The sequence below is a fragment of the Populus alba genome, chromosome 17 (assembly GCF_005239225.2).
Source record: "Populus alba chromosome 17, ASM523922v2, whole genome shotgun sequence".
Lineage (NCBI taxonomy): Eukaryota > Viridiplantae > Streptophyta > Magnoliopsida > Malpighiales > Salicaceae > Populus > Populus alba.
In genome coordinates, this window is record NC_133300.1 from 9,740,025 (window position 1) to 9,812,113 (window position 72,089).

The window sequence follows — 72,089 nt, forward strand, 5'->3', positions numbered from 1 at the left end:
TTGCAAAAAATCACCCAACAACAAATAAATGAAATAAAAAACTTAAAAATCCATAAGAAGCTTCCTTGAATCTACAATAAAAGTAGAATGTTGATATTCACAAGAGTAGGGAAACAACCAAAATTGCAAAAAATTAAATTTCACTCGACAAGCATCTAACATTAAGATTGAAAAATATGTGCGCCTATACAGGTCCCTCAAATCCTACACTAGGTCAAATCAAAGCAAGAATAAAATCCCTAACAGATTAATTTAACAAAATACCCAAATTATTCTTAAATAATGATGTCTTAATTACTTGTTTGCAAATTCTTCATCTACTAGACTGTGTTTTATTATTATCTACCATGTTAGCTGTATGCATTAGTTTATTGACAGTAGAGGACAAAAACCTAATAGGAGGCGCTTTCAGCTTAAATTATAGCTTAGCTAGTAATATGTAGAAATTTTTAATTAAAGAGATACCTCATATTTTAGCATAGCACACGCATTCAACATTCTTTATCCCTAAAAAATAATTAGCATTTTTCTCTTTGTTAGAGTTTGATACCTTGGTTTGGATATGTCCTGAAATTCATTGTACCAGGTCTTTCACATCAAGCTCAAGCTCATTCTGCTTTTTTATCGCTTATGTTTGTCGTTAAAGTAAAGATACATAAATCTTAATCTCATGTTAAAAGCAATAAATACAACATAAGAAATTTAAGCATTAAAATCCAATACTATAGTACCTCGTCACTTGCCTCAAGTTCAGCTTGCCTTCTATGTAGTTCCTCCTGTTTCTCAGTGAGATTTACATGTTGATCTAGTGCCTTGTTGTTTACATGGCTGAACTATTGAAGTTGCTTATTGCACCAATGAAACATTTTATGGAACTCCTTCACACTCCACTTATACTTACATGTTCCTATAAAAAAGAGCATGCCACTTCTGAAAAGATGAATGCTTAAGTGGAAGCATGACCTATCTCAATAAGTACCGAGTATATGTGGGGCCAAGACCAAAACATCATCTTTTAGGATTTCAACAAAGATATTGGCTAGAAAATCAAGCTAGATAAATATATTTAAAATATTAATTACAAGACATAATAGTTTAACAATACATTAAAAGCCAAGAACAAAAAACTGAAGCTCAGACTAGTCATTTATCACATAAAGAAACAATAAAGCAAATTCACGATTCAAAGTTCTTGTGTTGTGACTTTAGTCAATGAGTCTATCCAGCCTATCAGAAACACCTGGAAGAACGGCTAGTCAAAAAAAATCTTTTTATAGTGAAATATTAAAATCAAGCTTCTAGAAACTCCTCAAAGCTCACTTTAGAGTTCTTGTGTTATGACTTCAGCTAATGAGTTAGCATAATTTAGTTCCCGCCCCTTCAATTCAGCTTCACCATATAACATTTCAGACTTTGCAAAGGATATTATAGCTTCCAACTTCTGTTTTTGTCATTTTAGATTAGTTGTGAAATTAGTCTCTAGCTCTGTTTTCTCATTTTAGTCTATGTTATGGAAATTGCACACTCATAAGATTTATTACCTCAATGCGATCTGTTCTACATAATTATGTTCACAAACTTCAACTTTGATCATCGATAGTCATAAAAAAAACCCTATCATATCGAGTTTCTTCCTTACTTAATGACCTGACCACTAGTAACTTGTTAAGGCATCCTAAACATGTATAAGGATCATCATGTAAAATAACATATAAGATTTTTATCCTAACCATCCACATTTATGGAGTCCAAACCATCAGTTTGTGGACACATCCAAATCTGGACAGATCACAGTTTAGGTAAAAACTTAGGAGAATAAAAAGAATATGCAACGATATAAGCATGGAGACCATTGCAGGAGTCATATCAACTTCGTTAACAATTTAGCTCATGCAAAATTTTAAAAATATCACACATTTATAGACAAGTCCTTGGGTATAAACATGCGCTAATCCTAAGGATGAATGGGAGAAAACTTCAACTTTTTTAATAAAAGGACCACATCAAAACCATGTGGATGGATAAGTTACACGAGGAGACTTACATATAAATTAAGAACAACAAAACTCGAATCAATGTTACTACTAGATCAATACTATTTCAATTAGAACAAGCATGGTGGAGGACTATCATGTGCAAATACAAGGGTAAAATTGGGAGAAAACTTCAACTTTTTTAATAAAGGTACCACATTAGAACTATATGGATAAGTTACATATGGATACTTTATCCTTACCTGTTCAATGGGATAAAAATGGCTTGTCCTCATTTCAAAGCATTAAGGTGCCTAATTATCTAAGTACATCATTCAAACGATAAAGTAACCATGACAGAAGGTTAAGAGACTGCTAGTGATTATGCCATATCGTCTCGCAGATTGGGAACACAACTCTAAGAGAGAATATTTAACATCATAGAATAGATTAGATAAATTACATGTGTGATGTTGTGGGTTGTTATGGGAATGATGCAAGAAGCCAAGTGAGGATTACTTGAACTAATCCAAGAAGTCGAGCAGACAGAACCTAGTAAAAATGGGAAAAGAAAAATCAATATTGTTTAGGTCAAAATCTGCAACCATATGGAGAAGCTTTCTATTAAGATGTCTTAACAATTGAAAAGGCCAGAGCATAAAATATTCAGATCAATAATCATGGTTGCTATTCGAGTACATTAGTGACTAAAAGTGATGTAACAAAATGAGCTATGAGGAATAGAAGCAAAAGAGCTGAATGGGGTTACTAAAGGTAAACAGTGCTGGAATAGTACGAACGACAGGTGTACTCACCATCCGATCCCAAACTCATCATTTGGTCTTAACTACTCAAATGCACTCAGGTCATATATTCTCTCAAGATAAAAATTGAATAAATCAATGGTTGCATGTAGAAAGTAACTCAAAGAAAATGTAAATGAAACAACATAATTGTGTAGAAATCATCCATCATAAAGGCATCTCCTATAGAAATTAATTCATCTGATAAGGTATCTCTAAGAGAAATCATTCAATCAACCATGCATAATTAAGTAGAAAAACAGTCATTGCATGAACATAATGGAAACTAGTTTTTTTTTTTAAATAAAGGTAGTCGCCAAATTAATCAAATTCTCAACTGATTTCTCTAGTAGGCGTAGTCAAGTTGTCGTAGCAATAATTTTATCCTTCCTACAACATCCATTACAGAAATGATAATAAGGGTATCGCCCAATCACAGTACGAAAAGACATCAAAATTTAAAAACAAACTATAATTGCCAGCAAAACACATAACAGCCTTATTGGCAGGCTAGGAAAGCATGAAAAAGATCTAGGAAAAAATTATGGGCGGCAGCATGTGTTAATACAAAACTTGGGCATAAAGGGCAAATATGTGAATGATATGCATCACTATTGATAACAATAATGCTCATAATCCTTACCAGCACCCATTAAAGAAATGATAATAAGAGCATCGCACAATCACAATATAAAAAGACATCAGAAGTTTAAAAACAAACTATCATTGCCAGCAAAACATGTAATAACCTTATTGGCAGCCTATAAGAGCATGAAAAAGATCTAGGAAAATATAACAGGCATGAGCATATGTTAACACAAAACATGGGCATAAAGGGCAAACATGTGTGCGATGTGCAACACTATTGATAAAAAATAACTATGCCAACATTTCTGAAAAGATTAAAAAAATAGATAAAATTGAAATGGTGATTAAAATCACACAGATCAAAACAAAAGGTTGCAACACAAGCTTACCAAAGGATTGAAGGAAAACAAAAATGAAAAATCACCAACAATGAGTGAAGAAAAGAAGAAACCTAGAAATCCACAAGAAGCTTCCTTAAATCGACAAAGAAAGTAGAAGTGTTGATATCTGCTGGACTAAGGAAACATGTGAAATTGCAAAAAATCACCCAGCAACAAATTAAGGAAAGGAAAAACCAAGAAATCCACAAGTACCTTCCTTGAATCTACAAGAAATTAGAAGTGTTGATATCCACAAGAGTAAGGAAACATGCAAAATTGCAAAAAAAAAAAATCAAATTTCACTCGACAAACATCTAGCATTAAGACTTGAAAAAATGGGTGCTTATACAGGTCCCCCAAATACTACACTAGGCCAAACCAAAGCAGGAAATAAAATACCCAAATAATTCTTAAATAATTGTGTTCTCTAGACCATGTTTTATTATTATCTACCATGTCAGCTGTATGAATTAGTTTAATGTGAGGGGAATTTTGAGCTAAAATCATAGATTAGGTAGTAACATTTAGAAACTTTTAGTTGAGGAGATACCTTACATTTTTAGTGGATCCAGTCCTAGGAAAGAAAAAGAGTTTTTAGAATCAGCAAATCATCTTGGTCAGGTACTAGCTGAGTGAAAGATTCATTTAGTGTATGGAGGAGGCAGCCATGGGTTAATGGAGGGGAGTGTCAAAAGCTACAATTTTAGGAGGTAGTCAAGTTTTGGGGGTTGTCCCCAAAGCTTTAGCACAAGGGGACATCATTGGAAAAACAATTGGAGAGGAATTACAAGTCCCCACAATGTCTGATCGATTGAATGCAATGTTTAACCATGCTGATGCCTTTATTGCCTTACCAGGTGGTATGGGCACATTAGAAGAGATCTTTCATATTTCCTTTTGGGCCCAACTGCACATTCACCATAAACCCATAGGTTTGTTAAATGTTAATGGTTTTTATGATAAGTTGTTATCTTTTCTTGATCATGCTGTGGAACAAGAATTTCTAACATTTTCAGCACGAAAAATCATAATCTCTGCTGCTACTATTGAACAATTGATTGACCAACTACAATCTTTCATCCCTGTAATGAATCCCTCCATGAGTTGCATAAATTGGTCAACTAAGGAAAGCCGTAAAAAGCTTAGATTGGATTTGAGCCTTCGTTTGTAAAAACTTTATGTCTTTTGGTTTTATTATTGTGTTTTGTTGTTTCTTATATTTGTTTAAGTGTGTTTGAGGTTTGTCAGTGTTCGTTATTTCAAGTGATGTCTTCTATACTCTATCTTTCTACCTTAAGACATTGAGGACAATGTCTCATTTTGGTTGGGGGAAAAGGGTAGTAGTTGATATTAAAAAAAAAAAACTGTGTTTTCTATTTCATAAACTATTTGCAAAACTGTTGTTACTAGGATGGCAGAGTAAAAGGAGTTCTTTTGTTAAAGTGACTCTTGAGACACATCTTAGTAAACATTTTTAACAGGGTCTATCAGAATACTTCTTGAAATATTCAGGTTTACAAACTCTCGTATTGGTAGTACCTGATTATGCTCATGTGCTCATTTAACAAGTATTTTTAAATCTTTATTTTCACACACACATTTTAACATATATGATTGTGGGTTGCACATTGGATTATTACAATATTTATGTTCTTTTGTTAAAAGGTAACAACTAAGTGGAAAGGGATAATACATAATTTGAAAAAAAAAAATAAAAAACAAATAATAATAATAATAAGGTAGATAAGTTTGGTTTCGTAGCCTCCTTTAACCTAAGCAATTAAGCCCGAAGGGGTGTTTTAACACTTAATACCCTAAAGTCAATTGTGTTGGGAGCTATTGGCCCAACGCTTATTACATGGGTTTGAGGAGAAAAGCTTAAGGGAAATCAAACATTGCACTATCTACGTATCAGTATCTGCAACCCGAGTTGCTAAGCTCGTAGGGGTGTCTCAACACCTAATTCCCTAAGACCAACTGGTCTGGGAGTCATTAGCTTAAAACTCGTTACATGGGTTAAATATGCATTGTGTTTTAAGTTATATGTATATATATATATAATAATCCTAACCCAAGGAAGTTAACCTTAAACATTAGAGCAAAAAATTTGTTTTTCTTCCAAGTAAAGCCCCATAACTATATATTGATATTTTGAACATAAAAGAAAGGTTTAGTAATATCTTGTTTAAGAGGTATTGAGCAGATATATGAATTTAATGAGAGTTTGTTTATCTGGGTAGATTAATGGAAGTTGAATGATGAATGCCTTGCATTATGGAATTTGCAAATTGTTTTTTCTAGTTTAACGCTTTGATTACTAGGGACTAGTAATAAGCTGGTTGGGGGGCGTGATTAGTACTTAAAAGTGCATATTTATCAAGGTTTTATATCATCATTTTGCACTTAAAGTATCAATAACTCCTTAACTAAAGCATGTTTTATAATAACAAGTCTAATACTATAAAATGCCTTAATATATGGTAAATGTTCATCTTAAATGCAGACCTATCACATAAATCAAAGGATTGATTGATGAGTTCAAGTATGGAAATTGAAAGGACAAAGAGAGGGCCAAACTTAGAAAAGAGATGTTGGCGCAGTCCAAACTGGAACACTGTTTGGTAATTAGGTCATATCTCGAGTTGTAGATGTCCAAATGACCTCACATTTTTACACAGATTTAGTAAGACATAGGCCTACAACTTTCATGTTTTCATCAAGATTTAAAAAGGCCGTGTTCAAGTCCAAATTATAGCAACAACGGAGAAGTTTGAATCTATCCTGCAGCCCGAACACTGTTCAGTGTTTGGCCCATATCTGGAGTTATAGAAGTCCAAATGACCTCCATTTTTTTCCTGGAAAGCTGAGTCAATTTCATACAACTTTCATGTTTTCAAATGGACCCAGTTCTGATGCTAGCATTTTCGCTTTATTCAGAAAAGAAGATAAAGATTTTCACAAAGTCAGGAGTTGGCCACCCACTCAACAATTAGTCATCAAATCAATAATTCTGAATTTTGGCCTATAAAAGAAGGCATTTGCCATGCAGCGAGCTTGGGTTGTTCATATCAAGTTCATGCTCTTTATTTCTCTCTTTATATATTTTTTTAAATTTTAAGTTTTGCTTTCATTAATATCTTGTTTATGTTTTTCATTTCCTTTCCTTTCCTTAGTTAACTTGTATCTTATTTATGTTCTTGTTTTTTTTTTATTTATGTTTCTCTTCTTCATTATGTTTAGCTAAGTTTATTATGTCAAGGTGAAAAGGTTACACTAATGGTGTAAGAATAAATATAGTGTAAACTCAACATGGACCTTAATGTTTAATATTAACATGTCTTATCTTTTTATCTTACTAATTCTTAATACCTTGCTTGTTAAATGGTTAATCTAGATTTATGTTGTATAACACTTGGTACAACAAATGCTTGGCACTCTCATAGCCCAACCGTATGGTATTACCTACACCTGTGCTATGAAAGGAGCTTGATTTTTTGTTAACATCAGTTAATATCATGAATTCCTAATAATATTTTAAAGTTTGGTGTTACTTAAATAAGATAATTAATATGATCATGTTAATAATTTATAACGAGTTATTAATGAGAAATCATCCGATTGAAACCTCCTTTGTGAGTGGTTTCCATTGAATAATAAGAGTTTATACTATACTTGTTTGAAATACCATTGGTGGATCCTCTAACCTTGACATTTGTTTTTATCATTGTTTAATCCTTACATTAATCTTTCATCTCAAAGTTCTCATTAATTTCTTCATCTTCTTCTTTTATTATTATTATTATTATTACTACTACTTACTACTACTGCTACTACTACTATTATTATTATTATTATTACTATTACTATTATTATTACTATTATTATTATTTACATTCTATTTATATTATATAATATATCTCTTTGATCTTTTCATAATACTTAATATATAGGCTGGGAAACCTGTGACCCGATCTTTTAGATCATTCTCAGGTATAACAACGTCACGTACTAAGTATTATTATTATTATTATTATTATTATTGTTATTGTTGTTGTTGTTGTTATTGTTGTTGTTGTTGTTGTTGTTGTTGTTATTTATAATTTATACAATTAACCTCTCTGTGGTTCGACCCCGGTCTTGCCGGGTTATTTATTACTTCGACACTCCTGCACTTGGGAGAAGACATCAATTTTTTGGTCGTGTCACCCTCACTTGCCTTTTTCCCCCTGATTTTTTCCATCAGCTCCTCCTCCTAGCAGTGGTGTCCCCGCTAACCTGACAGGCCCGACAACCCATCTTCTCCTGAGCCGCCACAGCCCCTCAACCATGATCTCCCTCTCCCTCTCACAGGCGCTGACCCATTTGGCCTTCACAGAAACCAGCAGAGCTCCCCCCATTTCAACAGATCTTCTTCTCCTTCGGTCTCCTTCACAGCAACCGGTCAACAACAGACCTAGCTCTTCGCCTCCCATAACGACCCAAACATGGGAGACCACACATCCCCATCACCAACCGAACAACCACTCCCATCTCAAGAGCAACTTCAGTGGCTGCACGCACAGCAGCAACACCGGCCCCATGGCTACCCGAATTGCCCGATCTTACATCGGTAGAAAGTAGAACAAACTGGGTAGAGAGAACAGAATGCTTTAAACATATATAAAAAATACCCAAATAAAATCGACTGCCTGTGTTTTTTTCTTCTCTTGCAGGTGATGGTGAGCCAGATCCCATTGTTTCCAGTTTCTTCCTCGCAGCGGCGGGTGGGTTCACGCGCCGCCAGTGGCGGTGGCGCGTGGAGGAGACGCGCCGCCACTGTTTTTATGGTGTAAAAGCCTTCCTATCAGTTTTCCTGGATTTTTTAGGGGCTATTATGTAATTTTTGAATTGTGTAATGTGTTGTTTGATTTATTTTGAATTTTTGTGATTTGTAACTTGTAAATGGGGGACAAAATAATAATAATAAAAAAAGAGATATGTGTGTGGTTGTATTTTTAATGTATGTTATTGAATTATAAAATTAAAACGAAAAAAATTTGAATTTAATGTTTTAATTTGTATATAGTCAAGTATCTGAAGAATAAATAAAATCATGTTGTATTTCCCGTGAAAATATAAGAATATGTTTCTATATATTTTTCAGGATTTAATAATTGATTTATTAAAGCCTTAAAAATTTGAATAATATTTAGTTTTTTTAACTTTAATTGTGATTGAATGTAATGTTTGTGTTTGTGACAAAGAAAATATAAAAAATGTTTTTATGTGTTGCATACGGCCAATACCCTAACATGATTTGAACGTTCTTTAAAAAAAATATATTGGAACTTTTAAAAATGTGTTTTTGCATGGATTTCTTAAACATAACAAAAATTATTTTCTTGTATTTCTTGATTTTACAACATGTTTGTAAAACTCCAAAGGGTATTGGCAAATATTCCAAAAATACAAAAATCTTATTTTGGGGGGAATTCATTTATTATTCACCGTTAATGTTTGGATAAAAAAATCTCAAAGGGATGAATATCCAAAATATTATTGGGAGTAACTTGTTATTATTCACTGTTAATATTTGAATAAAAATACCTTAAGTGGTAAATATCCAAAATAATTTTCTGGGAATAATAAGTCATTAAACATCCTTGAATGAAGCCTCGATTATAATCGAGGACATTTTAATTTTTTACTCTCACGGTTTACGAGCCGTAAGGGTATGAAACACTAAGGCAAAAATAGGCTTTTAAAGTGCCCTGATTTTCCTTAGATTTCTAAATTTTTATCCCTTCTCCTTGCGATTTACGAGTCGCAAACTCTTGAAATACTAGGGAAAAAATGAGCTTTTAAAGCACATGGAATCTCCTTGGATTTCTATCTTAACAAATTTAGTTTGAATCAAACACATATTTCAAGAGATCTGTATTGGTTCTCCTTGGCACTTTATAGACATATCTAAATGTATGATCCATATTGGCCAAAGGTTCTTGCTTTTAAACTTTGAACCCAAATCCATTCATCATAGCAAATTTATCCTAGAAAAATTAATTAAGAGAACACTAACACCATAGCAATTATAAGGCAAACCAAACACCAAGCAGCTTACCTTAGGTAGGGCGTACTAGGGGTGCTAATACCTTCCCTTTACATAACCAGTCCCTTGCTTTAGAATCTTTAAAAGACCAGTTAGGGTTCCTAGTGACCATAATACTAGGTGACGACTCTAAAGAACCAATCAAGCAAAACAAACGAAAAAATCGCCATCAGACGTTATGTGGGTTACGTGTGACTGGATTAACAAAATGTGTGAACCTTTGGTTGGTGTCATACAGGGTGACAGTCCACTTGGTTCATAGGAGGATGGACCCGTGCTACTGCTAGAAGATCTCCAAGCTTCTTTGATGAGAAGTTGTTGACTCTAATAGCACAAGCCTTGCCAGATTCATAAAAGGCCTCCATTTCTCTCCAAGAAGCCAGAATGTCAGGTTAGGTAAGGTTTTCGGGTTCATAGCGAATAGAATCCTTCTTCATGCTTACTAGCCAGTGGATCTTTAAGATGATGAAAAACAATTCAAGAATGTTTGACCAAGAAAGAAATGTTATGACTCAGGATTTTACTTCAAAAATTGTTGAAAGGCAGACCTAGAAAATTTAATGCATAATACTAATAACAAGTATAACTCAATATGTATACATGCTAGATATAGATCTACATAATCAAGATGTAACTCATGCAAAGTTTTATCTAATGCCCCTCACACATCTTCTGGTGCTTGTTCTTTGCACCTACAGATAATTGTGTATTATGAAACAACCTACACAAATTTAATTGATATTGCAATCTTGATATCTTGTTATTGAAAGTTTCAACTTAAGAAGTCTAATATATTCTTACAATAAATCACTCTTGCATACCAGAGTTTGGAGGTGATCCACAATTCTTCACGCTTCACTACACTATCATTAAATAACTTTTTCAATGCACAACCAACTTGAAAAACCATCAACTAATTCTCAAGATAGATTAATATTTTGTTTTGTTTTGTTTTATTTTCTTATCACCACTAAACTGGAACACAAGGATGAATTAATTCACATATCAGCAAGTTTACATCACTCGTTGGCATTAATGGAGGCTTTGACCTTGCCTGCTCAAGCCAAATGTTTCAGTGACAAAAGGCCAAACATCATGAAGGGAATTAACAGGTGGATAAAGCACAAAGAATTACACGAATATGTTTGATGCAGAGAGCAATAAAAACAACAAAATGGCCAACCATTTCATCTTCCAAGACTTAAAAAGGTATTTCAATATTTATGCAACACCATTGTCAAACGCAGTGAGTTGACACAATCTATTTTGTGATTTGTACCTTGTAAGCATTAGACGATCAACTATCTAATCCCATATGTTATATAGCAGCAGAGCAATGACCACTTACATTGCTTAAATGAAGGAGGAATAAACAATTATGGGAAACATCACCTCTATCTCGTTGCAGTAAAGTTGCGCATAATCAATGTGTATATAACCCACCTGCATCACAATTATTTCACACGCAGACCACTATAAGTATTAGTTGAAAAATTAGTTGTTATCTATTCAACACAAAAACCTCACGAAAATCACTCCAAATATATTGATAGGCATTAAAAGTGACAGCATCACCAACCACACCAGGGGCAACCCTCCATGTTCCTAACCCAATTGAAGGGATTCTTGCGATCTACCATGTGTGCCCGGGAACAATGTTGTTTTTTCATTTTAGTCCTTGAACTTCTCATTGTTTTAATACATGACTTCATTTTCTTCACTTTTAATCCTTAGTTGATGAAGGAGGAGAGAAAATCATCGAAAATTATTTAGAAGAGAGAGAAAGTGTTGAGTTCATCACATTTCAGTCATAAAAAAATTAATATTTATATGAATACGTTTGTCTTCTCAAGAGGGGTTTAATAAAGTTTTTTTTTTTCCTCATTGAACATGCTAGAAAAAATAGATTTAGTTCATTTAGTTTAATGTTTATCTTATGAAATGACTTGGGGTTTGTAATTGGTTTATCAAGATTTTTATGGGTTTTTTTTATGTGTTTTCAAGTGAAAACAAGCAAACAAAAACAAGTTTTTGGAGTTTGAAAGTTTTGCTTTAATTTTTCAGTCACTAAATGTCATCAAAAAATTTACCAACCTGCAACTTGTCAAATGATTATTTAAAAAAAATCCTAGAGAAAATAGAGAAAAAAAGGCCTAGCGTGACTAGGCTTTTTCTTTTGAGGTTGGACGTATTGGCTGGCTTGTTAAGCCCATCAATATTTGCCTCTTTAATTCATTTATTTTTGTTTTTTTTTTTTTTTTTTCTTTGCATTGTTTTTTCCTATTTTAATATTGATTAATGCCCTTTCTTTTTTAAAAAACAAGAGTTTTTTATTTAGCTTTTTTTTTTTAAATAGTGATTAATCTATTTATATATTTTTTTTAAAACGCTTTCAAGAGATTAGTTTATATATATATATATATATATATATATATATATATATATATATCAATTAATTGCATTTGAATTATGTTTTTATAGAAATAAGTCTTTCATTATTAGTGATGACAATTACTATCTAAGAAGAAAACAAATAAAAACATATAAAAAAAAGAAAAATTAATATAAAATGTTTGCATTTGCATCTATTTTGTACTTCAATTTCGAATATTAAGTTCTGGTTTTAGTATTTAATTATCCAAGCGCCTTGAACTTGGCTGATTGCCAAGTTCATATGTCTTGAGTTTGGCAAGGTGACATGGGTCTGATACACATAGCAGATCCAAAGCGCTTAAACTTGGCAGTGCGCCAAGCCCAAGGTGGCGTGGATCTGGCATACTTGCTAGACCAAAGACGCTTGAACTTTGCAATTAGTCAAGTTCAAGATAATGATCATCCTTCCTTGACATATCTAAAGGAACGACCAACCTCCTTTGGGTCTAACCTCAGGGAAAAACTCAGTCTCTATAGGTTTTAGCTACATTTAACATCTTAAACTCTAACCTCCCTATACCTTTTTAGGTGTATAAAAGTCCTTCAAGAACTCACAATATTTCCATCAGGTAAGAGATATTTATCCTTCATTAAATACTATCAAGATAATTACACTGTAGATTTTTTTTTTTTTTTTTACAAAAGAACAAGATTTATATGCTATAAATACATCTTTAGAGCTTCATAACAAAGGTTTACAATCTGCAATTCTCTACTATATTTATATTTTCATAGCATCTCTTTATAGAATATTGTTGTATTTTCTCTCTCTAAAAAATATTTAATTTAAGCATCATAGAGTCCCTACTTCCATAAAAAAAAATCTTTTATAGGTACCAGTCACGAGTTGTTTTGGCCAACCAAGAACCAAATATAATTAAGTTATCAAATATCTTGGTTAGTGAGAATGAAGGAAATTATTAGGACCAATTGATTAACTAATTTTTCAATTTAAGAGCCTTATTTCTAGGCTAGTCGGAATTTTGAAATATAATCATATAGGAAAGAGAGGATTTGACTTGAATAATCTATGCTTCATCAACTTGTGTTCATCAATTACTGCTAACAATAAAAAGAAAATTGGCAAAGAAACTTAGGATTTCATTCACCTTTTCATGACTTTGAACTTTGAAGGAGAAGGGATTCATCAAACCCAGTCACAAACCCAGCTGATTCATAGAGAGTGTAGATGGTATGTAAATACTTTTGAGTGAATTAGTTAAAAATATATATATGATTTGTGAGGTTTGGGTGGCTAGAATGGGGAGGAGAATAGGACGATGGTGACTATGGTTTTTTTTAAAAAATTAATGGTAAAGTTATAATATTTAATATAAGAGTTGTTTAGTTATTAAATAAAATAAAATGATAATCTTATAAATAATCATTTATTTTCTTACACATCAACTTGAGGATATAAAATATTAAAAATATATAAACTTTAGAAAATGGAACATAATTTTTAAAGAATGGATTCAAATAAAAAAAAAATTAACTACATTATATATATTTTTTTATAATTATCCCTAAATCAAATAGTAATCACAAGGAACAATGATCTAACCTCCACTCTCTATATATTTTTTTAATCCTTTTTCTTGTATGATCAGTGAGCTCTAATGTTCAGTCAGCCTAGAAATACCTAGACCTTCTGCATTTGAGCTAACACGAAAAAAGAGAAGTTCATCTCAAGCCCCACATGTCTTTCAAAAAGAAGCTACCCTGCCCCATAAGAGTCTGTTTTCTCTTCTCTCTCCTTGACATCTAACTCCATATATGCCAAATGAAGTTCACATGCCTCTGTTTCTAGTGAAAAAGATAAATCTCCTCAACTATCAAGTTTTACAGTCGGATCTCCACCAACTCCCTATTGCTGCTCATTATCCACAATACCAAATTCATCTTCAATTATATGATAATGCTCTCAATGCCATTTACCAAAATCTAATTACACAAAGTTTTTATACGTAGAGAAGCTTTTGTAAAACTGTTATTTTCTCTGGTCTTCTCAAGTTTGCAGCCATGAATCAACTGATTATATTCTTTCTCTCATCCTTGTTTATCAACTCATTGTCTTCAAAGGCTGAACCACCTAAAAAGATTAGTGCCCATATCACTGTAATGGGTATTGTTTATTGTGATATCTGCTCCAACAACAGTTTCTCCAGACACAGCTACTTCTTACCAGGTTTAGTTTCAAAATTCTTTAGAAATTGCAGGAAAGCTTTCTATGTTAAGATGCTAACATTGTCTCTGATTTTCTTGATAAATACTAATGATTATCCAGGTGCTGAAGTTAGAATGGACTGCAAGTTCGAAGCAAGCTGGCCCAAAACCAGAGAGCAGATATCATTCTCAGTGAACAGAACCACAAATAGGCACGGAATGTACAAGCTAGAAATTCCTTCTGTTGATGGAATTGCATGTGCGCAAGCAGCCATTGACTCCTCCTGTGAAGCAAGCTTAATGTGGAGTTCATCTAAAGTATGCAATGTTCCTGGATACAAATCTTCAACAAAAGAGATCGCAATAAAAGTCAAACAACAAAATATCTGCATCTACAGCCTTAATGCACTGAATTTTAGACCATCAAAGACAGATGCTGGCTTATGTGGAAATTGAAAGCCTTAAAATTATTGACTAAATGGCTCTCTTATATTGTCTAAAGCCTAAATTTTCTCTTCAGACCTTAGATTCCTTCATTATTCCTGCCTTTAAAGAATATGCAATTTCATTGTCATCCTAATCTCTCAAGCCCATCGAGGTTTTCTCACCTTTTTGTATTCTGCTGGCTACACAGAATCTTGGGAGCTAAATTATTAGCAGTATTTTTTAATTGTGTTGGTTTCTTGGAGCTTATACTAATATGTTTGAATAATTTGTGAATTTAAAGTTTAATGTTCCAGGTGTGTGGCTGAAATTTCACACCTCTTTCCTTTTTCTTTTAGATTAAACTTCTGGTGCAAAAATATATATATATAAAGAGCACTTGCAAAGAATGATGAACCTTTAATCATTCAAAACTGTTACGTTCCTATCAATTTGACATGGCCAAAATTGTTAGTTTAATAAATTTTGTATTCAATCAATTTGTTAGTTTGTTATACATGATATTATTATATTCATGTAATTATATTATTTATTATTAATAAAAATTTAATTTATCTTTAATATTCATATAATATTAAATTAATGAATCTAATATTTAAATTATAAATCTAGAGTAAAAAATAAAATTTATGGAACAAAAAAGCTTTGCAAATGAAATTATAAAATTGTTATAATTATGAGATTTTTATTACATAATTAAAAACATTGTTCCTAAAATATTTCAGGTCGATACTCTTTTAAATATTAGATATTTATTAGAGTCGTTTAAACAGATATATATATATTATGTTTTTTTCTTTTATGGAAGAAAACAGTTGTTCTCATAAGACATATACATTGAACTGAACTGCATGAGAATTCATATGAAGATATTACCCATTTCTATGAAAAAAAATCACATGATGGTTGTATAAGTAATTCTTAGATTTAAAATAACTAAGTTATCTTATATAGAGAGTGTTATGTTTTTATCTTACTACACGTTATCTTGGCAAATGTAACAAATGGGAAGATATTAAATATAATATAAACTATATAAATGTTTTTGAGTGATCAAAAGAGGATTCATCACCCTATATAAATTTGAAAAAATATTCTACATGTTCTTAAATAGTATTGATTGTTAAATCTTCATGCAAGTTGGAATGAGATTTAAAAAGAGTTTTGAATTTTATTTAAATGATCAATAATTCTAATGTTGTGAAATATGATTTGGTATGACAGACATACTCTATGCTAAAATATTTAAATAAAAACATTATTAATGAAGATATAATAATTACACTAATAATCCTGTCACTGAAAGGTTAAAATCAAACCGCTTATGACTTTTCTAATATTTGGAGGATCATGACACGTCGCTAGACAGTGCACATGATCTTCAAATATAAATTAAATTAATTATTAAATTGATAATAAATTAATTATTTGATTTATTTAATTTTATTTATTTATAATTATAATTTATATTTGGGCTAACATATTAAAAACTTAATGGGTTACACATATTAAGAATCATTAGTTAGAAATTAAATTGGGATAATTAATCAAGTGTAATTTAATTGAAAATAATTTTAAAAATTAAACACTTGAATGTATTTAATTTAGGGATTATAATTATAGTTCTAGAATAATCAAGTAGGGACTTGATTGATTCAATTTTTAAAATTATCCTTAAATAATATCTATATATTATTTAAGGGGAAAATATATAATTTATAATTTTATAGGGTTTTTAGAATTTTTTATAAATATAAAGTTATGTCTAGACATGGCAATCTCTTTCTTCTAAATAGAACTTTAGAAAAAAATTTATTGGTGATTTGTGTAGATTATCGTTAGAGGCCGGATAACTGGAAAATTTATGATTTATGACAACCTATTATTTAAAGAATTATTTAAAGTAAAAAAAAATTATATCTTCAGTAATAATTCTTTAAAAAAACTATAAATCTATCTAATAAAATCTCAAGACTCTCAAATATTATTTTAAATTTATTATTTTTGTTCCGTCTATGAATTTTTGACCCAACACAAATACCCCCTACTAGTAACTTCTTGATTTTTTTTGGTGAGATCCCTTCCTATTTGACATGTCCAATAACAGAGTGACCAAGTTCCTCCGTCTGGATCACAAATCCAAAACCATCAGCAATAACTGCCAGAAAAGGTAATGTTAGTCATGACATTTTATCTTAGAGGACCGTAAGCAGAATTGCGCATATCATGATTGTACAATCTACTTCTCTTTCACATGTGAATGTCTCACACACAGTAACACTAGCCAAATTGTGTAGAATTTTTCATTAAATCTTAATATAAACTACAATAGATACACCTAAAAATGTTGCCAATACAAGTTCCAATAGACATGACCTGACAAATGAGGTAAACTTTAGGTTCAAGAACATAAATTCACCTCTAATTCTAACAAGGACTGTTTTAGGAAGCATCAATCAATTCAGCCCATTAAACAATAGTGTAGGATAAACACAATAAAGCCACCATGGTGAAAAATAAAAAATAAAACATACAGATAACCGTGAATTGATCTCTAAATCTGCATCAGTTCTTGGAAGATCTTCATGGCCGAAGCTGGCAAACCCAGAAGCACATTTATGCTTTTTCTTTCTTTGCCATGAGATAGGAACAGGATGACTTCCTTCTCTGGTAATGCCACTGGCCCTGATAGAACTGGCTCTGCTCATCCAAAATCTGTAGTGTAAAAAGTTAGCCTAGACCAGGTAGTAATCAAGAGAGTTGAAGCCAAAGAAGGCCTTGGTCTTGTTACTTCAAAATAATCCATAGCAGATCTCATGTAACTGTCTGTCACCATTTTAATTGCCTCTTTAACCAGCCCCACTGCATGCGATAGTGGCTTGTCTAGGAGTTCCCCTGCATGGCAAAAAGATTGGTCAACACAATTCCATTCCCAAAGTACCCTTTTGGTAGTGGGGTTTCATATTTAGGCCGTCCATCAACAGCAAATAGGAGCTTTGTTTGTTGATCAGGCTGTATTCTGAGTGCCTTTGTTCGAGCTCTCCACACAAAAGCTGAGAGCCCTTCAAAAGTAGTGCACTTCTCAAGTACCCCCATCTTCCATGGCTTTCATTTTGATATTTTCAAGCATATCAGAATCGAAATAGAAAGAGCTGTAGTTCGTTTCATCTTTGTAGAGGTCAATTGTGCTAGACTTGTCTTCTATCTCAGCGAATTCTTGGTGGAGGTACTCAATCTTTGGTGGGTTACGGGCTTTAAGTATGCTTCTGTCTATAAATGGAGGGACACAGAGTGGCAAGCCTCTGGCTGTTTCACCCCATGAGTCCACAAATTCCATAGCACCAATGCCATCAAACATACAATGATTCATGCACAATCCAAGTACAAATCCTCCACATTTGAAGGTGGTGACCTGGAAAGTGGAGTTAATTAACACATTGGATCAGATTGAAGTTAAAGTCTCCGAATTTAAATAATTGCTGGAAAATGATCATTGTGCTATTTAATCATTCAGGATGATGAATGACACTCGGACATTTAAGACAAACACCTAAGAATATCTAGATACATGTTCGAATGTACGATTTTAATCTAAAGATATTAGTCCCGAATTGACAGACAATGGTAGCAAAAAGAGAACAAACTTAAAAAGCATAATTTGGAGATGTTATAAAACCTGAGCCACCAAAGGAGGCATATCCAGTATGTTCTTTGTACAGGAATGTCATAAACCAGCTTCCAAAGAGTCTTTGGATCAGGCTTTGTTATGTCACCGATCTCTTCCATTGCACAGTTTGCTTCAGCCTCAACAAAAACAGCACCTTTTCCCGTGCAATTTACAATAAGCTTTCCCTCCGAGCTTATTGTTAGCCGCCCGGCAAGAGGATAGTAATGAACTAGAACCTTTTTCAAGGCATTCTTTATCAATTCTCCAGCATTTCCGTTTCCTTTCTCATATGACTTGAAGCAGTAGATTGTACGCACAATCACCGCAATATTTTGGTCAAAGTTGGAGAGAAAGTAGAGACCCTTCTCTGTTTCCTCAACTGGATGAACAAGAGTTGGCTTTCCTTGTTTCACAATTAGTTGAAATACATTTCCGTTAGAGCTCTCCATTGATGCAAATTTCTCAGCCTCTACAATCTGAACACAACAAAACCATGAATAACATTTATGTATAGTAAAAGTGAAAAACAGCAACTATAGAACAGGGCCACATGACTCACTTTCATTTACTGTAAATGCCAAAGTTATTGAGACTAAAGTGCAAAACAAAACATGTGAACAAGCTTACGGAGTTCCCTGGAGACGTAGCTGAAGAAATGGTCAGAAGTCAGGTACACGAAATTCCAGTTCCTGGAAAAATGAGGATTGTCTTGGAACCTTAAGTGTTAGGATTTTGAATTAGTAATTGTTATGATTCGATTTATAACCCATGATGTTAGGGTGATACGGTTCAGGCCTGTGATACGACCCAAGTAAGGTCAGATTCGGATTTTGGCATAAAAAGCACAATAGTCCAGGTTTACGGCAACAATCGTAATTCTCAGTCCGACCGTTGGATCGAGCTAGTATTTTATGTGGACTCTCCAGACATGTTTTACTACCTTGAGTTGAACATTCATGTCAATCAGAGTTCGGAAAGGCATCGCAATACTGGTCCACAGAGGATGTACGAATTTTGTTATTTACTTCCATTTGACTTATGGACTTCCTATTTGGTTAGGATTCTTTTCCTACAAGAATGTGGCAACTGGTTTTGGGAATTTTCTAATTCCACAAGGATCTTTAATGAGCTGCAATATAATCTACAAGTGTGGCAATGATTCATTAATGTTTCAAAATCCTTTTTTTATAAGGATTCCTTAGTCATCCTAGCTACACAAGGAAAGAAAGGCTAGTGGTATTTAATGACAGATTAGTTATTTTTATTAATTTCTTTCATGTTTGGGCTTAATTAAAACTTTGTTTTGAGCTAGGGTCCAAGGCTTGTTTGGATCAGGTATGGGCTTTTCAATTTAGGGTTTTGGACCAGTTTTGAGTGGACCTCATGTAAGTCCACATAAGGGGTCCATTAGAGTTAATTTTTCAACTATTTAAACTTATGTAAGCCACAATTTCGGCAGCTTTGATGATTATTATTCTGAATTTTTCAGTTTTAACGTGTGAGAGTGATTCTTGCATTTTTCAGTTCTTGAACGAACTGAATCTGACTTATCGAAGATTACCTAGTTTCGTGGCGTCATTCTACTCATTCCAATAGTGTTGGTGCCTTGGGGCAGGTTTCCATTGTGTCACACTCCTATCAAACCTATTTCTGCTTTCCGGGATTAGATCTCAATCTTGATTGTAGGTTGCGTGACCACGTGATCAAGAGGTTCGCATCATAGGGGAGATATATAAATGGTTAGGGGTGGGTCCCATTAGGAGGCTGTGTTTATCGGTTGCTTGAGAATGTGATACGGTTCAGCCCTGTGATACGACTCAAGTAAGGTCAGATTCGGATTTTGGCGTAAAAAGCGCAATAGTCCAGGTTTACGACAACAATCATAATTCTCAATCCGACCGTTGGATCGGGCTACTATTTTATATGGACTCTTCAGACATATCTTACTACCTTGGGTTAAAATTGTAGGTCAACCGGAGTTCGGGAAGGCACCCCAATACTGGTCAACAGAGGCTGTACGGATTTTTTTATTTACTTCTATTTGACTTGTGGACTTCCTATTTGATTAGGATTCTTTTCCTCCAAGGATGTGAGAGCTGGTTTTGGGAATTTCCTAGTTCCACAAGGATCTTTAATGAGTTGCAATATAATCTCCTAGTGTGGCAAGGATTCATTAATGTTTCAGAATCCTTTTCTTATAAGGACTCCTTATTCATCCTAGCTACACAAGGAAAGAAGGGCTGGTGGTATTTAATGACAAGTTACTTATTTTTATTATTTTCTTTCATGTTTGGGCTTAATTAATATTTTGTTTTCAGCGAGGATCCAAGGCTTGTTTGGATCAGGTTATGGGCTTTTTAGTTTAGGGTTTTGGGCCAGTTTTGAGTGGACCTCATATAAGTCCACATAAGAGGTCCATTAGGGTTAATTTTTCAAGAACTATTTAAACTCATGTAAGCCACAATTTCAGCAGCTTTGATGATTATTATTCTGAATTTTTCAGTTTTAACGTGTGAGAGTGATTCTTGCATTCTTCAGTTCTTGAACGAACTGAATCTGACTTATCGAAGATTAACTGGCTTCGTGGCGTCATTCTACTCATTTCAATAGTGTTGGTGCCTTGGGGCAGGTTTCCATTGTGTCACACTCCTATCATACCTGTTTCGGCTTTCCGGGATCAGATCTCAATCTTGATTGTGGGTTGCGTGACCACGTGTTCACGAGATTCGCATCAAAATGTATTTGAAGTTGTATTTTTTAAGAATTTAGTTTTTTTTTAATGGTTTTAGATTATGTTGATATTTTAATATTAAATATATTTTTAAACAAAAAAAATACTTCAAAAATAATATTACCGAAAACATCCTATTTATTAATTATAGAGGTGGGATGCATTAAGCAACTCATTGAATTTTCCGGAAAAAAGTTCTGGTTCTAACCGATCATGGTATCTTCACAATTTTTTTTGTGTTATGGGTGGGGGGATAGGCCACCGATCATGGGACCACCCATCACAAGAATGACCACTGTTTGGGCTGGGTTGGTGGGGTTGGCATCCCAAATTTTCTTGCTTGCTCCTCCTCGTATTATAGTTATTCATCTTGCATCTTTCTCCGCCACGACTCCTCACTAATCGAAAGCTAAGTTGGAAGCATTAATCCCTTGCATAATTAATATGGATTTTAAACCAACTAATTTAGGATGGAAAACCCCATATAGTATTAATAATTACGTCTCTTCTTTTATGATTTACTTTAGGAAATATAGACAAATTCCCATCGTTAATCATTATCTCAAACTTTCTATCAGGTTAACTTAATCTAAGTTTTACAAGAGTTAATAATTTGTAGGGTGAAAAGTCAAGAGAGAAATTTGTGAGGGGTCAAAATTAAAGTTAATAATACTGAACAGAACAAGCTACGAGCTCGTTAAATTATTGATTTAAAATCATTGGTTAATCATAAAGTTAATTGTATTGTCATGTTTATATATAAATATATTTTGCTTGACGCATACAATAAAAAATGATAAAATGGTTGCATTCTTAATTTTTTAAGTAGAAGGTTAAAACTCAAAGTCTACATGCTATTGTTTTCTTACAATTTTCTAACTGAATCAATGTCTGACCTTACTATTTTAATTATATGGGTTTTATGGATCTAACTTTTTTTTTTTTTTTTGCATATTTGTTTCTTGACATCAACCCACACCACTTAAAACTCATATCATTGTTTGATAGCACTCAGTGTGTGTTTGAAAGTGTAATAATAATTGTTTTTTAAAGTGTTTTTCATTTAGAAATTTATTAAAATAATATTTTTTTTTATTTAAAAAATATTATTTTTGATATCAGCACATTAAAATAATCTAAAAATATATATAAAAAAATTAAATTTAAAGCAATTTTAAAAAAAAAATTTATGGAACGCTATTACGGAACCTAAAGTTTTTACCTTTAATTGTGAAGATTTGAGGTTAATTTTAACCTTGAAGAGGAGAGGAGAGGGAGCGATATTTTGTTGTTTATCAAAGATCTAAAGAACTTTGAGCTAGAGTTAGTTTTCTCCTATTACATTTATCACTAAAAAAAACAACCCTATCATATATATTATTTTTTTAGAAATTTATATAATTAAATTCTTACTTGAAATTTTTAGATCTATAATTATAAACCTTATATAAATTACATTATACTCAATTTTTAGAATTTATTTACAATCAAATCTTCTAGTTTAATTTATTATCAATGATTATTAATATGTGTGACCCATATATAAGAAAGGGAAGAGGTGATGGGAAATTAAGATCGCTCAAATATAAATAATAATTTTAATTAAAATATGATTAAATAAATTAAGTAAATCAACTTTTTATCAATTCAACAAATCAATTAATTAATATTTGATGTTCAAGTGTTGCGTCTAGAATTGTGTCATGATCCTTTAAATATGATAAAAATTATATATAGTTTGACCCAACTAACTTTTTAAAAACTTTATTAAAGGGTGCAGCTAATATATTGAAATCTTACACAAAACTCCTATAAAAAATAGTTAACCCATGAAAACTCTTTACCTCACTTACCGATTTTGGTGTAGCCCAATCCCGAATGGCTTTAACCTTCTCCTTATCCTTCTCAATACCCTGTGCAGTTACAACATAACCAAGAAACACAATTTTCTCCATTCAAAAAGTACGCTTCTTAAGATTAACATACAATTTCTCACTACACAACATACTAAATACATTACGCAAATGATTAAGATGCTCATTTAAGTTCTTACTATAAATTAGAATGTCATCAAAAGACACAACCACAAACTTACCTATAAATGCATGCAATACGTGATTCATTAAATACATAAATGTACTACCTACATTTGTAAGTCCAAACAACATGACTAACTATTTATACAAACCATATTTATTTCTCGTAAACTGGGTTTCGCAGCTACAGTGTATTGTATCTGGCAAGAACGGAACACAAGGATCTTTGCAGATGTGTCTAAAGCTTTGAATTTGGTTTTTGATCAAATCGAATGTATCATTCGCGATAAGCTTGTTTTGATGAGGAATGTTCAACAAACAGATGAAAACATAAGGATCCAAAGACTTTGGAAGGTCAATAACATAGACTCTTAATTTGATGTTTAGCTGGTTGTTTTTGTACCTCTAGTGATGCGAACCTCGTGATCACGTGGTCACGCAACCCACAATGAAGATTGAGATCTGATCCCGGAAAGCCGAAATAGGTCTGATATGAGTGCGACACAATGGAAACCTGCCCCAAGGCACGAACACTATTGGAATGAGTAGAATGACGCCACGAAGCCAGTTAATCTTCGATAAGTCAGATTCAGTTCGTTCAAGAACTAAAGAATGCAAGAATCACTCTCACACGTTAAAACTGAAAAGTTCAGAATAATAATCATCAAAGCTGTCGAAATTTTGGCCTACATGAGTTTAAATAGTTCTTGAAAAGTTAACCCTAATGGACCCTTTATGTGGACTTATATGAGGTCCACTCAAAACTGGCCCAAAACCCTAAAATGAAAAGCCCATAACTTAATCCAAACAAGCCTTGGATCCTAACTTAAAACAAAGTATGAATTAAGCCCAAACAAGCCTTGGGCTGTAGCTAACAAAATAAAATAAAGCCCTTATCTCATGGCCCAAATAAGGTTGTATTGGACCCCTCTTGCACATGGATAAGATGTACTAGGATCTCCTCTTGATACTCCAATGGACCTTCCAATTCTGACTTGGTGGAAACCTTCAAAACCAATGCATTCAATGCGTCTTTCAATGTCTTTGTCTTGGACCGAGTCATTGGTCCATTTGGAACATGTAATGGGTCCTTGCTGGTGTTTCTGGGCTGGTCCGCATCATCCCCTCTCTCCTCGAAAGGATTCGACCTCGAATCAAAATCTGTGTCAAACAAAGTAAGATCAGCAACATTAAAGGTAGCACTAACACTATACTCACCTGGAAGGTCAATTTTGTATGCGTTGTCATTGATTCTCTCTAAAACCTGAAAAGGACCATCACCACGAGGCTGTAATTTTGATTTCCTTTGGTTAGGAAATTGTTCCTTACGCATGTGCACCCATACCCAATCACCGGGTTGGAAAACAACCAGGTTACGTCCCTTATTTGCTTTAGAAGCGTAAAGTCTGTTCTTTTTCTCTATTTGTAGTCGAACTCCCTCATGGAGTTCTCTCACCATCTTTGCCTTCTTTTCACCATCTAAACTTACCCTTTCTTCAAAAGGTAAAGGAATTAAGTCCATAGGAGTTAGGGGATTAAAACCATAAACATTTTCAAAAGGAGAAAAAGTAGTAGTTGAATGCACAGTTCTATTATAAGCAAACTCAACAAAAGGCAAACATTCTTCCCAACTTTTCAAATCCTTTTGAATTACAGCACGTAAAAGTTGGGATAATGTTCTATTCACTACCTCAGTTTGTCCATCTGTTTGAGGATGGCATGTTGTTGAAAATAAGAGTTTAGTTCCCAACTTTCCCCATAAGGTCTTCCAAAAGTAACTAAGGAACTTAACATCACGATCTGACACTATACTCTTAGGAATGCCATGCAAACGTACAATCTCTCTAAAGAACAAGTCTGCGATATGAGATGCATCATCTGTTGATGCGAACCTCGTGATCACGTGGTCACGCAACCCACAATCAAGATTGAGATCTGATCCCGGAAAGCCGAAATAGGTCTGATAGGAGTGCGACACAATGGAAACCTGCCCCAAGGCACCTACACTATTGGAATGAGTAGAATGACGCCACGAAGCCAGTTAATCTTCGATAAGTCAGATTCAGTTCGTTCAAGAACTGAAGAATGCAAGAATCACTCTCACACGTTAAAACTGAAAAATTCAGAAGTAATTATCATCAAAGCTGTCGAAATTGTGGCTTACATGAGTTTAAATAGTTCTTGAAAAATTAACCCTAATGGACCTCTTATGTGGACTTATATGAGGTCCACTCAAAACTGGCCTAAAACCCTAAACTAAAAAGCCCATGACCTGATCCAAACAAGCCTTGGATCCTAGCTGAAAATAAACTATTAATTAAGCCCAAACATTAAAGAAAATAATAAAAATAAGTAACTTGTCATTAAATACCACCAGCCCTTCTTTCCTTGTGTAGCTAGGATGAATAAGGAATCCTTATAAGAAAAGGATTCTGAAACATTAATGAATCCTTGTCACACTAGGAGATTATATTGCACCTCATTAAAGATCCTTGTGGAACTAGGAAATTCCCAAAACCAGCTCCCACATCCTTGGAGGAAAAGAATCCTAATCAAATAGGAAGTCCACAAGGCAAATGGAAGTAAATAACAAAATCCGTACAGCCTCTGTTGACCAGTATTGGGGTGCCTTCCCGAACTCCGATTGACCTGCAATTTTAAACCAAGGTAGTAAGATATGTCTGGAGAGTCCACATAAAATATTAGCCCGATCCAATGGTCGGATTGAGAATTATGACTGTTGCCGTAAACCTGGACTGTTGCGCTTTTTACGCCAAAATCTGAATCTGACCTTACTTGGGTCGTATCACAGGGCTGAACCGTATCATCTGTTTTATGGCATGCAATGAAATGCGCCATTTTAGAAAACCTATCTACCACAACAAAGATAGAGTCTCTACATTTCTTTGACCTCGGTAAACCTAAAACAAAGTCCATAGAGATATTTACCCAAGGTTCAGTAGGCACAGGTAGTGGTGTATATAGTCCATGCGGTTGTACTCTAGATTTTGCCTTTCTACAAGCAATGCACTGTTCACAAATTCGTTGCACATCTCTTTTCATCTTTGGCCAATAGAAATGCTCATGCAATACATCCAAGGTTTTCACAACCCCAAAGTGACCCATTAAACCACCCCCATGTGCTTCACGAACAAGCAATTCACGCAAAGAACTAGCAGGAACACACAATCTATTCTCTTTGAACAAATAACCATCCATCAAATAAAACTTACCGAAAGCCGAATGTCCACATGCATTATAAATCTCAGCAAAGTCAGAATCATTATCATACAATTCCTTCACATATTCAAAACCTAACAATCTAGTATTCATGGTGTGTAAAAGAACATACCTGCGCGAGAGTGCATCGGCTACGATGTTCTCTTTCCCTTGCTTATACTTGATTACGTAAGGAAACGTTTCAATGAATTCAACCCATTTTGCATGCCTCCTATTCAACTTACCTTGTCCTTTCAGATGTTTCAAGGACTCATGATCCGAATGGATTACAAACTCTTTTTGCCACAAGTAATGCTGCCATGTCTCAAGTGCTCTTACCAAAGCATAGAGTTCTTTGTCGTAAGTGGGATAGTTCAAGGTCGCTCCACTTAACTTCTCACTGAAATACGCAATAGGTCTCCGATCCTGCATCAAAACAGCACCTATTCCTATTCCAGACGCATCACATTCTATTTCAAATGCTTTTGTAAAGTCAGGTAAAGCCAAAACAGGTGCAGAACATAATTTGTCTTTCAAAAAAACAAAAGCCAACTCTTGTTCCTCCCCCCATCTAAACCCAACTGACTTTTTAACAACTTCATTCAAGGGCGCAGCTATTGTGCTGAAATCTTTCACAAAACGCCTGTAAAAACTAGCTAACCTATGAAAACTCCTTACCTCACTTACCGATTTGGGTGTAGGCCAATCCCGGATGGCCTTAACTTTCTCCTCATCCATCTCGATACCCTGTGCAGTCACAACATAGCCAAGAAACACAATTTTCTCCATGCAAAAGGCACACTTTTAAGATTAGCATACAATTTCTCACTACGCAACACACTAAGTACATTACGCAAATGATCAAGATGCTCAGTTAAGTTCTTGCTATATATCAAAATGTCATGAAAATACACAACCACAAACTTACCTATAAATGCACGCAAAACATGATTCATTAAGCGCATAAAGGTACTAGGTGCATTTGTAAGTCTAAACGGCATTACTAACCATTCATACAAACCATGTTTAGTTTTAAATGTTGTTTTCCACTCATCACCTTCTTTCATCCTAATTTGATGGTACCCACTTTTCAAGTCAATTTTAGAGAAAATACAGGATCCATGTAACTCATCTAACATGTCATCAAGCCTAGGAATGGGATGTCTATATTTTACCGTTATGTTGTTAATGGCCCGACAATCAACACACATCCTCCATGTTCCATCCTTCTTTGGCACAAGTAGCAGGGGTACAGCACACAGGCTCATACTCTCACGAATGTAGCCCTTTTCCATCAGCTCATCAACTTGCCTTTGAAGCTCCTTCGTCTCCTCGGGATTGCTTCTATAAGCTGGTCGGTTAGGAATTGAAGCTCCGGGTACGAAATCAATCTGATGCTCTATCCCCCTCAATGGTGGTAATCCGATAGGAGTATCGTCGGGGAACACATCATCAAATCCCTGCAACAAAGAAATAGCAACACTAGGCACAATATGATCAAGATCATTAGTATTAAAGTAAGCCTCTTTGTACACAAGTAAGATCATTGGCTTGTTAGTGAAAAATGCAGATCTGACCTCACCCTCTCTAGCATAAAAATTGGGTTGTTTCTTTAGTTTTTCCACACAATTCTCATCACACTTGCTGACTTTCTTCACTCCTCTTGTCTTACCTCCACTCTCGGCCAGATTTGGGTGTTTTTGAGTTGTGGTCGAATGGTTTGATTTGTTTGGAGTGTTGGGCGAATATTTGCTTGTGTTTGGATGGGTGGCCGAATGGGTTGTAGTGGTTTGGGTTCTAGCCGAATCTGATGGTCTTCTCTCCCCTTGTTCCTCACCTTGATTTTCTATCCCCATCGCCTCATGCTCACTTTTTAGCTTTATTTGATCATCATACACCTGTTTGGGTGTAAGAGGTACAAGAGTGATGGTTTTACCATCTTTTACAATGGTATACCTATTTTTAACCCCATCATGAATTGTCTTCCTATCATATTGCCATGGTCTCCCCAACAAGATGTGACTTGCTTGCATTGGTACCACGTCGCACAGAACTTCATCAACATATTTCCCGATCGAAAATGGAACCACAACCTGTTTAGTCACTTTCACTTCACCACTATCATTCAGCCATTGCAATCTATATGCTTTAGCATGCTTAGCAGTACACAAATTCAGTTTACTAACAAGGGTGACACTGCAAACATTAACACAACTTCCACTATCTATAATTAAACCACACACATTTCTTTGTACGTAGCAACGCGTATGGAAGATGTTCTCCCTTTGTTCATTAGTATCATCTTCTTTGACCTGAACCTGAAGTGTTCGCCTTATAACCAAGGACTCCTCAACCGGTAATGCTAACTCATCCCCATCACTATCCTCCAATGGTGGCATGCCTTCACAATCAAAACTGTCACTTCCAGATTCCACATCACCATTATCTCTAATCATCATGATTCTCTTGTTTGGACACTCTGAAGCATAATGTCCATGTCCCTGACACCTGAAACATTTAACATCACGAGTACGTTTAGGTTGAGTTTTAGATTTACCTTTGGCATCAGTAGGGATATCAACTTTAGCCTTTGGTGGTTCAGTTCTAGAAGGACCAAATGATCTTGGGCGGACAGTGCCCTCTTTCTTTAGATTCGGCTTCCAAGATGATGACGAACCCGAATTAAACGCTGGCCAAGCATGCCCCCTTCTAAGTTGTCTCTCCACCTTCGTCGCCATGTGAACCATGTCCTCTAGCTCCACATAGTGCTGTAGCTCAACCACATTAGCAATGTCCCGATTCAACCCATTAAGAAATCTAGCCATGGTGGCTTCTCTATCCTCAACAACATTAGCCCGAATCATTGCTATCTCCATCTCTTTGTGATATTCGTCTACTGTCTTATAACCTTGATTCAGACCTTGGAGCTTCAGATATAAGTCTCTATAATAGTGGTTTGGCACAAATCGTCTCCTCATTAAGACTTTCATCTCCCCCCAAGTCTGAACGGGTCGCTCGCCATTCCTCCTCCTACTGATCACAATCTGATCCCACCAAATCAATGCATACTCCGTAAACTCAATTATCACCAATTTCACCTTTTTTTGTTCAGAATAGCTATGGCAATCAAAAATCCAATCCACCTTTTTCTCCCACCCCAAATAAGCCTCCGGATCGTTTTTACCTTGAAAGCTAGGAATTTTCAGTTTAATGGTGTCCAAGTCCCCATCCATATCTTCATAAGTGCTCATGCCACGGAAATTCACATTCCTCCTAGCCCTGTTCGGTCCAGACCTGATTCCTTGGCCAGCTGATGCAAAACCATAGTCATCTTCACCCCCGTCTACGTTTTCATCAACAAACTCTTCAAAATCAGATCTGACATTCCGTGCCGCCATACGGACCGTATTTCCCCTGCGATCAGCCCCACTATTCTGTTGCTTTATCGAATTCACCTCATCTTTCAGATCCTTGTACGTCCTAGACAACAGCTCAAGTTGCTGGCCTATGGATTGCAATTGGAAAGCTACGTCAACGTTTTGTGTCGCTGATTCGTTATTTTCAGACATTCTTTGAATCTGCAAAATTTGGTCAGTAGCACAAATATATCCTCACACCTCTCATGTATCACACAAACAAAAATTAAGGCTTTTCACTCTATTAAGCTCTCTACGCCTTTTACCTCACAACTTGCTTTCTTTTGGTTCTTTAGGAACTGAAATCAACAAATCAAAGTCAATAGCCTTCGCAGCGCACTCTAAATATAATTTTCAGACTCAAGAATCAATAAATATACTGAAAACAAAGCAAAACAAAACTAGGATTACGATTTTGCGAGTAGCAATGCAAATTCGTACGAATTGTGGACGAAACGAAGACACAAAATAAAACAGAAGCGAATGTTAAGAAAACAATTACTTGACTCCTAGATAATCCAAATATAGCAGAAACAAAATTATTTGGACAAAACTAAACAGCAAAGATCATGTTTTGAAACTTGAGGCAAATCTAACCTATTACGCAATTTTACGTAACAGAATTGAAACCCAGACCAAACGATCTTGAAATGACCTCAAATTTAATATTTAGTATTAAAATACTATGAAAACACCAAAAATCAATTTATAGGTCGTTCTATAATGTCTAGGTACCCAAACCCCTTGTATGATTAGTTTGCGGCAGAATTGAACCTCCAATTAAAACCTCCAGAAATCGATATCAAAATAATCCTAAATTTAATATGTGGTGCAATCGCATATCCAATACTCAGAATATGAAGTTTCAGTAGATTCCAAGGTGTTTTACCTAGGGTTCACTAAGAGTAGTGTTTTGCGGCAGAATTGAAACTCAAATTAAAACCTCTAGCAAATAATATCAGAATAAGCCCAACTTTGATATATCATGCGATCCCACCCCAAATAGACTGAATATGAAGTTTAAATTGATTCTGAGATGGTTTGCTTATGGTTCACCAAGATTTGTGTTTTTGCGGCAAAAATTGAATGATCCTTCAAATTTCAACTAATCACTCTTTTCTCTATTTCTTTCTGATTTTTTTTTCTGTTTAACAAACTGATATGATTAGAGACAGTAACAAGATGAAATATAAACTTTTTTTTTTTGCTTAGATGACATAGACACGAAGAACAAGAAGATGGATGCAAACACTGAAAAACTTAAGGGACACTTAAAAAAATGAAAATAACAGAATGATATATGACCTTGTTTCGGAGCCTAGCTCTGATACCAATTGATGTGAACCTCGTGATCACGTGGTCACGCAACCCACGATGAAGATTGAGATCTGATCCCGGAAAGCCGAAACAGATCTGATATGAGTGCGACACAATGGAAACCTGCCCCAAGGCACGAACACTATTGGAATGAGTAGAATGACGCCACGAAGCCAGTTAATCTTCGATAAGTCAGATTCAGTTCGTTCAAGAACTAAAGAATGCAAGAATCACTCTCACACGTTAAAACTGAAAAGTTCAGAATAATAATCATCAAAGCTGCCGAAATTTTGGCCTACATGAGTTTAAATAGTTCTTGAAAAGTTAACCCTAATGGACCCTTTATGTGGACTTATATGAGGTCCACTCAAAACTGGCCCAAAACCCTAAAATGAAAAGCCCATAACTTAATCCAAACAAGCCTTGGATCCTAGCTTAAAACAAAGTATGAATTAAGCCCAAACAAGCCTTGGGCTGTAGCTAACAAAATAAAATAAAGCCCTTATCTCATGGCCCAAATAAGGTTGTATTGGACCCCTCTTGCACATGGATAAGATGTACTAGGATCTCCTCTTGATACTCCAATGGACCTTCCAATTATGACTTGGTGGAAACCTTCAAAACCAATGCATTCAATGCGTCTTTCAATGTCTTTGTCTTGGACCGAGTCATTGGTCCATTTGGAACATGTAATGGGTCCTTGCTGGTGTTTTTGGGCTGGTCCGCATCATCCCCTCTCTCCTCGAAAGGATTCGACCTCGAATCAAAATCTGTGTCAAACAAAGTAAGATCAGCAACATTAAAGGTAGCACTAACACTATACTCACCTGGAAGGTCAATTTTGTATGCGTTGTCATTGATTCTCTCTAAAACCTGAAAAGGACCATCACCACGAGGCTGTAATTTTGATTTCCTTTGGTTAGGAAATCGTTCCTTACGCATGTGCACCCATACCCAATCACCGGGTTGGAAAACAACCAGGTGACGTCCCTTATTTGCTTTAGAAGCGTAAAGTCTGTTCTTTTTCTCTATTTGTAGTCGAACTCCCTCATGGAGTTCTCTCACCATCTTTGCCTTCTTTTCACCATCTAAACTTACCCTTTCTTCAAAAGGTAAAGGAATTAAGTCCATAGGAGTTAGGGGATTAAAACCATAAACAATTTCAAAAGGAGAAAAAGTAGTAGTTGAATGCACAGTACTATTATAAGCAAACTCAACAAAAGGCAAACATTCTTCCTACTTTTTCAAATTCTTTTGAATTACAGCACGTAAAAGTTGGGATAATGTTCTATTCACTACCTCAGTTTGTCCATCTGTTTGAGGATGGCATGTTGTCCAAAATAAGAGTTTAGTTCCCAACTTTCCCCATAAGGTCTTCCAAAAGTAACTAAGGAACTTAACATCACGATCTGACACTATACTCTTAGGAATGCCATGCAAACGTACAATCTCTCTAAAGAACAAGTCTGCGATATGAGATGCATCATCTGTTTTATGGCATGCAATGAATGCGCCATTTTTAGAAAACCTAATCTCCACAACAAAGATAGAGTCTCTACATTTCTTTGACCTCGGTAAACCTAAAACAAAGTCCATAGAGATATTTACCCAAGGTTCAAGTAGGCACAGGTAGTGGTGTATATAGTCCATGCGGTTGTACTCTAGATTTTGCCTTTCTACAAGCAATGCACTGTTCACAAATTCGTTGCACATCTCTTTTCATCTTTGGTCAATAGAAATGCTCATGCAATACATCCAAGGTTTTCACAACCCCAAAGTGACCCATTTAAACCACCCCCATAGTGCTTCACGAACAAGCAATTCACGCAAAGAACTAGCAGGAACACACAATCTATTCTCTTTGAACAAATAACCATCCATCAAATAAAACTTACCGAAAGCCGAATGTCCACATGCATTATAAATCTCAGCAAAGTCAGAATCATTATCATACAATTCCTTCACATATTCAAAACCTAACAATCTAGTATTCATGGTGTGTAAAAGAACATACCTGCGCGAGAGTGCATCGGCTACGATGTTCTCTTTCCCTTGCTTATACTTGATTACGTAAGGAAACGTTTCAATGAATTCAACCCATTTTGCATGCCTCCTATTCAACTTACCTTGTCCTTTCAGATGTTTCAAGGACTCATGATCCGAATGGATTACAAACTCTTTTGGCCACAAGTAATGCTGCCATGTCTCAAGTGCTCTTACCAAAGCATAGAGTTATTTGTCGTAAGTGGGATAGTTCAAGGTCGCTCCACTTAACTTCTCACTGAAATACGCAATAGGTCTCCGATCCTGCATCAAAACAGCACCTATTCCTATTCCAGACGCATCACATTCTATTTCAAATGCTTTTGTAAAGTCAGGTAAAGCCAAAACAGGTGCAGAACATAATTTGTCTTTCAAAAAAAAACAAAGCCAACTCTTGTTCCTCCCCCATCTAAACCAACTGACCTTTTAACAACTTCATTCAAGGGCGCAGCTATTGTGCTGAAATCTTTCACAAAACGCCTGTAAAAACTAGCTAACCCATGAAAACTCCTTACCTCACTTACCGATTTGGGTGTAGGCCAATCCCGGATGGCCTTAACTTTCTCCTCATCCATCTCGATACTCTGTGCAGTCACAACATAGCCAAGAAACACAATTTTCTCCATGCAAAAGGCACACTTTTTAAGATTAGCATACAATTTCTCACTACGCAACACACTAAGTACATTACGCAAATGATCAAGATGCTCAGTTAAGTTCTTGCTATATATCAAAATGTCATCAAAATACACAACCACAAACTTACCTATAAATGCATGCAAAACATGATTCATTAAGCGCATAAAGGTACTAGGTGCATTTGTAAGTCCAAACGGCATTACTAACCATTCATACAAACCATGTTTAGTTTTAAATGCTGTTTTCCACTCATCACCTTCTTTCATCCTAATTTGATGGTACCCATCCAAACACAAGCAAATATTCGGCCAACACTCCAAACAAATCAAACCATTCGACCACAACTCAAAAACACCCAAATCTGGCCGAGAGTGGAGGTAAGACAAGAGGAGTGAAGAAAGTCAGTATGTGTGATGAGGATTGTGTGGAAACACTAAAGAAACAACCCAATTTTTATGCTAGAGAGGGTGAGGTCAGATCTGCATTTTTCACAAACAAGCCAATGATTTTACTTGTGTACAAAGAGGCTTACTTTTAATACTTAATGATCTTGATCATATTGTGGGCCTAGTGTTGCTATTTCTTTGTTGTAGGAGTTTGATGATGTGTTTCCCGACGATACTCCTAGCGGATTACCACCATTGAGGGGGATAGAGCATCAGATTGATTTCGTACCCGGAGCTTCAATTCCTAACCGACTAGCTTATAGAAGCAATCCGAAGGAGACAAAGGAGCTTCAAAGGCAAGTTAATGAGCTGATGGAAAAGGGCTACATTCGTGAGAGTATGAGCCCGTGTGCTGTACCCGTGCTACTTGTGCCAAAGAAGGATGGAACATGGAGGATGTGTGTTGATTGCCGAGCCATCAACAACATAACGGTAAAGTATAGACATCTCATTCCTAGGCTTGATGACATGTTAGATGAGTTACATGGATCCTGTATTTTTTCTAAAATTGACTTGAAAAGCGGGTACCATCAAATTAGGATGAAAGAAGGTGATGAGTAGAAAACAACATTTAAGACTAAGCATAGTTTGTATGAATGGTTAGTAATGCCGTTTGGACTTACAAATGCACCTAGTACCTTTATGCGTTTAATGAATCATGTGTTGCGTGCATTCATAGGTAAGTTTGTGGTTGTGTATTTTGATGACATTTTGATATAAATAGCAAGAACTTAAGTGAGCATCTTGATCATTTGCGTAATGTACTTAGTGTGTTGCGTAGTGAGAAATTGTATGCTAATTTTAAAAAGTGTGCCTTTTGTATGGAGAAAATTGTGTTTCTTGGCTATGTTGTAACTGCACAGGGTATTGAGATGGATAAGGAGAAAGTTAAGGCCATCCGGGATTGGCCTACACCCAAGTCGGTAAGTGAGGTAAGGAGTTTTCATGGGCTAGCTAGTTTTTACAGGCGTTTTGTGAAAGATTTCAGCACAATAGTTGCGCCCTTGAATGAAGTTGTTAAAAAGTCAGTTGGGTTTAGATGGGGGGAGGAACAAGAGTTGGCTGTTATTCTTTTGAAAGACAAATTATGTTCTGCACCTGTTTTGGCTTTACCTGACTTTACGAAAGCATTTGAAATAGAATGTGATGCGTCTGGAATAGGAATAGGAGCTGTTTTGATGCAAGATCGGAGACCTATTGCGTATTTCAGTGAGAAGTTAAGTGGAGTGACCTTGAACTATCCCACTTACGACAAAGAACTCTATGCTTTGGTAAAGCACTTGAGACTTGGAAGCATTACTTGTGGCCAAAAGAGTTCGTAGTCCATTCGGATCATAAGTCCTTGAAACATCTAAAAGGACAAGGTAAGTTGAATAGGAGGCATGCAAAATGGGTTGAATTCATTGAAACTTTTCCTTACGTAATCAAGTATAAGCAAGGGAAAGAGAACATCGTAGCTGATGCACTCTCACGCAGGTATGTTCTTTTACACACCATGAATACTAGATTGTTAGGTTTTGAATATGTGAAGGAATTGTATGATAATGATTCTAACTTTGCTGAGATTTATAATGCATGTGGACATTCGGCTTTCGGTAAGTTTTATTTGATGGATGGTTATTTGTTCAAAGAGAATAGATTGTGTGTTCCTGCTAGTTCTTTGCGTGAATTGCTTGTTCGTGAAGCACATGGGGGTGGTTTAATAGGTCACTTTGGGGTTGCAAAAACCTTGGATGTATTGCATGAGCATTTCTATTGGCCAAAGATGAAAAGAGATGTGCAATGAATTTGTGAACAGTGCATTGCTTGTAGAAAGGAAAAATCTAGAGTACAACCGCATGGACTATATACACCACTACCTGTGCCTACTGAACCTTGGGTAGATATCTCTATGGACTTTGTTTTAGGTTTACCTAGGTCAAAGAAAGGTAGAGACTCTATTTTTGTTGTGGTTTGATAGGTTTTTCTAAAATGGCGCATTTCATTGCATGCCATAGAAACAGATGATGCATCTCATATCGCAGACTTGTTCTTTAGGGAGATTGTACGTTTGCATGGCATTCCTAAGAGTATAGTGTCAGATCGTGATGTTAAGTTCCTTAGTTACTTTTGGAAGACCTTATGGGGAAAGTTGGGAACTAAAACTCTTATTTTCGACAACATGCCATCCTCAAACAGATGGACAAACTGAGGTAGTGAATAGAACATTATCCCAATTTTTATGTGTTGTAATTCAAAAGAATTTGAAAAGTTGGGAAGAATGTTTGCCTTTTATTGAGTTTGCTTATAATACAACTGTGCATTCGACTACTACTTTTTCTCCTTTTGAAATTGTTTATGGTTTTAATCCACTAACTCCTATGGACTTAATTCCTTTACGTTTTGAAGAAAGGGTAAGTTTAGATGGTGAACAGAAGGCAAAGATGGTGAGAGAACTTCATGAGGGAGTTTGACTACAAATAGAGAAAAAGAACAGACTTTACGCTTCTAAAGCAAATAAGGGATGTAAACTGGTTGTTTTCCAACCCGGTGATTGGGTTTGGGTGCACATGCGTAAGGAACGATTTCCTACCCAAAGGAAATCAAAATTACAGCCTCGTGGTGATGGTCCATTTCAGGTTTTAGAGAGAATCAATGACAACGCATACAAAATTGACCTTCCAGGTGAGTATAGTGTTAGTGTTACCTTTAATGTTGCTGATCTTACGTTGTTTCCATTGTGTCACACTCATATCAGACCTATTTCGGTTTTCCAGGATTAGATCTCAATCTTGATTGTGGGTTGTGTGACCACGTGATCACGAGGTTTGTGTCACTTCCTTCCCTTCATTTTACTCAACACATACATTTAACAAATATAGAAGTGTGTATAAATGACAGGTTTCTCAAGCCATCACATCAGAAATATTTGTGTTTTCGATAGATCCTATCCTGAAAAAGAAAAGGAGTTTTTAGAATCAAAAAATTATCTTGGTCAGGTACTGATGCGGATCAACCCAACACCAAACGTAATCATACCAACGATCCATTGGAGGTGCCAATTGGGCCAATCACAAGAGCTAGGGCAAATAAGCTTAAAGAAGCATTGAATGGGCTTGTTCAAAACTTACTGAGCAAGATGGACCTAGAAGGGCTTGAGACATTTAAAGAAGAGCCCAATTCATGTGGAACAAGGGCGTTGATATGTCCGGCCCAATACCAGCCTTGTTAGGCTTGTTTTTTTTCCTAATGCTACAAGGATAAAAAGCCAGCAATTTATTCTCCTAATTAAGTAACGAAGTTGGCCATATCTTATTCCTAAAGAGGGGAGGACTATTTAATGCTTTTCCTAACATATGAAGGAAAGTAATTAAATCAGCAACAAAGGAGGAAATTTATCCAAGCTAATCAAGAACATCAAAGGAAAGGAGGCAGCAACACAAATTTGATTCTGGCATATTTAGGATGGTAATTTTTGGATTTTTATTATTTTTATTATTTTCTTCTCAATTTTTGGGTTATTATTACTTATTTGGGTCAATTGTAAGTGGGCTTCATATAAGTCCACCTAAGGGGGGTCCATTAGGGTTTCTTTAAGTCTGGAGTCAGTATAAATAAAGGCATAACCAAACATGTAAGGTTACGCAATTTTCAGATCAATATTCTTTGCTGCACTTGTTGTGTGTTGGTGGGATAATCTCCCTTCCTTGGTTCTCTAAAGAACTAAAACCGACTTATCAAAGAACAACTGACTTCGTGGCGTCATCCTTATACTTCTCGTTCGTGAATCAATATTTGTTGGGTGGGGGTTTACGTTTCCAATAGTGCTGGTGTCTACGTACAAGTTATCTTTGTGTCACACTCCTATCAAACCTGATTTACTTGGCTTTCTGGGAATTGGTGTCTTTGCGTGTGGGTTGCGTGACCATGTGATCACGAGGTTCTCATCATTTGGTATCAGAGCTTGGCTCCATTAATCAGGTTATATCCTTCTGAAATTTTCATTTCTTATTGTTTTTGCAAGAAAAAAAAATCCTTAGTGTCCAATTTCTTCTTCTCTTGATTTGGTATCATATCAGGAAAAAAAAAGGTTATTTCATTTGGTTCCTGACCAAAATATATCAGTGGCTTAAAAAAAAAGAGAGAAAAAAAGAAGTCATTCAAAAAGGCATTCGTTTGTTTCTGCTACAAAAAACTAAACAAAGGAAAATTTGACCAAATCAACTCAGAACGAGCTCAAATTTGATTCTGTTACTATTAGGACCCTAATCGCACCACATATTGATTTTGGGGTCAATTTGATATCATTTACTTTGGGTTTCAAATTCGGGTCTAATTAGGGTATAATTAGGTCTGATTCATAACGTTTTTGCGTTAGTCTATCAAACCTTATCGTAAGTTGCTCAAATTTCATATTCTGTCTATTTGGGTTGGTAGAGCACTATATCTGAAATGTTAGCTCAATTGGACATCATTGACTTTAGGTTCCAGATTTAGACTTAACTTGTCATAAACGAGTTTGTTTTGCGTCAACTTTTGAAATTCACTTTGTTTTGGTTGTTTTCATTTCTTGCAGTTTATTTTCATCATATCCAACATATCTAGGTGTTGTTTCATCATTTTTCATATTTTTGTTTCTGTTTTTTTTTTTTTATTTGAGTCTTCAGTTTCGTTCATATTTTGAATAGACTCGCTTGCTACTCGCGAGACTATCATCGCAGTTTGTTTTGCTTGTTTTCTGGTTTTTTATTGCTTCTTGAGTCATATATATATATATATATATATATATATATATATATTTGGATTGCGCTGCCAAGTTGGTTTTATTTTGGTGTTGGTTTCAGTTTCGCAAGAACCGTAAGAAGGTGAGACGAGAGGTGTGAGGACATTTAGAGTGTTTGAGCGAAACACGAGCGATGTGAGGATAATTTTTTTTTTTACCACTAACCAATTTTTACAGGTATTATCATGTCAGATTAAAACAACACACCACCCCATCCCGAGAGAGAACTTATGTTCCAAATGCAAGCCATGACACAGATGATGGAGAGGATGAATTTTGTGATGGGAAACATGTGTGACAGACTTGATAGGGTGGAGAAACATGGTAACGAGGCTGGTACAAGCACCCAAAATGTGAGGAAGCTTGGGGTTGAACCAAAAGCAAACAGTGGCAGTAGAGCCGAAAGGCCAAGGTGGGTTGATTATGAGGATTTTGAGGAGGCCGTTGATGATATTGGTGATAGTGGTTTTGAGGATGAGATCATAGGCCATCGGGAAGGTTTTCGGAAGCCTAGAAACCGAAGGGATTTTGGGAATAGAACTAGGGGCCAATTCTGCCAAAGGGAAAATTTCTGTAGTGTTGGGGGACATGCTGATTTAGATGGTGATTTGGATTCTATCAAACTGAAAATACCTTCTTTTCAAGGTAAAAACGATCCTGAGGAATATTTGGAGTGAGAGAAAAAGGTGGATTGGATTTTTTATTGCCATAACTATTCGGAGGCAAAGAAATTGAAATTGTTTGTCATCGAATTCACGGATTATGCACTGATTTGGTGGGATCAAAATGTTATTAGTAAAAGGAGTGGAGAGAGGGCAATAATGTCGTGGGAGGAGATGAAAGTGTTGATGAGAAGGCGATTTGTGCCTAACCACTATTATAGAGATTTGTATCTGAAATTGCAGGGTTTGAATCAGGGTTCTAGGTCCGTGGATGAGTATTTCAAGGAGATGGAGATCGCCATGATTCGGGCCAATGTGATTGAGGATCGGGAAGCTATTATGGCTAGATTTCTAAATGGGCTGAATAGAGACATTGTGAATGTTGTAGAATTACAACATTGTGTGGAATTGGAGGACATGGTCCATATGGCAACGAAGGTGGAGAGGAAAATAAAGAGAAGGGACAATACACATTTTCAGACCAATTCGGCATCATTTTCCTCAATATGGAGGCTGAATTTTAAGAGAGAGGGGGCTCCCCAACCAAAGCCTTATGCAAGGGCCGAACCATCTAAGGCCAAAAAGGATACTCATACGGATGGGAAAGGTAAATCTGAATATCAACCTGCTCGTGATAGAGATATTAAATGCTTTAAGTGTTTAGGGAAGGGTCACATTGCATCTCAGTGTCCAAACTGAAGAGTTATGCTTACAAGAGACAATAGGGAGGTTGAATCTGAAAGTGACAAATCTAAAAATGAAGAGATGCCATCTTTGGTGGATTGTAGTGATGAGGAGATTGCATATCCTGTTGAGGGAGAGGCCTTGGTTATAAGGCCTACGCTGAACATGCAAATCAAAGAAGATGTTGTAGATCAGCAACGGGAAAATATATTTCACACTCGATGTCATATCCAAAACAAGGTATGTAGCATGATAATTGATGGAAGTAGTTGTGCTAATGTTGCTAGTGATACCCTTGTGAAGAAATTGAATCTGAGTTGTTTTAAGCATCCTAGGCCTTATAGATTGCAATGGTTGAATGAATGTGGTGAAGTGAGGGTTACTAAGCAGGATTTGATTGCGTTTGCTATTGGGAAGTATTCTGATGAGATTTTGTGTGATGTAGTCCCAATGCATGCTAGTCACTTACTTTTGGGGCGTCCATGGCAGTTTGATCGGAAAGCGATTCAGAAATAGGTTCATTATTGTAAAGGATGGTAAAACCATCTCTTGTACCTCTTTCTCCAAAACAAGTGTATGATGATCAAATCAAATTAAAAAAAGAATGTGAGGATGGGAAGAGTGAAAATTCACGTGAGGACAATGGTGAGAGAAAACCATCAGATTCGGCTAAACCTAAATCATTAATTAAACGGGTTGAGAGTGGAGGTAAAAACCGAGGAGTGAAGAAAGTAAGCTTGTGTGATGATAGTAGTGTGGAAAAATTAAAGAAACAACCTAATTTTTATGCAAAAGGATCTCAAATGAGATCTGCATTTTTCACTAATAAGCCAATGATCTTACTTGTGTATAAGGAGGCTTATTTTAACACTAACGATCTTGATTCTGCTATTCCTAGTGTGGCTGTTTCTTTGATGCAGGAGTTTGATGATGTATTTCCTGAAGACATCCCTAATGGATTACCACCATTAAGGGGGATTGAACATCAAATTGACCTTGTGCCTGGAGCTTCGATTCCAAACCGTCCAGCCTATAGAAGCAACCCCAAGGAGACAAATGAGCTTCAAAGGCAAGTAGATGAGTTGATGATGAATGGTTACATTCGTGAGAGTATGAGTCCTTGTGCTGTGTCAGTGCTATTTGTGCCTAAAAAGGATGGAACATGGAGGATGTGTGTTGATTGTCGTGCCGTCAATAACATAACAGTAAAGTATCGACATCCTATTCCTAGGCTTGATGTCATGCTAGATGAGTTACATGGATCATGTATTTTCTCTAAGATTGATTTGTATGAATTGTTAGTCATGCCATTTGGACTTACGAACGTGCCTAGCACGTTTATGCGTTTAATGAATCATGTATTGCGTGCGTTTATAGGTAAGTTTGTTGTTGTGTATTTTGATGACATTTTGATCTATAGCAACTTAAATGAGCATCTTGATCATTTGCGTAATGTACTTAGTGTGTTGCGTAGTGAGCAATTATATGCTAATCTTAAGAAGTGTACCTTTTGTATGGAAAAAATTATGTTTCTTGGCTATGTCGTAACTGCACAAGGTATCGAGATGGACAAGGAGAAAGTTAAGGCCATCCAGGATTGGCCTACACCAAAATAGGTAAGTGAGGTAAGGAGTTTTCATGGACTTGCTAGTTTTTATAGAAGGTTTGTGAAGGATTTTAGTACTATTGCTGCACCTTTAACTGAAATTTTTTAAAAGTCTGTTGGATTCAAATGGAATGATGAACAAGATAAGGCTTTTAATTTGTTGAAAGATGAACTTTGTTCGGCACCTGTTTTAGCTTTGCCTGACTTTACGAGAGCTTTTGAAGTTGAATGTGATGCGTCAGGTAGTGGTATAGGAGCTGTGTTAATGCAGGATAAAAGGCCCATTGCGTATTTCAGCGAAAAACTTAATGGGGCAGCTTTGAATTACCCTACATATGACAAGGAGCTCTATGCCGTGGTAAGATCTCTAGAGACGTGGCAGCATTACCTATGGCCCAAGGAGTTTGTGATACATTCTGATCATGAATCATTGAAGCCCTTGAAAGGGCAAGGTAAGTTGAGTAGGAGACATGCTAAATGGGTGGAATTTATTGAAACCTTTCCGTATGTGATCAAGTATAAGCGAGGAAAGGAAAACATTGTAGTCGATGCACTTTCACGCAGGTATGTTCTTTTATCAACTTTGGATGCTAGATTTCTTGGATTTGAACACACAAAAGAATTGTACAAGGATGATAGTGATTTTGCTAAAGTTTACAATGCTTGCGAAACTTCGACTTTTGGGAAGTTTTATAGACTTGATGGATATTTGTTTAAAGAGAGTCGATTATGTGTTCCATTAAGTTCTATGCGTGAATTGCTTGTACGTGAAGCACATGGGGGCGGGTTGATGGGGCATTTTGGTGTTGTTAAGACTTTGGATGTGTTGCATGAGCATTTGTTTTGGCCTAAAATGAAAAAAGATGTGCAGCGCATATGTGATAAATGCATAACTTGTAGGAAAGCAAAGTCTAGGACTCAACCACATGGCTTGTATACCCCTTTGCCTGTACCTAAGGAACCATGGGTAGACATTTCGATAGATTTCGTCTTAGGTTTACTTAGGTCAAAACGGGGTAGGGATTCAATCTTTGTAGTTGTTGATAGGTTTTCAAAGATGGCACACTTTATTTCATGTCATAAAACCGATGATGCCACTAACATTGCTGATTTGTTCTTTAGGGAGATAGTACGACTTCACGGGGTCCCTAAGAGCATTGTTTCTGATAGAGATGTTAAGTTCCTTAGCTATTTTTGGAAGGTGTTATGGAGAAAATTGGGTACTAAATTGTTGTTTTCAACTACTTGTCACCCCCAAACAGATGGACAAACCGAAGTAGTTAATAGGACCTTAACACAACTTCTGCGTGCTGTCATTCAAAAGAACTTAAAGAATTGGGAAGATTGTTTGCCATTTATAGAGTTTGCATATAATCGTAGTGTGCACTCTACTACTGAATTTTCACCATTTGAAATTGTGTATGGATTTAACCCTTTAACTCCAATGGATTTGATTCCTTTGCCTATTGATGAAAGGGTTAGTTTGGATGGTAATCGTAAAGCACAGGTGGTGAAGACACTCCATGAGAGTGTGCGGCAACATATTGAAAAGAGGAACCATATGTATGCGACCAAAGCCAATAAGGGGCGCAAACATGTTGTCTTTCAGCCCGATGATTGGGTTTGGGTGCATATGGGCAAGGATAGATTTCCGGCCCAAAGGAAATCAAAGCTACAACCACGAGGAGATGGGCCATTTCAGATCCTTGAGAGGATCAATGACAATGCTTATAAAGTTGATTTGCTAGGTGAGTATGGTGTTAGTGCTACCTTTAATGTTTCTGATCTTACTCTTTTGATGTAGGCGATGATTCGAGGTCGAATCCTTTTGAAGAGAGAGGGGATGATGCGGATCAACCCAACACCAAGCATAATCATACCAGCAGTCCATTGGAGGTGCCAATTGGGCCAATCACAAGAGCTAGGGCAAATAAACTTAAAGAAGCATTAAATAGGCTTGTTCAGAACTTATGGAGCAAGATGGACCTAGAAGGGCTTGAGACATTTAAAGAGCATGAAGGACATCCTTTAATTCATCTAGTTCAGGTCCAAGAAAAGCCCAATTCGTGTGGAACAAGGGGTTGATATGTCCGGCCCAATACCAGCCTTGTTAGGCTTCTTTTTTCCTAATGCTACAAGGATAAAAAACCAGAAATTTATTCTCCTAATTAAGAATGGAAGTTGGCCATATCTTATTCCTAAAGAGGGGAGGACTATTTAATGCTTTTCCTAACATAGGAAGGAAAGTAATTAAATCAGCAACAAAGGAGGAAATTTATCCAAGCTAATGAAGGACATCAAAGGAAAGGAGGCAGCAACAGAAATTTGATTCTAGCATATTTAGGATGGTAATTTTCGGATTTTTATTATTTTTATTATTTTCTTCTTAGTTTTTGGGTTATTATTACTTATTTGGGTCAATTGTAAGTGGGCTTCATGTAAGTCCACCTAAGGGGGGTCCATTAGGGTTTCTTTAAGTCTGGAGTCAGTATAAATAAAGGCATAACCAAACATGTAAGGTTATGCAATTTTCAGATCAATATTCTTTGTTGCACTTGTTGTATGTTGGTGGGATAATCTCCCTTCCTTGGTTCTCTAAAGAACTGAAAATGACTTATCGAAGAACAATTGACTTCGTGGCGTCATCCTTATACTTCTCATTCGTGAATCAATATTCGTTGGGTAGGGGTTTACGTTTCCAATAGTGTTGGTGCCTAGGTACAAGTTATTTTTGTGTCACACTCCTATCAAACATGATTTACTTGGCTTTCTAGGAATTTGTGTCTTTGCGTGTGGGTTGCGTGACCACATGATCACGAGGTTCGCATTAGGTACTAGCTGAGAGAAAAATTCATTTAGTGTATGGGGGAGGCAGCCTTGGGTTAATGGGAGGGTGTGTCAATAGTTGCATTTTTATTTATTAGCTTTTAATAGCTTTTTTTTTCAAAAACAATTAAAAAAATTAAAATTAAAATTATTTATTTAATTATTTTAATATTTTAATATTTTTAGTTTTTTTTTATATGATGATATTAAAAATAATTTTTAAAAAATAAAAAAAAAATATTATTTTAATGTGTTTCTGAAAAAAAAAAAACTTTAAAAAATAACTAATACCATACTTTTAAACATCTCTGAAATTCTCATGATAAATTTTATAGAGTATGTAACTACTCATCATCTATATTAGTTTACCATAAATATTTTCAAATTTGCACCGCCATCTAGTCTTCTTTCAATCATATCTCCATTGGTGTTAGTAGAATCTCTTTGTTCCTTTGAACTTAGGTTATGTTTGTGTTTATCTAATAAGTAAAAATAGAGCAATCAACCTTATACTACCTAGCTAATTAATCATCAATTTTTTAACCAATTATACTATTTGTTCATTGTTTTTCTTTCTTTTGATAAAGAGAAGCTAAAATTATGAATTAAATCCAACAGAAAACAAATAGCAACTTTAGAAAATCAAATACATAGGTGTTCCAAGATCTCAAACTTTAAAAAATATATATTTATTCCAAGTAGCACCATACAAGAACAAGAATAGATTAAAAAAAAAAAAAACATGAATAGAAAAGGATAAATAAAGCAAAAAAATAAATAAGTACATATAAAAGAAAGAAAACAAGAGTTGTAAATAAACACAATGTTAGAAAAAAAAAGATTGAGTAAATTGCAAAAAAGAATTTCTATATATAGGGTTGATCATATTTCCAAATAGTTAGATGACCCTATTTATATCAGTATAATGTTTAAATTTTATCTAAACATCAAATTCTAATCCAATACAAATTATTTATATAGATAAAGAGCCATTACCTTCCAAGTACAAGTTATTTAGCCTAGCAAAGTCTGCCATTAATTTCCACATATATGATGTCTTTTTGCTTACTAAAAAGTTGATTGGACGAACAATGTTATTCACACCTATTAATTAAATTGAACCTACATCATTGTTATATAACCATGTATTTTCATCCCTAAATTGACCATGATTGGCTTACTATATGTTCTAACTATCTTAGTTGACCCATTTAGTAATCAAAACATCAAAGTTTGATATAAGGATGACCATATGCACATGTTAGTGTACTTATAATCTTACTAAAATAAGGTGTTATAACTTTGTTTTTGCTTCAATCATAAAACAATTATATTAAAGGTCTTGGATCTAATAGTTAGATCCACCTGTAACATTCCTACAATCTCTTTTATAACCCCTAAAAAATTTGACATATCATTTCAGATGGGCTCATGTCAATTTTATTGCAACCAATCTTATATTTTATTTGTATAGGATTATTGCAATTAATGTCGTGGTCATAGAAATTAATTACCATAGCTTAAACAAACAAGATAGTATAGAGCAAGTAAGGGGTCAATCCCATGAGGAAGATCTAGTTCAGGTCTTTATGCAAAATGATTAGTACTTAAAAGTGTATTTTTATCAAGGTTTTATGATATGATCCAAGCAAGGTCAAATTCGAATTTTGACGTAAAATGTGCAACTATCCAGTTTTACGGCAAGAGTTATAATTCTCAATCCTACCATTGGATCGGGCTGAAATTTTATGTAAAATCTCCTAACATGTTGTCCTACCTTGGGTTAGAATATCATGTTAATCAAAGTTCAGAAAGGCATCCAAACATGGGTCAACAGAGGTTGTACGGGTTTTGTTATTTACTTCCTTTTGACTTGTGGACTTTCTATTTGGTTAGGACTCTTTTCCTAAAAGGATGTGGTAGCTTATTTTGGGAATATCCTAATTCTACAAAGATCTTTAATGGGTTGCGACATAGTTTCCAAGTGTGGCAAGGATTCATAAATGTTTCAGAATCTTTTTCTTACAAGGATTTCTTATTCATCCTAGCTACAAAAAAAAGAAAGAAGATTTCAGAATTAATTCCACCTTCAGATTTGATTCTCTTAGCTTATATAGGACTTCTAAAGGGCAACAAATCTGATCCTATCATATCTAGGATATTAAATTCAGATTTATTTATTTTATTGTTATTTTCTTCTTAGTTTGGGGTTTATTTATATTATTTGGGTTTAATTATAAGTGGGCATCATATAAGTCCATATAAGGGGTCCATTAAGGTTTATTTTAGTTTGTAGTTATTATAAATAAGGGCATAACTAGACATGTAAGGTTAGACAATTCAAATTAATAAAACTTCTTGTTTGTCGCACTTTGTGTGTGTGTGTGTGTGTGTGTGTGTTGGTGAGATAATCTCCTTTCCATGGTTCTCTAAAGAACTAAAAATGACTTATCAAATAACAATTATCTTCGTGGCATCATCCTTATACTTCTCATTCACGAATCAATATTCGTTGGGTGGGGGTCTCCGTTTTCAATAGTGTTGGTGCCTAGGTACAAGTTATATTTGTGTCACACTCCTATCAAACCTGATTTACTTGGCTTTCTAGGAATTGGTGTCTTTGCGTGTGGGTTACATGACCATGTGATCACGAGGTTCGCATAATTTTATATCATCATTTTGCACTTGAAGTATCAATAACTCCTTAACTAAAGCATGTTTTATAATAACATATCGAATAATATAAGATACCTTTAATTTATGGTAAATATTCATCTTAAATGCAGGCTTATCACATAAATGAAAGGCTTGATTGATGAGTTTAAGTACTGAAATTGAAAGGACAAAGAAAGGACCAAACTTAAAAAACAGATGTTGGTGCATTCCAAACTGGAACACTGTTCGGTAATTAGGTCATATCTAGAGATGTAGAACTTGGATTTAGGTATGCTTTATATGGATGGAAAGGTAAGACATATGCCTACAACTTTCATGTGGAGTCTAAGATTTAAAAAGGCCATTTTCAAGTCCAAATTATAGCAACAACAGAGAAGTCCGAATATGTCCTGCAACCCAGACATTGTTCAGTGTTTAGCCCATATCTCGAGTTCTAGAAGTCCAAATGACCTTAATTTTTTTTCCTAAAAAGATAAGACAATTTCCTATAATTTTCATGAGTACAGTTGGTTCTAGATCTGATTTCAACAATGACATTTTATTTAGATAAGAAAATAAGGATTTTCACCAAGTCAAGAGTTGGTCACCCACTCAACAATTAGTCATCAAATCAATAGTTTCAAATTTTGACCTAGAAAAGGAGGCATTTGCCATGCATTTAGGAGCTTGGTTGTTCAGATCAAGAACTTGCTCTTGCTCTCTCTCTTTATATTTTTTGTAATTCTCAAGTTTTGCTTTCATTAATATCTTGTTTATGCTTTTCATTTCCTTTCCTTTACTTAGTTAACTTGTATCTTATTTATGTTATTATTTTGTTTATTTATGTTTCTCTCTTTCATTATGTTTAGCTAAGTTTATTATGTCAAGGTGAAAAGGTTACACTAATGGTGTATGAATAAGTATAGTGTAAACTCAACATGGACTTCAATGTTTGATACTAACATGTTTTGTATTTGTTATCATGTTCACTCTTAATACTTTGCTTGTTAAATGGTTAATATATATTTGTGTTGTTTAACACTTGGTACAACAAATGCTTGGCACTTTTATAGCCCAACCGTATGGTATAACATACACATGTGCTATGAAAGGAACTTGATTTGTTATTAACATAAGTTAGCATCATGAATTCCTGACAATATTTACAAGTTTGGTGTTACTTAAATAAGATAATTAATATGATCATGTTAACAATTTATAATGAGCTATTAATGATAAATCATCCGATTGAAACCTCATTTGTGTGTGGTTTCCAGTTGAATAATAAGAGTTTATACTATAATTGTTTGAAATACCATTAATGGATCCTCTAACATTGACATTTGTTTTTATTATTGTTTAATCCTTACATTAATCTTTCATCTCAAAGTTCTCGTCAACTTTTTCTTCTTTATTATTATTATTGTTATTGTTATTGTTGTTGTATTATTGTTATCTATAATTTATACAATTAACCTCCCTGTGGTTCGACCCCAGTATTGCTGAGTTATTTATTACTTCGACACTTCTGCACTTGGAAGAAGACATCAACTTTTGGTCGTGTCAAGTTTTTGGTGCCGTTGTTGGGGAGGTAAATTCTTGTACAAATTATAGTATTTATTTTATTCTCTTTTTACTTTTCTTGTATCTAACTTTGTTTCTTTTGTTTCTTTTGCTTTTGTTTCTTCTTCATTTTATTCTCTTTCTATACATGCATGAGTATTTGATCATGTACATTAAGTGGTAGACTTTGTAGGGTATCCTCATCATTTTCAAAAAATATGGCCAAAGAAGATAACCAGTCACTTCCTAATGAGAATAATGAGAATAACTGTGTTAGAACATTTAGAGACCACATGAATCCCACAAGAACAAGTGCACCCTCATGCATAGTTTTCCCTCCTGATGCATCTCATTTTAATTTTAAGTCAGACATTATTCAACTTTTACCTTCTTTTCATAGCTTAGATCTAGAAAATCCATACTTACATTTGAGAGAATTTGAAGAAGTGTGTAACACCTATAATGACTTAAACTGTAGCATGAATACCATTATATTAAAGCTTTTTCCTTTTTTCATTAAAAAATAAAGCTAAAACATGGCTACAAAATCTTAGGTCAGGATCCATTCGTGCTTGGGATGAAATGCAACAACAATTTTTAAAGAAGTTTTTTCCATCCCACAGTACCAACTCTTTTAAAAGACAAATAACCACTTTCACTCAAAAACCAGGTGAAACATTTTACCAATATTGGGATAGGTATCGAGACTTGCTTAATACTTGCCCTCATCAAGGTTTTGAAACATAAAGATTGGTTTCATAATTTTATGAAGGGTTACCACCTTAAAATATGCAAATGGTTGAATTGATGTGCAATGGAACTTTTGAAGATAAAGATCTTAATCAAGCAATGGAGTACTTAGACTTGCTAGCTAAAAAAGCATAAAATTAGGACACTACGGTCACTTATAAGGCACCAAGTAAAACCCAACTTCATACATCTAGTGGAGGTATGTATAACCTTAGGTGATCATGACCTCTAATCCAAGTTTGCATATTTAGCTAGAAAAATCGAGGCACTTGAATTGAAAAATAGTAGTCAATTAAAATCTATTCAAGACATTATGTGTCAAATCTGTGAAACAAATAGACATGCAACCAATGACTGTCCAACTTTGCCTTCTTTCAAGGAATGCCTCCATCAACAAGCTCATGCTTTAAACAGTTTTCAAAGGCCCAATTAACCCACACTCGCAAACATACAACCCTGGTTGGCGAAATCACCCAAATTTCAGTTGGAAGAGTGATAATAATAATGCACAAACTTCATTGATATATGTGTATATATTTGTGAAATTCTTTTCTCTCTCTCCTTTCTTTGAATCTCTCCTTCAATTCTCATTTGAAAATGGACAACACTCTTGAAAAATTGAAAAAGTATTTTCCCGCTCTACCTCGGAATGCGATTATAAAAATTTACTGTGCTAGCTGTGCAAGATTGAGGTTGTTAATAAATCATGGAATTTTAAAGCAAGAGACAATCAACACTCAACTTGCTCAAAGTATGACAAATTTTAAAGATGCCATTACAAGATTCACATTTGCTCTCAGTTTTCAAGAGAAAGGTAAGTTTCCATCTTAACCATAGCAAAATCTAAAGGGGTAATACAATGCAAATGCAAGTAGTTCCGGAAGCCAACACATGGATCAAGTCAAATTAGTCATCACTCTTCGTAGTGGTAAGGTTATTGAAAAACCCACTCTTGAACCTTGTGAGAAAGATGATGAGTCAATCTCTGAGGGTAAAGAGGGGGTTGAATTTGAACATTGTAAAGAAAAGACCGATTCTCCGCCAACACTTCCATTTCAAGATGCCATGACCAAACAAAGGAAAGTCAATCACAATTATGAAATCCTTGAAACTTTCAAACAGGTAAGGATCAATATACCTTTATTGGATGCTATTAAATAGGTACCTTTATATGCTAAATTTTTGAAAGATCTGTGCACTGTGAATAGAAAACTGAATGTGAAAAAGAAAGCATTTTTAGCTGAACAAGTGCTATTCTTCAAAACAATAATGCTTTGAAATATAAAGACCCTGGTTGTCCTACAATTTCTTGCTTTATTGGAGAACATAAAATTGAAAGAGCTTTACTTGATCTTGGAGCTAGTGTGAATTTACTTCCATATTCGGTTTTTCAAAGTCTTAATCTAGGTGAGTTGAAACTAACTTCTGTAACTTTTTTACTTGCTGATAAATCTATAAACGTGCCTAGAGGAATAGTTGAGGATGTGTTAGTACAAGTTGATAAATTCATTTTCCTTGTAGATTTTGTTGTATTTGATACACAACCTGTTGAAGCATGTAATTCAATTCCTGTTATTTTAGGATGTCCATTTCTTACAACTTCTAATGCATTGATTAATTATAGGAATAGACTAATGAAGCTATCATTTGAAAACATGACATTGAATATGAATATTTTCAACATTTTCAAGCAACCTGGAGATGATAATGATTTACAGGAAGTGGATTTTATTGAAAAAATAGTTCATGATCAATTTCAAACCACTTCTAGTGAAACTCAGATTGATGAACCTAACGAGTTGCAAATGGTCTATTTTTTAGGAAGAAGCAAAGGCATGTAATTGGAGACCACAAATTGAAGAATTGCCACCACAATCAATTGAGTCCATTCCTTCAAGTGTTCAACCACCAAAACCTGATTTGAAGTCGTTACCATTCAATCTCAAATACTCATTTTTGGGAGAAAATGAAACTTTTCTGATAATAATCTCTTCCAAACTTAATGCACATCAAGAAGGTAAGTTATTACAAACTCTGAAAATGCACAAAAATGCATTAGGATGGACCATAGCTGACATAAAAGGAATTAGTCCTTTGAATTGCACACATAGGATTTATTTGGAGGAAAATGCTAAACCCTCTAGAGAAATGCAATGAAGACTTAATCCTAATATGAAAGAAATAGTGAAAATGAAGTCATTAAGCTTCTAGATAGTGGAATCATTTATCCTATTTCTGATAGCAAATGGGTAAGTCCTACCCAAGTTGTACCAAAAAAGTCTAGAGTCACTGTGATAACAAATGAGAAAAATGAGTTAATTCCAACTCGGACTATTATTACTGGTTGGCGCATGTGCATTGACTATAGGAAACTTAATTCAATGACTAGAAAAGATCATTTCCCTTTACCTTTCATGGATCAAATCCTAGAAAGAGTTGCAGGTCATGAATTTTATTGTTTCCAAGATGGCTATTCAGGTTACAACCAAATTGAAATTGCATTGGAAGATCAAGAGCAAACTACTTTCACATGTCCATTTGGTACTTTTGCATATCAAAGAATGCATTTTGGATTATGTAATGCACCAGCCACATTTCAAAGATGCATGCTTAGCATATTCAGTGATATGATTGAATGTTTCCTTAAGATTTTTATGGATGATTTTTCTGTTTTTAGCGATTCATTTGATGATTGTTTAACTAACTTGGAAAAGGTTTTGAACAGGTGTGAAGAGAAGAATCTTGTACTAAATTGGAAAAAATGTCACTTTATGGTAACAAACGGCATTGTACTTGGTCACATTGTTTCATCGAAAGGAATTAAGGTTGACAAATCTAAAATCGAGTTAATTGCTAACTTGCCAACACCAAAATCTATTAAATATGTTAGATCATTCTTAGAACATGCTGGTTTTTACAGAAGCTTCGTCAAAGATTTTAGTGTAATATCTAAACCATTATATAACCTTCTAACAAAGGAAAATGTTTATGAATGGATTGAACAATGTGAAAAAGCCTTTGTTAAACTTAAAGCTAGCTTATTTCTGCTCCTGTCATTCAACCTCCTGATTGGTCACTACCTTTTGAACTAATGTGTGACGCTAGTGATTATGTCGTGGGTGTTGTCTTGGGACAAAGCAAAGATAAGAAACCTTATGTGATTTACTATGCAAGTAAAACTTTAACTAGTGCTCAAATGAATTACACTACCACTGAAAAAGAATTACTTGTAGTAGTATTTGCATGTGACAAGTTCAGATCTTATCTTATTGGTTCACCTGTTGTCGTTTTTAGTGATCATGCAGCATTGAAATATCTTCTCTCTGAGAAAGATTCTAAGGCTAGATTGGTGCGGTGGATTTTGTTACTTCAAGAATTTGATATCACGATCAAAGACAAGAAAGGCACTAAAAATGTTATCGCAGATCATTTGTCAAGATTGACAACCGATTCGAGATCTGACATCACACCAATCGATGACTACTTTCCTGATGAATCTTTATTTTCTGTCTCTACAAAGCCTTGGTTTGCTAATATTGCTAAATTTCTTGTTTCAGGACAATTGCCAGCTCATTAGAGTACCCAAGACAAAAAAAAGTTCTTGAACTTTTATTTGGAGGACCCTTATTTATTCAAATATTGTCCTGATCAAATATTTCAAAGATGCATTCCTGACAATGAGGTAAGTAGTGTCATTAAATTTTGTCATTCTAAGGCATGTGGGGGTCATTTCTCATTAAGAAAGACAACTGCAAAATCTTACAATGTGGATTTTACTGGCCCACCATGTTCAAAGACTCATATGCATTCTACAAGACTTGTGAAAATTATAAAAAGTTGGGATCTATTTCAAAACATTACATGTTGCCTTTAAATCCTATTCTTGTCATTAAGATCTTTGACTGTTGGGGTATAGATTTCATGGGTCCATTTCCTCCATCATTTGGTTTCTTGTACATATTAGTCGCAGCAGATTATGTTTCAAATTGGATAGAGGCAATTCCAAGTCGAAAGAATGATCATAAAATAGTGATAAAGTTTTTAAAAGAAAATATTTTAAGTCGATTTGGAATCCCTCGAGTCATGATAAGTGATGGTGGAACACATTTCTACAACAAGCCATTTGAGTCTTTAATGAAGAAATATGGAATCACACAAAAAGTTGCCACCCCTTATTACCCTCAGACGAGTGGACAGGTAGAACTTGCTAATAGGAAGATCAAACAGATCTTGGAGAAAACAGTGAATCCTAACCGAAAAGACTGGTCCTTAAGACTTAATGATGCACGTTGGGCTTATTGAACTACTTATAAAATATCATTAGGTATGTCACCTTATAAACTAGTCTGTGAAAAACATTGTCACTTGCCTGTGGAACTTGAATATAAAGCTTATTGAGCTATTAAAGCTTTTGATGTGAACCTCGTGATCACGTGGTCACGCAACCCATAATCAAGATTGAGATTTGATCCCGAAAAGCAGAAATAGGTCTAATAGGAGCGTGACACAATGAGAACCTATCCCAAGGCACCAACACTATTGGAATGAGTAGAATGATGCCACAAAGCCAGTTAATCTTCGATAAATCAGATTCAGTTCCAATAAATTGAATATAAAGTTTCAGTTGATTCTGAGGTGGTTTGCTTAAAGTTCACCAAAAGTTGTGTTTCTGCGGCACAAATTTAATGATCCTTCAAATTTCAACTAATCCCTCTCTCTCTCTCTCTCTCTCTCTCTCTCTCTCTCTTTTAATATACTGATATGATTAGAGATAGTAATAAGATGAAACATAACTCTTTTTTTTTTTTGCTTAGATGACACAAACACGAAGAACAAGAAGATAGACGCAAACACTGAAAAACTTAAAGGAACACTAAAAAAAAAAATCAAAAATCACAAAAGGATATGACCTTGTTTCGGAGCCTAGCTCTGATACCAATTGATGCGAACCTCGTAATCACGTGGTCACGCAACCCACAATCAAGATTGCGATTTGAACCTGGAAAGCCGGAATAGGTCCAATAGGAGCATGACACAATGGAAACCTGTCCCAAGGTACTAACACTATTGGAATGAGTATAATGACGCCACGAAGCCAGTTAATCTTCGAGAAGTCAGATTCAGTTCGTTCAAGAACTAAAGAATGAAAGAATCACTCTCACACGTTAAAACTGAAAAATTTAGAATAATAATCATCAAAAACTATTGAAATTTTGGCTTACATGAGTTTAAATAGTTCTTGAAAAATTAACCCTAATGGACCCTTTATGTGGACTTATATGAGGTCCACTCAAAACTGGCCCAAAATCCTAGACTGAAAAGCCCATAACCTGATCCAAACAAGCCTTGGACCGTAGCTCAAAACAAGGTTTTAATTAAGCCCAAACATGAAAGAAAATAATAAAAATAACTAATCTCTCATTAAATACCACCAGCCCTTCTTTCCTTGTGTAGCTAAGATGAATAAGGAATCCTTATAAGAAAAGGATTCTGAAACATTAATGAATCATTGCCACACTTGTAGATTATATTGCAGCTCATTAAAGATCCTTGTGGAACTAGAAAATTTCCAAAACCAGCTGCCACATCCTTGTAGGAATAGAATCCTAACCAAATAGGAAGTCCACAAGTCAAATGGAAGTAAATAACAAAATTCGTACAGCCTCTGTTGACTAGTATTGCGGTGCCTTTCTGAACTCCAATTGACCTGAATTTTTAACCTAAAGTAGTAAAACATGTCTAGAGAGTCCACATAAAATATTAGCTCGATCCAACTATCGGATTGAGAATTATGACTGTTGCCGTAAACCTAGACTGTTACGCTTTTTACGCCAAAATCCAAATCTGACCTTACATGGGTCGTATCATAAGGCTGAACCATATCAGCTTTCAATTCAAACCTTGATGATGCTAGTCAGCTGTGAAAATTACAAATAAATGAGCTTAAGGACATAAGAAATGATGCATACGAAAATTCAAGAATTCATAAAGCAAGAACCAAAGAGTTTCATGACAAGAAAATACTAAGAAAAACATTCAATGTTGGTAAAAAAAAAAGTCTTGCTTTATAATTCTCGACTCCATTTATTTCTTGGAACACTAAGATTAAGATGGAGTAGTCCTTTTATTATGAAACATGTGTTTCCATATAGAGCCTCTGATATCGAGAATCCAAAGAATGGCAATGTTTTCAAGGTAAATGGACATCGTTTGAAAGTTTACTTTGACAATTTTTCAGTTGAACATGACTCTATTGAATTGGGTGATCCTGTATATAAAGATTAATTCTTTTTCTCACATTGTTTCTATGTTTCTTTTTGGTGTGACTCTTGTTTTGCTGGTCTCTCTCACCCCGGTCAAATGATAGATAACGGTACTTCGTGACTCTTTTCTCTGATATATGTGTATATATTTGTGAAATTCTTTTCTCTCTCTCCTTTCTTTGAATCTCTCCTCCAATTCTCATTTGAAAATGGACAACACTCTTGAAAAATTAAAAAAGTATTTTCCCGCTCTGCCTCAGAATGCGATTATAAAAATTTACTGTGCTAGCTGTGCAAGATTGAGGTTGTTAATAAATCATGGAATTTTTGAAGATATTCGCTGGTTGATTGAAGCAAGGATTCGATTATTATGTGAGTCCTCCAATTCTTTCATTTCATACATGCATAGAATAGGTAAAAGCACTTTTGCAAAGAAACGTTGTGCAAAATAACTGAAAGTCTGTCATAGATGTGCCATATGGACTTGTAATGCAACATGTCACTATTTAGAAATGGTATCTGTAAACCGTGAAGATAAAATACAATTCATTAACGATGGCCTGAGTAAGAGGTCTTTAGATAATCTTCTATTGACTCTTGAGATGCACCCTAATGGAGATGTGCATCGTGTAATTCATGATTTATGGCCACAATTCCATAAAGAACATGTTAGACATAGTGTAAACACCCAAGAGAAATATATATATATATATATATATATATATATATATATATGAATTCATGACTCAGTTTTCGCTGCCGATTTCTATATGGGCAGCGACGCAGTTTTCACTGCTGATTTCTGCATCTGCAGCGAAGTAGTTTTCGTTGTCGATTTCTTGATTGGTAGTGACGCAGTTTTCGCTCTCGATTTCTGCATCGACAGCGACGATTTTTGTTTGTTTAAAAAAAAAATTAACTTAAGGAGCTGGGAGGGAAGGGTAAAACCGGTTTTAGATAGACCAAAACAAGGATAAGAACACATCTAAACCAACCCCCAAACAACCCACCTCATTTGATGGGGAGTATAAATACAAGGAGGAGAGAGAGGATGATCCATCCTCTTTCCAAAATAGCAGTTGCATGTAGTTCTTCCCTTCCTCTTTCACAACAGAAACCTAAACCAAACCAGTAGAGAGTGCTTTGTGAACGTGTGAGGGAAAGATGAGACCTTGAGAGAAGATTGGACAGCTGCCTAGAGGAAAGGAAAACGAGGGCTGGAAAACGTGAGAGAAAGAAGAAGGAGGAGAACCAGCAGGAGAAGAGAAAGAATAGTGTCAAACCTTCCTCAAACTTAGTTAGATTCGAAAGGTATGGGTCATGAAACTCCCTTCCTCTTCTCCTTAAGACCAGAAACGAAAATGAAGAAGAAGACCCTAAGAAAATTGACCTAAGACCTAAGCTAGCTGTGAAGGAAACTGAAATTAACTAGGAGAACAAGGAAACATAAATGAAATGAAGCCAATTTCAGAACATCTAACAAAGAAAAGTGAATAAAATGGAAATAAAAAATCATGGTAGAGGGTTGGCTTTAACTATAGGGTTGGCCAGTATGCATGTGTGTGTTCTGCTGGGATTTTGTTAAAGGATTATGTGCTGAAATTGATGGTTTCAATGTGTGTGTTCTGCTGGAATTTATTGAAAGATTATATGCTATAATTGATGGTTTTCAATGTGTGTGTTCTGCTGGGATTTTGTTGAAGGATTATGTGCTGAAATTGATGGTTTCAATGTGTGTGTTATGCTAGAATTTATTGAAAGATTATATGTTGTAATTGATGGCTTACAATGTGTGTGTTCTGCTGGGATTTTGTTGAAGGATTATCTGCTGAAATTGATGGTTTCGATGTGTGTGTTCTGCTGGAACTTAGTGACAGTGTATATGTTGGGGTTGTTGCAGCATGTGTGGTGTGCGTTCATGCCAAAATATGTGTTGTACAGCGAAATTCTGATTCGCTACCAAAACTGTGTCGGCTGTAGCGAATTAGCATTCACTGTCGAAACTGAGTCTCCTGCAGCGAATTAGTATTCGCTGCCGAATTGTGTGTTGTGCAGCAAAACTATGATTCACTGCCAAAACTGCGTCGGCTGCAGCGAATTAGTATTCGCTGCCGAAACCGTGTCAGCTGCAGCGAAACTCTGATTCGCTGCTGAAACTATGGCACCAGCAACGAAAAAGTTTTTGCTGCCGAACTGGCTGCCAGCAGAGAAACAATTTTCATTGCCGAACTGGCAGCCTGCAGCGAACCAATTCTCGTTGCCGAACTGGCAGCCTGCAGCGAACCAGTTCTCGTTGCCGAATTAGGCAGCCTGCAGCGAACCTGTTCTCACTGCCGAATTCTACAATAAGCCTCCTAGATAGAAATGACTTAAATGCTAGTAACAATTTCATGGTATGATGGTGTAAAATATGGAACACTTGAATGTGAACATATGAACTCTTGAAATAAGTGTGGTGATGAATGTGATTCAAAAATATAAATGTACTGATTTGTGACAATTGATGTCTTAGGTGGTGCGGTCGGGATTGGACCATCGTCAAGACAAGAACAACCCATAGGTGGAGCAGGTAGGTGAATTGCACCTTCCCTTTTCATACGTTGAATAATGAAATACTTTAACATGAATATTACCATATTGTGTTAGAACCAATATTAGATTGTCGAACTCTTAAATGTTGACAATGGTTGATTAGCTTCGGCTAATGGCATCAAGATGGATGGCGGGGACAAATGAATGATTAGCTTCGGCTAATGGCATCCAAAAGGATGACCGTGACGAATGATTGATTAGCTTTAGCTAATGGCATCCGAAGTGGATGACCGGGGTGAGTGAACGGTTAACCTCAGCAAATGATGCCTTAAGAGGATAGCCGGGTTTAAGATCATGGTTGATTGCAGAAATTGGTGCATCTATATGTACTACAAGCTGTTTATACCAAGTACATGAAGAAATTATAAATGTTAATGCTTTATTTAACTACCAGACCGTTTAGTTACCATTATTATTATTATTAAGTAATTGCATTCTCTTAAATGTTTTCTACTGCTGCAGGGACGTCACACCAACGAGATGTTTAGGAAACCCGATACACGGGAACCTACTTTTACAAGGAATCATGTAGATGCATTCTAAATCACAATGTATTTTGTATGAATCAATGTACTGAATGTATAACTTTTATTAGATCCTTTTGTTTAAATTCGTAATGGCTATTAGTAGGATAGGAATGCAAACTCATGTCTATGTATGTATATTTTTAATATGAACATCTAATCATGCAACCATAATATTACGTGTTTATGTAAGATTCACTTTTAAATGAAATTGTTGATTCTATGGATTGTATTTGATGATGTGAGGGATCAGGTTCACTGATTACGGCTCCATGTGTGTTAGGTATATATAAAAAAAAATTAATGTTGTTTTGGGCATGAAAAACTGGGTTGTTACACATGGTCTTGGGAATTTGACTAAAAAAGACCCTCTTTGCTAGTTTTTAAGAAAACTAGATGGGAAGCCTATCCCCAATCCACAGAGGGATTTTAAGCTGTTATTGGATGTAAAACCTAGCGAAGATGTGAGCCATAATCACAACTACATGTTCATACACATGCTTGATTAGTACTTAAAAGTGCATATTTATCAAGGTTTTATATCATCATTTTGCACTTAAAGTATTAATAACTCCTTAACTAAAGCATGTTTTATAATAACAAGTCTAATACTATAAAATGCCCTAATATATGGTAAATGTTCATCTTAAATGCAGGCCTATCACATAAATCAAAGGATTGATTGATGAATTCAACTACTGAAATTTGTGAAGATAAAGAGAGGGTGAAACTTAGAAAAGAGATGTTGGTGCAGTCCAAACTGGAACACTGTTTGGTAATTGGGTCATATCTCGAGTTCTAGAAGTCCAAATGACCTTAAATGTTTACACAGATTCAGTAAGACATAGACCTACAACTTGCATTTTTTATTAAGATCTAAGAAGGCCGTTTTCAAGTCCAAATTATAGCAACAACAAAGACGTCTGAATCTGTCCTGCAGCCCGAACACTGTTTAGTGTTTGGCCCATATCTGGAGTTCTAGAAGTCCAAATGACCTACATTTTTTTTTCCTGGAAAGCTAAGTCAATTTCCTACAACTTGCATGTTTTCCAGAGGACCCAGTTTGGATGGTAGCTTTTTTGTTTTATTCAGACAAGAAGATAAGAATTTTCACCAAGTCAAAAGTTGGCCACCCACTCAACAATTATTTATCAAATCAATAATTCTGAATTTTGGCCTATAAAAGGAGGCATTTGCCATGCATTTGGGGGCTTGGTTGTTTAGATCAAGTTCATGCTCTTTATTTCTCTCTTTATATTTTTTGTAATTCTTAAGTTTTGCTTTCATTAATTTCTTGTTTATGCTTTTCATCTCCTTTCCTTTCCTTAGTTAACTTGTATCTTATTTATGTTCTTGTTTAGTTTATTTATGTTTCTCTTCTTCATTATGTTTAGCTAAGTTTATTATGTCAAGGTGAAAAGGTTACACTAATGGTGTAAAAACAAGTATAGTGTAAACTCAACATGGACCTTGGGGGTTGTTCTGGATTTCTTGTTCTGTTTTTTCTTTGTGTTAGGCTTGGAACCTTATTCAAATTGGTTCCTCTCATAACCATAGTTTCGTATTCAAATGTTCTTCCTTTTGTTTGTTTGCAGTTTTAGCTTTTAAGGGAGCCAGTTCCCTTTTGTTGTTTTTCAGTTATTGTTGTCTTGATTTATAAGGGGTTTTGTCCCTTTCTGTCCATATCTGTTTATGTTTCCTGTTGTTTATTCAGCAGTGACTAATTTTGATCTTTAATACACTTACATTTCGATCAAAAAAAAAATATTAACATGTCTTATCTTTTTATCTTACTAATTCTTAATACCTTGCTTGTTAAATGGTTAATCTAGATTTGTGTTGTATAATAATTGGTACAACAAATGCTTGTCACTCTCATAGCCTGACCGTATGGTATTACCTACACCTGGGCTATGAAAGGAACTTGATTTGTTGTTAACATCAATTAACATCATGAATTCCTGACAATATTTAAAAGTTCGGTGTTATGTAAATAAGATAATCAATATGATCATGTTAATAATTTATAATGAGCTATTAATGAGAAATTATCCGAATGGAACCTCCTTTGTGTGTGGTTTTCAATTGAATAATAAGAGTTTATACTATACTTGTTTGAAATACTATTGGTGGATCCTCTAACCTTGACATTTGTTTTATCATTGTTTAATCCTTACATTAATCTTCCATCTCAAAGTTCTCATTAATTTCTTCATCTTCTTCTTTTATTATTATTATTATTATTATTATTAGTACTACTACTACTACCACTACTACTACTACTACTACTATTATTATTATTATTATTATTATTATTTACATTCTGTTTATATTATATAATATATCTCTTTGATATTTTCATAAACTCAGTATATAGGCTGGAAACCTGTGACCCGATCTTTTAGATCATTCTCAGGTATAACAACGCCACGTACGGAATATTATTATTATTATTATTATTATTATTATTATTATTATTATTACAGTTATTGTTGGTGTTGGTGTTGTTGTTGTTGTTGTTGTTATTTATAATTTGTACAATTAACCTCTCTATGGTTCGACCCCGGTCTTGCCGGGTTATTTATTACTTCGACACTCCTGCACTTGAGAGAAGACATCAATCTTTTGGTCGTGTCAAGTTCTTAGCGCCGTTGCCGGGGAGGTAAATTCTTGTACAAATTATAGTATTTATTTTGTTTTCTCTTTTCACTTTTCTTGTATCTAACTTTATTTCTTTTATTTTGTTTTGTTTCCTTTTCTTTTGTTTTCTTCTTCCTTTTATTCTCTTTCTACACGTGCATGAGTGTTTGGTCACGTACATTAAGTGGTAGACTTTGTAGGGTATCCTCATCATTTTCAGAAAATATGGCCGAAGAAGATAACCAGTCACTTCATAAGGAGAATAACCATGTTAGAACACTTAGAGACCACATGAATCCCACAAGACCAAGTGCACCCTCATGCATACTTTTCCCTCCTGATGCATCCCATTTTAATTTTAAGCCAGACATTATTCAACTTTTACCTTTTTTTCATGGCTTAAATCTAGAAAATCCATACTTGCATTTGAGAGAATTTGAAGAAGTTTGTAACACCTATAATGACTTAAATTGTAGCATGAATACCATTAGATTAAAGCTTTTTCCTTTTTCATTAAAAGATAAAGCTAAAACATGGCTACAAAATCTTAGGTCAGGATCCATTTGTGCTTGGGATGAAATGCAACAATAATTTTTAAAGAAGTTTTTTCCATCTCACAGAATAAACTCTTTCAAAAGACAAATCACCACTTTCACTCAAAAACCAGGAGAAACATTTTACCAATGTTGGGATAGGTATCGAGACTTGATTAATACTTGCCCTCATCATAGTTTTGAAACATGGAGATTGGTTTCACATTTTTATAAAGGATTAACACCTAAAGATAGGCAAATGGTGGAATTGATGTGCAATAGAACTTTTGAAGATAAAGACCCTGATGAAGCAATGGAGTACCTAGACTTGCTAGCTGAAAATGCTCAAAATTGGGAGACTACGGGCACTTATGAGGCACCGGGTAAAACTCAACCTTATACATCTAATGGAGGTATGTATAACCTTAGGGAAGATCATGACCTCCAATCCAAGTTTGCATCTTTAGCTAGAAAAGTCGAGGCACTAGAATTGAAAAGGAGTGGTCAATTAAAATCTGTTCAAGACATTATGTGTCAAATCTGTGAAACAAATGAACATGCAGCCAATGATTGTCCAACTTTGCCTTCTTTCAAGGAATGCCTCCATGAACAAGTCCATGCTTTAAACAGTTTCCAAATGCCCAATCATAACCCATACTCGCAAACATACAATCCTGGTTGGAGAAATCACCCAAATTTTAGTTGAAAGAGTGATAACAATAATGCACAAACTTCACAACCATCATTTCAAGCACACCATAATTTTCAAAATTCTCATGGATATGCACCTCCTTATGCTCCACCTCCTAGAAGAAATCTTGAGAAAACATTGCATTCATTCATTGAAAAGAGAACGGTAAGTTTCCATCTCAACCACAACAAAATCCAAAGGAGAAATACAATGTAAATGCAAGTAGTTTCAGAAGTCAACACATAGGTCAAGTCAAATCAGACATCACTCTTCGCAGTGGTAAGGTTATTGAAAAACCCACTCTTGAACCTTGTGACAAAGATGATGAATCAATCTCTAAGGGTAAGGAAGGGGTTGAATCTGAACATTGCAAAGAAAAGATTGATTTCCCACCAGCACTTCCATTTCCTCATGCCATGACCAAATAGGAAGCAATCGATGATGAAAAAGGCACTGAAAATTTTGTCGCGGATCATTTGTCAAAGTTGACAATAGATTCGACATCTGACATCACATCAATCAATAATTACTTTCCTGATGAATCTTTACTTTCTCTTAGTTCAATGCCTTGGTTTGCTAAAAATAACAATTTTCTTGCTTTAGGATTTTTGCCAGCTCATTTGGATAACCAAGATAAAAAAAAAATTTTGAGCGACGTGCAAAACCTTTATTGGGATGACCCTTACTTATTCAAATATTGTCCTAATCAAATATTTCAAAGATGTATTCCCAACAATGAGGTAAGTAGTGTCATTAAATGTTGTCACTCTAAAGCATGTAGGGATCATTTCTCGTCAAAAAAGACGATTGCAAAAATCTTAAAAAGTGGATTTTACTGGCCCACCATGTTCAAGGACTCATTCTGCAAAACCTGTGAAAAGTGTCAAAAGGTAGGATTTATTTCAAAACATAGAGAGTCTTTAAATAGTCTTTTATTGACTCTTAAGTCTCATCATAGTGGAGATGTGAATCGGGCAATTCATGATTTATGACCCCATTTTCATAAAGAACAAGCTCATCATAGTCTTGGGAATCTGACTATATGAAAAAAAAACCCTGTTTGCCAGTTTTTAAGAAAACTGGATGGGAAGCCTATCCCTGACCCATAGAGGGCGTTTAAGCCGTTCTTGGACGTAAAACCAAGGAAAGATGTGAGCCACAATCACAACATCCACATTTTTTTTTTTAAAAAAAAAAAAGGGAGAAAGAGAGAGAGACTCCAACTGGCTTCCATTTACGTGATATGATTGCATTTTCTTTTTCTCATCTATAAAACCTTATTCTTTTTCCCTTCATTTCTACTCAACCCATACAAGCATAAACAAGTCTTGAAATGGCAGGATCCTCAGCTCTTAAAATAAAAAATATTTGTGTTTTTTATGGATCCAGTCCTGGGAAAGAAAAAGAGTTTTTAGAATCAGCAAATCATCTTGGTCAGGTACTAGCTGTGATGCGAACCTCGTGATCACGTGGTCACGTAACCCACACACAAAGATACCAATTCCTGGAAAGCCAAGTAAATCAGGTTTGATAGGAGTGTGACACAAAGATAACTTGTACCTAGGCACCAGCACTATTGGAAACGTAAACCCCCACTCAACGAATATTGATTCGCGAACGAGAAGTATAAGGATGACGCCACGAAGCCAGTTGTTCTTCGATAAGTCGTTTTCAGTTCTTTAGAGAACCAAGAAAGGGAGATTATCCAACCAACACACAACAAGTGCAGCAAAGAAGTTTATTGATATGAAAATTGCGTAACCTTACATGTTTGTTTATGCCTCTATTTATACTGACTCTAGACTTAAAGAAACCCTAATGGACCCCCCTTAGGTGGACTTATATGAAGCCCACTTACAATTGACCCAAATAAGTAATAATAACCCAAAAACTAAGAAGAAAATAATAAAAATCCGAGAATTACCATCCTAAATATGCTAGAATTAAATTTGTGTTGTTGCCCCCTTTCCTTTGATGTCCTTGATTAGCTTGGATAAATTTCCTCCTTTGTTGCTGATTTAATTACTTTCCTTCATATGTTAGGAAAAGCATTAAATAGTCCTTCCCTCTTTAGGAATAAGATATGGCCAACTTCCTTACTTAATTAGGAGAATAATAAGTTGTTGGCTTTTTATCCTTGTAGCATTAGGAAACAAAACAAACCTAACAAGGTTGGTATTGGGCTGGACATATCAACCCCTTGTTCCATATGAATTGGGCTCTTCTTGGACCTGAACTAGATGAATTAAAGGTTGTCCTTCATGCTCCTTAAATGTCCCAAACCCTTCTAGGTCCATCTTGCTCCATAAGTCCTTCATGCACCTCCAATGGATCGTTGGCATGATTACGCTTAGTGTTGGGCTGATCCGCATCATCCCCTCTCGCTTCAAAAGGATTCGACCTCGAATCATTGCCTACATCAAACAAAGTAAGATCAGAAACATTAAAGGTAGCACTAACACCATACTCACCTGGCAAATCAACTTTATAGGCATTGTCATTGATCCTCTCAAGGATCTGAAATGGCCCATCTCCTCGTGGTTGTAGCTTTGATTTCCTATGGGCCGGAAATCTCTCCTTGCCCATATGCACCCAAACTCAATTGTCGGGCTGAAAGACAACATGTTTGTGCCCCTTATTGGCTTTGGTCGCATACACACGATTCTTCTTTTCAATATGTTGCCGCACACTCTCATGGAGTGTTTTCACCACCTGTGCTTTACGATTACCATCCAAACTAACCCTTTCATCAACAGGCAAATGAATCAAATCCATTGGAGTTAAAGGGTTAAATCCATACACAATTTCAAATGGTGAAAATTTAGTAGTAGAGTGCACACTACGATTATATGCAAACTCTATAAATGGCAAACAATCTTCCCAATTCTTTAAGTTCTTTTGAATGACAGCACGTAGAAGTTGTGTTAAGGTCCTATTAACTACTTTGGTTTGTCCATCTGTTTGGGGGTGACAAGTAGTTGAAAACAACAATTTAGTACCCAATTTTCCCCATAATACCTTCCAAAAATAGCTAAGGAACTTAACATTTCTATCAGAAACAATGCTCTTAGGGACCCCGTGAAGTCGTACTATCTCCCTAAAGAACAAATCAGCAATGTTAGTGGCATCATCGGTTTTATGACATGGAATAAAGTGTGCCATCTTTGAAAACCTATCAACAACTACAAAGATTGAATCCCTACCCTGTTTTGACCTAGGTAAACCTAAGATGAAATCCATCGAAATGTCTACCCATGGTTCCTTAGGTACAGGAAAAGGGGTATACAAGCCATGTGGTTGAGTCCTAGACTTTGCTTTCCTACAAGTTATGCATTTATCACATATGCGCTGCACATCTTTTTTCATTTTAGGCAAAAACAAAATGCTCATGCAACACATCCAAAGTCTTAACAACACCAAAATGCCCCATCAACCCGCCCCCATGTGCTTCACGTACAAGCAATTCACGCATAGAACTTAATGGAACACATAATCGACTCTCTTTAAACAAATATCCATCAAGTTTATAAAACTTCCCAAAAGTCGAAGTTTCGCAAGCATTGTAAACATTAGCAAAATCACTATCATCCTTGTACAATTCTTTTGTGTGTTCAAATCCTAGAAATCTAGCATCCAAAGTTGATAAAAGAACATACCTGCGCGAAAGTGCATCAGCTACAATGTTTTCCAGAGGACCCAGTTCGGATGGTAGCATTTTTGTTTTATTCAGACAAGACGATAAGGATTTTCACCAAGTCAAAAGTTGGCCACCCACTCAACAATTATTTATCAAATCAATAATTCCGAATTTTGACCTATAAAAGGAGGCATTTGCCATGCATTTGGGGGCTTGGTTGTTCAGATCAAGTTCATGCTCTTTATTTCTCTCTTTATATTTTTTGTAATTCTTAAGTTTTGCTTTAATTAATTTCTTGTTTATGCTTTTCATTTCCTTTCCTTTCCTTAGTTAACTTGTATCTTATTTATGTTCTTGTTTAGTTTATTTATGTTTCTCTTCTTCATTATGTTTAGCTAAGTTTATTATGTCAAGGTGAAAAGGTTACACTAATGGTGTAAAAACAAGTATAGTGTAAACTCAACATGGACCTTAATGTTTACTATTAACATGTCTTATCTTTTTATCTTACTAATTCTTAATACCTTGGTTGTTAAATGGTTAATCTAGATTTGTGTTGTATAATACTTGGTACAACAAATGCTTGGCACTCTCATAGCCCGACCGTATGGTGTTACCTACACCTAGGCTATGAAATGAACTTGATTTGTTGTTAACATCAATTAACATCATGAATTCCTGACAATATTTAAAAGTTCGATATTATGTAAATAAGATAATTAATATGATCATGTTAATAATTTATAATGAGCTATTAATGATAAATTATCCGATTGGAACCTCCTTTGTGTGTGGTTTCCAATTGAATAATAAGAGTTTATACTATACTTGTTTGAAATACTATTGGTGGATCCTCTAACCTTGACATTTGTTTTTATCATTGTTTAATCCTTACATTAATCTTCCATCTCAAAGTTCTCATTAAATTTCTTCATCTTCTTCTTTTATTATTATTATTATTATTATTATTATTATTATTATTAGTAACTACTACTACTACTATTACTATTACTATTACTATTATTACTATTATTATTTACATTCTGTTTATATTATATATAATATATCTCTTTGATATTTTCATAAACGCAGTATATAGGCTGGAAACCTGTGACCTGATCTATTTTTTTAGATCTTCAAACTTTCTCAGGTATAACAATTTTATTATGTTTGTTGACATAATTTATAGGTTGTCTTAGAAAAATATTATTTCTCTCATGTGAGCTTCTTTTTCTTCTTCTTTTTGCTAAAATGTGGTATATTGATAAGTATTTGAGTCAGGAATACAAAAAAAATAAGTTTTCATCAAATGGACTTTTCTAACTCAAGATATTCAAGTCGAAATGCCTAAAGGTCAAAACTGACATAATGTGAGATTTGTCTTTGAAGGGTACGAATTCCTTACCCATAACCAAAAATCATAGAAAAGTTATGGATGTTAACTTTTTAATTCCACTAGATTCACTTCATTTCAACCTCCACAGCTCAATTTCTTCATAAAACATCGATTAGATGTTGAATTTGCCAATATTCAACATGGGTTGAAACATGGTCTGAATTTTATCTCTAATTTACTTCTTTTTGAATCTTACATCCAAAAGTGCCTTCAAAACATAAAAAGAGATTATCAAGGCATTTTATGTATAGAACATGGACAAAATACTAGGTAAATGTGGGTAAACTATTAAATAATATGGTTACATCAAGGACTAGGAGCAATCTTGTCTAGTATTGATTGATTTTATATGCCTCTTGGTAATAACCTAAATGGTCTATTCAACAATCAAAAAATTTTCTTTAATAAGGCGTATGGATTTATATTATTTTTCCTTACTAATGTGTTTTGGCATTGTATTCTCCTAAAATGAGCTTTGAACATTTATCCTTGTTTTATTATGTTTTCTAAATTAAAGAGATGTTAGCATTTACTAACAATGTCATCATCTTCCTCCTTACTAGGTTTAGATTATTTCTATTATGGCTAGTGTTTATGCCACTCATTATTAACTAGTCTCTTAAGTCTAAATATTTTTCCATATCACTAAGTCACAACGTTCTCATTTTTGCCTATACCTTCATCTTTTGGAAGGATGGTATAGTAGGTAGGGCATTTGCATGCCTTATAAAAAGTTATATCTTGAACTTCTATCAGCATCTCTTTATCTTTGCCATGATCTATATATTTCCTAATAGTATTAGTATCCATGACTAATTCTAACCTTTATCGTGGTTGATACATTTTATACTTCTTCTTTTACAATAAGTCATTTTATTGGATTGTTATCCACTTTAATTTTTTTTTTTTATCTAAAAAGTAAATGTGCCTAACCTCTAATGCCTTTTGAATTTGGTTTTCAAAGACAACACAACTATTAACAATATATCTCCACTAGTCATGCCACTTCTAATACTTCTTTCCTTTAATCTAATCAATAATAAGCATTGTATGGTTTCTAATGAGTTTGATTTCCCCTCATATAGTAGATGGTCAAAGATTTCTTTAACTATTTTGATATCAAAAGAGTACTCTTTATTATCATCGACAATTTTGGTAGTTTTTGCTTGTTTTCTACTAGGTTTCGTTAGCCCTTTTAAGCTTTTTTAATATAGCTAACTCAAATTGTCTTCTTTCTTTAAGTTTTATGATCGAAATTAGCTATTGTTAGACTTCCTCAATCTTTTTATTACATTATGAGGCAGTCATTGAATGTGTTATTGCAATGTCATTCAAGCTTTTTTAGGGTTTGAATTATATTTTCTCTTTGTTTTAAACCCAAGTTCTTCATTGTAGCATTTCACACATTCAATTTGCATTTATGACCTTGTTAAGCATGTGGCTTTGATATGTTTCAGTGATATTTTACCATTCACTTTTCATCAAATAACCTTTTTATTTAACATAAAGGAAAGTGTGGAGATTATTATGGTTTTGAGATTCACATTTTATAGTTTTGGGAGAGAGGTATGTCTTTTTTAGAAGAGGTAGATACATGGCAATGGGTAGCTTATCTTCTCTTGAACATCTATGGTTTTTCTCTTATTTTTTCCAATTATTTACTCAGATGACTTTATTTTTTTAGATTTGTGTAAGGTGTGTTGTTATAAAAGAAAGCTTGGTCTCACTTTAGAAAGATGGGACAATCTCATGGTTAGGTATATGACAAAAAAGGCAATACTTTTAAGTGTTTGATTAGTACTTAAAAGTGCATTTTTATCTAGGTTTTATATTATCATTTTTCACTTGAAGTATCAATAACTCTTTAACAAAAGCATGTTTTATAATAATAAGTCTGATACTATAAGATACCTTAATTTATGGTAAATGTTCATCTTAAATGCAAGTCTATCACTTAAATCAAAGGATTGATTGATGAGTTTAACTATTGAAATTTAAAAGACAAAGAGAGAGTCAAACTTAGAAAAAAAATGCTGGTTCGGTCCAAATTGAAACACTATTCGGTCATTGGGTCATATCTAGAGTTGTAGATCTTGTATTTAGGCCTACTTCATATGGATGGAAAGCTAAGATATAGGCCTAAAACTTTCATGAGGAGTGCAAGAATCAAAAAGGCTATTTTCAAGTTCAAATTGTAGCAATAACAGATCAGTTTGAATCTGTCTTGCAGCCCAGACACTGTTCAGTGTTCAGCCCATACCTCGAGTTCTACAAGTCCAAATGACCTCAATTTTTTTTCCTAGAAAGATGAGACAATTTCTTAGAACTTTCATGAGTTAAGTTTGTTCAAATTCGGACGTTATCAATGATGTTTTGTTTAGACAAGAAGATAAGGATTGTCACCAAGTCAAGATGTGGCTACCCACTCAACAATTAGTCATCAAATCAATAGTTCCAAATTTTAGCCTATAAAAGGAGGCATTTGCCATGCATTTAGGCATCTTGGTTCTTCATATCAAGATCTTGCTCTTGCTCTCTCTCTTTATATTTTTGTAATGCTTAAGTTTTGCTTTCATTAATATCTTGTTTATGCTTTTCATTTCCTTTCCTTTACTTAGTTAACTTGTATCTTATTTATATTTTTAACTTGTTTATTTATATTTCTCTTTTTCATTATGTTTAGCTAAGTTTATTATGTCAATGTGAAAAGATTACACTAATGGTGTAAGAATAAGTATAGTGTAAACTCAACATGACTTTCAATGCTTATATCCTAAAAAACTTACTATTAACATGTCTTCTCATTTTTATCTTATTAATTCTTAATACCTTGCTTGTTAAATAGTTAATCTAGATTTTTGTTTTATAACACTTGGTACAACAAATGCTTGGCACTTTCATAACCCAACCATATGGTATAACCTACACCTATGCTATGAAAGGAACTTGATTTGTTGTTAACATAAGTTAACATCATGAATTCCTAACAATATTTAAAAGTTTGGTGTTACTTAAATGAGATAATTAATATGATCATATTAACAATTTATAATGAGCTATTAATGACAAATCTTCCGATTGGAACCTCCTTTGTGTGTGATTTCCAGTTGAGTAATAAAAAGAGTTTATACTATACTTATTTGAAATACCATTAGTAGATCCTCTAACCTAGACATTTGTTTTTATCATTGTTTAATCCTCACATTAATCAAACATCTCAAAGTCCTCTTTAACTTCTTCTTATTATTATTATTATTATCATTATTGTTATTATTATTTATAATTTATATAGTCAACCTCCCTATGGTTCGATCCTGGTCTTGCCGGGTTATTTATTACTTCGACACTCCTACACTTAGGAGAAGACATCAATCTTTTGGTCGTGTTAACTGGATAGGTTGGAATAGTATTTTAGGTTGTGGCCAAACCTATTGGTATTTTCTCTCCTTGTTCCTCACCTTGATTTTCTCTCACATAGTCTCATGCTTGCCTTTTAGCTTTATTTGATCATCATACACCTATTTGGGTGTAAGAGGTACATGAGTGATAATTTTATCATCTCTTACAATAGTATATATATATTTTTAACCCCATCATGACTTGTCTTCCTATCATACTACCATGGCCTCCCCAATAAGATATGACTCATTTGTATTGGTACCACATCACATAGAATTTCATCCATATACTTCCCAATATTATTCAACCATTGCAATCTATCCTAGTATGCTTAACAATATACAAATTCAGTTTATTAACAGGGTAGTGCTAGCTAGTAGCCATATTAGTATAACTCCCACTGTTAATAATCAAACTATACACCTTGTTTTGTACATAACATCACATATGAAAGATGTTTTCCCTTTGATGATCACTATCATCTTCATTGACCTGAATATGAAGTGTATGCCTTATA

The 72,089-nt window shown here is 34.8% G+C and overlaps 2 protein-coding genes and 2 pseudogenes across 2 annotated transcripts; 2 read left to right on the forward strand and 2 right to left on the reverse strand.

Annotated features, from left to right (window-relative positions):
• Positions 1-13,963: 13,963 nt before the first annotated feature.
• On the forward strand, positions 13,964-15,101 carry LOC118052491 (pollen-specific protein-like At4g18596). Its single transcript, XM_035063473.2, has 2 exons — positions 13,964-14,453; positions 14,553-15,101. The coding sequence occupies exons 1-2, from the start codon at positions 14,288-14,290 to the stop codon at positions 14,885-14,887; spliced, it is 501 nt and encodes a 166-aa protein (XP_034919364.1). The 5' UTR covers positions 13,964-14,287; the 3' UTR covers positions 14,888-15,101.
• A 2,328-nt stretch (positions 15,102-17,429) lies between these two features.
• LOC118052496 (omega-hydroxypalmitate O-feruloyl transferase-like) lies at positions 17,430-18,991 on the reverse strand (annotated as a pseudogene).
• Positions 18,992-19,165: 174 nt separating this feature from the next.
• On the reverse strand, positions 19,166-32,778 carry LOC118052498 (uncharacterized). Its single transcript, XM_073405534.1, has 9 exons — positions 32,774-32,778; positions 28,496-29,720; positions 27,722-27,988; positions 26,658-27,275; positions 26,120-26,537; positions 24,809-25,187; positions 24,388-24,655; positions 23,127-23,186; positions 19,166-19,189 (listed from the first exon to the last, which is right to left on the reverse strand). Exons 1-9 carry the CDS (start codon positions 32,776-32,778, stop codon positions 19,166-19,168), a joined length of 3,264 nt encoding a protein of 1,087 aa, XP_073261635.1.
• Positions 32,779-39,399: 6,621 nt separating this feature from the next.
• LOC140954779 (uncharacterized) lies at positions 39,400-43,907 on the forward strand (annotated as a pseudogene).
• The last annotated feature ends 28,182 nt before the right edge of the window (positions 43,908-72,089 follow it).

What these genes read in the sequence shown, in the direction of transcription:
- LOC118052491 (XM_035063473.2), top strand. Translation starts at nt 14,288, where the DNA reads ATGAATCAACTGATTATATTCTTTCTCTCATCCTTGTTTATCAACTCA. An exon ending in ACACAGCTACTTCTTACCAG is followed by an intron (nt 14,454 to 14,552) that starts GTTTAGTTTCAA and finishes ATGATTATCCAG; the next exon opens with GTGCTGAAGTTAGAATGGAC.
- LOC118052498 (XM_073405534.1), bottom strand. An exon ending in GGAAGACAATTCATGATGGG is followed by an intron (nt 27,989 to 28,495) that starts GTTAAAAATAGG and finishes TCTTTGTTGCAG; the next exon opens with GGATTTGATGATGTGTTCCC. An exon ending in GGATGTGTGTTGATTGTCGG is followed by an intron (nt 27,276 to 27,721) that starts GCCATTAACAAC and finishes GTGACTGCACAG; the next exon opens with GGTATCGAGATGGATGAGGA.